Here is a 72,089-nt window from a genome sequence, read left to right as displayed (position 1 = left end):
AACCCTCTATAGTAAAGTTAGCAATGCAATCCTATTTGATACTTGTTGGACATGTCATCTAAGAAAAAAAAACAAAACCTAATGTTAATTTTCTCGAATCCTAACATGTTTGGAAGTCAGAATCAGTATATCCGATAAGAGTTGGATCTCTTCTAGAATACACAAGCATATAATCCCTCGTTATCTGTAAATACTTGAGTATATGCTTAACTGCTTGCCAATGTCTTGGACCTGGATTTGCCTGATATCGACTTATCAACCCCACTGCAAAACAAATATCTAGGTGTTTGCATAGCATAGCATACATGAGACTTCCTACTGCCGAAGTATAACGAACATTTCTAATGTTTTCTCTGTCTTAGGACAGTCCTCTAAAGAGATATGGAATCCCGATACAGAAGGTTGATTTCCTTCTTTACGGGCGGACCACATAGCCGTGTCAATTTGGCAAGCTCGAGCACGGCCTGAAGTAATCGCACACGGGCATGTCACACGGGCGTGTCCTTGCCGAGCCTAAGTTGAGTCCAATTCGGAAAAGGATAATTTTAAGGGCTCTTAGGCATTCCAAAGCCTATAAATACACCCTAGAGGAGGAAGAAAAGGGAACACACAGGGAGGGAGTAAGAAATTACCCCGAGGAAGCCAATTGATCCACCTTAGAAGCTGGATTCATCATCAAGACTGAAGATCTCTCCTCAATTTCCCCTTCAGGAGTTTTGGGTTTTCTTTATGTTTTGTATTCTTTATTATTCTGAGATGTTTTCCTATTTAGTTATGAACTAAAACCCCTAAATACCTAAGGGTATTGAAACCTAAGAAGAATCTTGTTATTATTTTCTGAATTGTATGCTAAATACTTAACTTGTTCTTAATTATGTGTTCTTAATTCTTGTTTTGATGGCCCAGGATACTAATTCAAGATAAGCTCTTATTTAGAGGAGGAATAGACCCTGTCTAAGATTACATTTGTCATAATTAAGCAGAGTTATTTGCACGCCTAGACATAGGGTGACAAGATTTTGTCGGATTAGGGTAAAACCTAATAAGGGGATCCATAGATCGAGTTAATGCTACCCTAGAGTGTTAATTAGAGAAAGGTTTCAATTATTCAATCTAGGGATTAGACGTTATTAGTCTTGAATAGGGATAATAACATAACTTAGGGATCTCTACGGAACAAGTTAAATGAATTAATCGTTCGATTCGGAGCCAGAATAACAAGTACAGTCTAGGTGGATTTTTCCTTAGGTATTGTCTTAATTCAATCGATTTTCCCAAAAGCAATTCCTCAATTCTATTTTCTGTGAGTTCTTAGTTTAGATAATTAGTTAGTTAAAACAAAACCTCTTTATTCTTAGGCTAGATAATAAAAAGACAGTTATTACTAGTACTTTTAGTTCCTTTGGGTTCGACAATCCGGTCTTGCTAAAACTATACTACTGTTCGATAGGTACACTTGCCTACATCGCGATAATAGTTAGTTTCAAGAATGATTAATTATAAATATTTAAAACCTATCACGAAATCACACGATCAGCAAGCTTTCCCAAAAACAAGCCGATATGGGGTCATGCCAATTGGTCCTTTATACGCTGTCCGATAGGCCTAAAGTGCGTCATTAAGCCAAAGACTCCAATCCTTTCAATTGGGCCGAACTGTTTTTTCCAAAATAGACTTGATCTCCTTGTTTGAAACCTCTGCTAGGCCATTCATTTGGGGATGGTAGGCTGAAAGGTGGCGTTTGGCTGCAGGGTTATGGGCTGCTTGGCTGCAGGTTTTAGGGAATCTAGGGAATGAATGCACTATTCTTGGTTGGAATAGGGATAGAACCAGAGCTATCTAACTGCAGGTTTTGTCTTTTCTTGTTTTTCTCTCTGTTTCATCTCGGTTCACCTAGTTAGAAGAAGAGAGATTTTATTAATATCCAAAATAAAATAAATAATTAAGTAATAAATAATAAAATAAAATAATAAAGAAAGAAAATAAAAAAAAAATTTGGGTTGCTTCTCAACAAGCGCTTGTTCAACGTCGTTAGCTCAATGTTGTAAATGGTTCTATAGTGGCTCTAACTGAATTTTCTTGACCTGGTGAGCCTGAAAATTCTCGTAAAATGGCTTCAATCATTAGCCATTGACTATGAACCGCTTTCCTATTTCTTTACTCTCTATTTCAACTGCACCATGTGTGAATACTTGGGTCACAATAATGAAAAATATCCTATTTCCTACAAAATAATGAAAAAGAACAGTAAAGGGGAAGTAGGCTGTCGCTATACGATGATGAACTCCATATTTTTTCATGAATGCCTCTATGACTTTATTACAAAAGTGGGTGTCATGATCACTGATCAAAGCTCGATGTGTGCCAAGCCTAGAAAAAATATTTCGCTTTAGAAACTCTACAGCAGTTTTAGCATTATCATTTTGAGTAGGCTTTGCTTCTATCCACTTAGAAACATAGTCTACTGCAAGAATTATATATACGTTTCTAAATGAGGAAATAAATGGGCCCATGAAATCAATGCCCTATACATAAAAAACCTCACATACATGAATCGTGGATAAGGGTATTTGATTTCGTTTAGTGATGTTATCTCTGTTTTGGCATTTATGGCAAGACTTACAGAAATTATATGCGTCCCAAAAAATTGTGGCCCAATATAGCCCACACTTCAATACCTTGTGAACAGTCCGTTTAGGGCTAAAGTGACCTCCGTAAGCTTCTATATGAAAAAAAGTAAGGATAAAGGTTACATCGGTTTCTGGAACACATCGTCTTATTATCTGATCTGAACAGTGTTTCCACAAGTATGGGTCATCCCAAATGTAATATCGAGCTTCCCTTCTAAGCTTGTCTTTCACAAAACGTACTAACTCAGTGGGCAGTGAACCTGTGGTTAAGAGATTTACTATATCCGCATACCATGGGTAATGAGCCTCGGTTGAAAATAAGCTCTCATCAGGGAAGTCATCCTTTATAGGGGTGTTATCATCAGGTATTTTTAACCTACTCAAGTGGTCGGCTACTAAGTTTTCGCATCCCTTTTTGACATGAATTTCTATGTTAAATTCTTGGAGCAGCAAAATCCATTTAATGAGCCTTGGTTTTGCTCCCTTCTTCGCGATCAAGTACTTGAGAGCTGCATGATCAGAAAAAATAATCACCTTAGATCCCAATAAATATGACCGAAATTTATCCAAAGAAAATACAACAGCTAGGAGTTCTTTTTCTGTGGTGGTGTAGTTGCTTTGTGCAGCACCTAAGGTTTTTGAGGCGTAGCAAATGACATGAGGCTCTTTGTCTATCTTTTGCCCTAACACAGCCCCCACACTGCATTTGCTTGCATCGCACATAATTTCAAAGGGGTAATTCCAATCTGGTGCTTGTAATATAGGAGCGGACACTGACTTTTTCTTGAGTGTATCAAAAGCCTCTTTGCATTTTGGCTGAACTCGAATTTCTTATCTTTTTGCAATAATTTGCACAGTGGTTCAGCTACTTCCAAGAAGTTCTTTATGAAACGCCTGTAAAATCCTGCATGGCCAAGGAAAGAACATATCTCCCTTACAGTAGAGGGATATGAAAAAGAATTTATAATGTCAGTTTTGGCCTTATCGACCTCAATTGCCTTAGCTGAAACTATATGACCTAGAATCAAACCTTTGTCTACCATAAAATGACACTTTTCATAATTCAAGACAACATTAAATTCTATGCACCTATTTAAAATTATCGTGAGATTTTTTAGGCATTCATCAAAACAATTCCCATGTGCAGTAAAATCGTCCATAAAAATTTCGATAATTTTTTCCACATATTTGGAAAATATACTAATTACGCATTTCTAAAAAGTGGCTGATGCATTACAAAGTCCAAACGACATCCTTCTGTACGCAAATGTGACGAATGGGCAAGTAAAAGTGGTCTTTTCCTAGTCCTCTGGTGCAACTGGGATTTGGAAGAAACCTGAATATCCATCAAGACTACAAAAGTGAGTTTTGCCAGCTAATTTGTCAAGCATTGGATCTATAAAAGGAAGAGGGAAATGATCTTTTCTAGTGTAAGAATTCAACTCCCTGTAATCAATGCAGACACGCCACCCATTTCGTACTCGAGTTGGTACCAAGTCACCTTCAGCATTTTTCTTTAATGTCACGCCCGTTTTCTTGGGCATGACTTGTACCAGACTTACCCATCTGCTATCTAAAATAGGGTAGATTATGTCAACATCCGACAGCTTGATTATCTCTTTTTTTACCACATCCATCATATTCGGGTTTAACCGTCTTTGCGCCTCTCGTCTTAGTTTAGTGTTTTCCTCCAAGTAGATTCTGTGTGCATGTCAAAGGGGTTATCCCTTTTAAATCAGCAATGGTCTAGCCAATCACCTCTTTATGATTTTGTAGTACCTGGATCAAACTTTCTTCTTCAAGCTTAGAGAGTTTATTGGAAACTATAATCGGTAGGGTATTACCTTTCCCCCAAAACACATACTTAAGATGTTTGGGAAGTGGTTTTAATTCCAAATCTGGAGCCTGCACAACAGAAGGTAAAAGTTTAGTATTTGAAGGAGACATAACTCATTAACAAATTTATAATCATCAAATATAAATTCAGATTTATCTTCATAAATGGACTCAAAAGTCTCCTCTACTAAAGAGTCAATTATGTCGACACGGTTTACGCTCAATATTTCGCTTGGATGACTAATAGCATCATAGACATTGAACTTCACGATCTCCCCATCAAATTGTATTGTAAGAGTTATGCTTCGAACGTCGATTTTGGTGCTAGCGGTACAAAGGAAAGGTCGACCCAATAAGAGGTCTGAAGATTAGGGAGTGGTATCCTCCTTTATTCTTATCACATAAAAATCTGAAGGAAAAATAAGGTCGTTAACTTTTACCAGTACATCCTCGAGGACTCCTTCAGGATACACAATAGACTTGTCTGCCAGTTGAATGATAACTCCTGTTTTTGTCAAAAAACCTGCGTTAAGTGATTCATATATAGAATAAGGCATGACATTTACTGAGGCCCCTCAATCACACATAGCCTTCTTAATTCCCAAATGGCCTATCTTGCATGGTATTACAATATGCCCCTATCTTTACATTTTGCTGGCAATTTCCACTGTAACACTGCAGATACATTCTCACCAACACTTACCCTTTCATTACCTGTTAATTTCTGTTTGTTGGTTCAGAGTTCTTTAATGAACTTGGCATACTGCAAAATTTGTTTGATGGCATCCAACAGTGGTAATTTGATCTCGACATTTCTGAATGTTTTGAGGATCTCCTTGTCTTCTTTGCCTTTTCGACACAGATTTAATCATCTTGGAAATGGAGGTTGGATTTTCGGCAATGGAGGTTTCACTCTGACCTGTTCTTCATTTTTGGGAATTTCCTAGGTGTTTTCTTTGCCAAGATTTCTGCCAGGAATTGGTTTCAGTACCTTTCCACTTTGCAGCGCCACTGCATTCGCGTTTTGTCTCGGGTTCAATTCTGTTTGTAATGGTAGCTTCCCTTGAAAACTTATTTTCTTAATTAATGTGGTCAATTCTCTTGTAGATGCCTTCGTTTCTTTTTGGAAATTAAGAGTTTGCTGTTGGAAATCAATGACATTAGCTGCTAATTTATTGACTAAAGTTTTTAGAGAATTACCTGAATCTTGTGGCTATTGTGGAACCCAATTTTGGTATGGCTGGTTATATCGTAGGTTGGCCTCATAACTCAAGTTAGGGTGGTCCCTCCATCTTGGGTTGTAGGTATTAACGTAAAGGTCATATCGCCTTTTTGGTGGCCTAGGGAAATTTCACACAGCATCTAAATGAGCCATAGTATCATCATATAGACTTCGACATGCATCAGTTGTATGTCCAGGTGTAGAACATATTCCGCATACTCGGGCTAGTTTTGCTTTTTCTGCAATAAGAGAATTCACAATATTAGTAAGTCTATCAAGTCTATCCTCAACAGTAGAATTATTTAGCTGGTGAACCCTTCTAGGGGGTTCAGGATTGGCTCGAAATTGCTGAGAATTTGCAGCCATCATGGAGATCAAGTCTCTTGCTTGTTGAGGAGTCATGTTGACCAACACTCCTCCACTAGTGGCATCCACCATATTCATCTCCATGGGTTTCAGGCCTTCGTAAATGTATTAGAGGAGAGATTGCTCCGTAATACCGTGTTGTGGGCAGCTCGCACACAACTTCTTAAATCGCTCCCAATAATCGTAAAGAGACTCTGTTTCCTTTTGTCTTATTCCAACGATCTCTCTTCTTAACTTAGCTGCTCGTGATGCCCAAAAAAACCTGTTGAGAAGTAAAAGAGAAAGATCAACCCAAGTTGTAATAGATCTAGGAGGTAAGTAAAATAGTCATTCCCTAGCTGAGTCTGCTAGGGAAAAAGGGAAAGCATGCAATTTAATTTGATCCTCAGTTACCCCCTCAGGTTTCATACTAAGACAAACCATATGAAACTCTTTCAAATGCTTGTGGGGATTTTCGTTCTGCAACCCATGAAAAGTTAGCAGTAGCTGGATTAAACCTAACTTTAATTCAAAATCAGTATCCATAGTAGGATACGCGATGCATAGTGGTGGTTGTTTTGTCAAGCTTCGGCCAATTACCGAATTGTTTGAGCCATAGGTTGAGGTGCTAAATTAGGGTTTTTGTTAACCATAGCGTTAAGCACTTCTTCTGGGGAATCGACTTCTACTTTTTCACTTTCAAATGTTTGAGTAGGGTTTTTGTTAACTCTAGACAATGCTTCATCGTCGATTCTAATTTCTGGCGATGGATTAGTTTGAGTCCCAACCACCGCTAACTGCTTTTTCCTTAGCTTTGTTTCCTTGCAATTAGCTCTTGCAATCTTTTCAATCTCCAATTCAAATGCAAGAGTACCTAGAATAGATCTGGTTATAAGAAACAAAAAAACAAGATTAGTACGTTACCGATCCCCAGCAACAGTGCCAAAATTTGATGCGGCCGTTGAGAGCACCAAAAATATCCTATTTCCTACAAAATAATGAAAAAAGAATAGTAAAGGGGAAGTAGGGTCGAATCCTCAGAAACCAGATTGCACGAATGCTTGTTTCTCAAAATCTTAGGCAGAATCGTGCCCAAGAAACCTGTGTTCCTAGAAAAAATAAAAAGAACAGAATTAAAAGTTTTGCTTTGAAATAAAATAAAAACAGAATTGAAAGTTGAATTGAAATTGCGAAAATAAATTGTGAAAATTAAAATGGAAAACATAAAAATAGACAGAGTTTGGGAAAAGAGAGAGTTTCTTATGTGGTAAGATTCTAGCCTTCGGTTGTCTCGATTCGCCTTGGGTCCAATCCTTGGCCTTTAAGTGATCCTTCTCAAGCAGAATAAGCCAGTTATAGTGGAAGAGGACGCCTACGACCACTAGCTCTAAAAATTTAGATTTAAGATTTGGCGAAACCTGACTCTAGCCAATAATCGCTTTTGTGGGACTATATTCTACTAGATCATCACTTCCTAACAGCGAATACCAAGACATTTTGTCTCTTGGACTCGTCAACCTCTAACGCAGAAAGCCAACGAACCGACTGTGCAACCTTCCCAAAACGTACAAAGCGGTCGTTCCTTGCACCAGTTGAAAAGATCACCTATTAAAGGACATGGACGAAAGCGTCAGCCCCGTATGCGGAGAAGCGATGAATACCCTGTTGAGAATGCTAAGCACAGATTCTAAGCCTCATGAACCTTTTTGGGGAATTTCGACGACCTTCCGCTGGATTAGATTTAGTGGCTCATGATTTTTAGGGAAAAAAATAATGGAAAGGGAAATTCTTTATTGAAATATAAAAAGAAAAAAAAGACTAAATTTATAGGGGAGAGAGTGTTACAGCCAAAAGATGGACAAAATTTGTGTCACTTCATCCTCTATTTATAGTACTAAGAGACCTAACCTATTCTTAATTAAATTCTAAAAACTAAATACAAATAAATAAAGATAAATAAAAAACAAATCCTAAATTTAAATCTAAATAATTATCCTTAATAATTAACCTAATATAATAAAACATTAAATAGAGTCTTGTGCTATAAAATCTCTTTTTTTGCACTTTTGCCCTTAAGTCTTCCATACTTGCATTTTTGGCACCACCTTTTTCCTATGTTGTATGTTGGCCCATTATATCTTCAAATTTGCACTTTTTTCCTTTAAATTTCCTTTTGCCTCCAATTTAGTCCATAAAAGATAAATGACCATAAAATAACATAAATTAGTAGGATCATACTCAAAATAAACATGCAATTAGCGCATAAAATATGTCGTTCGTATTATCAGATTGAGTGCTGGGTAAAATGTTGTGATTAATTGGTAAAAGTGGTTATCAATATGACAAGGCTATTGAATGTGAATTGGAATGTCTAACTTGGTGTAACATGAGAAATTGAAAAACACATGTATGACAACATGCAAATACTTTAATTGGGTTTTATTAAAGAATGATTGACCATTGAAATGATGTTATAACATTTGTTTATGATATGTTTAAGTATGAAAGAGATTAAGGACAATAAAAGGCTTGGAAAATAGTCTAAGTGTTGGCCACACGGGCAGAGACACGGTCGTGTATCTCAGCCGGGTGGATGACATGGCCGTGTGTCTCAGCCGTGTGGATGACATGGCCTAGCACACGGGTGTATGGCTTGACCATGTAGTTAAATTTTGTTTGCTGACGTCATAGACAGAGAGTTACACGGCCTGAGGACATGGGCATGTCCAGGGAATACGGGTGTGTCCCTATACCCACACGGGTGTGTGACTCTGTTTCTTGGAAAAATTTTCCTAAGTTAAAGTACCCAGTTTAGTCCCTAACCCCTTACAAAGCACGTTTAAGGCCTCGTAGGCCCATTTATGGGATATTATACACGTTTATGAATGATTTTGAATTGAAAGAAATTTTATGGCCCGATTTGCATGATTGTTTGTGTTTAAGTCCAGTAATGCCTCGTACCCTATCCCAGTGTAGGACATGGGTAAGGGCTGTTACATATATATCTAGCCATTTGGTATGGCTTGGTTATGGATGAGATCATGAATGAGTTTGGTATATGCTTGTGTTCATAAATGGTATGTGTTGATGTGCTTCAATGGCCTAGTGAAATGGTCAATTTAGTAAGGTTTTGGTATGTGAATGGATCAGGTAAATTAGAGTTATGAAACATATGGTTTAGTATTACTTTGGCTTATTATTTGATATGATTGAGTAAAGTTTATAAGCTTGAATTTGTTTGATAATAATATGGCATGAATTATGTATGTTTTGGTATTAAAATTGGCTGAAATAATAGTGCAAATATGCTTGGTTTGATGCTTGTATGTTTGACCCAAATTGGGTGGCAAATTGGCTTTTCAAATGGCCTATTTTTGTCCACACAAGCAGAGACACGGGCGTGTGTCTCAGCTGTGTGCACACATGGTTATGTTGCACGCCCGTATGTCCTCTGGGGTACCTTACGATTTTAAGTCAGTCTTGAGTGTGTGCACACACGGTCATGTTGCACGCCCGTGTGTCCCCTGGAATACCTTACAATTTTAAGTCAGTCTTGAGCATGACCAAGGTACACGAGCGTGTGGCTAGCCCTATGACCCAAGTCAATCTAGACCATGGCCAAGGCATACGGGCGTGTCTACTGTTCACACGGGCGTGTGATCGCGTGATTCATAACAAGTAATAAATATTTATAATGAAGATCAAACCTAGACTAACTATTATCATGACGAAAAGGCAAGCACACCTATCGAACAATAGTATAGTAATGGCAAGACCGAGATATCGTACCCAAGGGAACCAAAAGTATTAGTAATAACTATCTTTTTATTATTTAACCTAGAAATAAAGAGGGGTTATTTATTAAACTAATTAACTAAACTAATTAACTAATTAAACTAAAGCAAAGAGAAAATTTGGAAAAAGACTTGAAGAAAAGCAATTGATAAAGACAACACCCAAGGAGGAATCCACCTAGATTTCACTTGTTATCTAACTCTGAACCAGACGATTTATTCACTTGACTTGATTCGTGAGACTCCCTAACCTATATTATTATCTCTTTCGAGACTAATAACGTCTAACCCTCAGTTGAATTAATTGAAATCTCTTTCTTAATTAAAACCCTAGGGAAGTAGTAAATCGATCTATAGACTCTCATATTAGGTTTCACCCTAATCCCGCAAAATCTCGTAACCCTATTTCTAGGCGTTCAATCAACTTCGCTTAATTATGCCAAATCTTCTCTTAGACAGGGGCTTTTGCTCCTCTGCATAAGTACATCAAATCATGAATCAATACCCGGAATATTAACTCAACACATAATTAAGAACAAATCAAGTATTTATCATACAATTCAGATAATAATAACAAGATCCATCATAGGTTTCAACCCCCTTAGGTATCTAAGGGGCTTAGTTCATAATAAAATAAGAGTACATCTCAAAAGTATGAAAATAACAAAACATAAAGAAAACTCTAAAACCCTTGAAGGAATTCTGAGAGAGATCTTCAGTCTTGGAGTAGCTTCGGCTTTTGGGATGGATCGTCTGGCTTCCTTCAAGTAATTCCCGACATGTGGTTTTGTACTCCAGAAAAGTTCTAGAGGGAGGCCCCCTTTCTAATTCATACTTAGGGTGTTTACATTGGCTTTGGATTGGCTTTCTTCCTCCCTAAGTATCATTTTCCGTGTAAAATACAGCTTCTTGAAAAAGGGACACGCCTATGTGACGTGATTTCCAAGCCGTGCTCGATATGTTAAATTGCACACGGCCGTGTGGGTCAATAGCCAGGCCGTGTGAATCGTGAAAGCCTTGGTCGACACCCTCAAAAGAAACGGACATGTGAGCTGCCCGTATGGCAAGGCTTAGGTCGTGTCATCTTCTCGATTTGGTCCATTTTGTCCCTTCTTTGCTCGTTTTTGGCTCCTTTTGACTCTTGGTGCTCTCCTGAGTACAAAACATAAAATAACTGGATTAAGAGCACCAAAATCCATAAATCCAGTAATAAACATCCACAAATATGCTAAGTATTTGGGGTAACAATATGTATAATTTGGCATTTATCAAATACCCCCACACTTAAGCATTTGTTTGTCCTTAAGCAAAACTCTCATTTACTGCTAAAATTCATTCCTTTCAATCACATAATCATTACTGATAATGTTACAAATTATTCCACGGAAAATCATACAGTGAAAATTCAACTATAGGGGCATTAAAAGCCTCAAACAATCTAAATCGAATATTTTGATAATAAAATCATAGGTAATCTCCTTCTTCTAAGTAATTAACTTTAGTCCTAAATATACAAGAGATGACATACTCACTAAAGATTTACTCAAACCACTCAAAGTGTTTAAGGTTCAAGATTAAGCACTCGATTGTCTAACATGAGAAGTTATTACCATAGGCTTGCTTGAAAATCAAATCTCCACCACTTGTAAATGATATGATACACAAATCAAAAGGTCTTTGCATGGTTGTAACGGGGTTTAGGTTACGGGTATTGATACAAGCTGAAAAGAAAAAGGTTAGAATCGAGATAATTTCAATATGTTACCCCACTATCAAAAACTTAATTACTGAATCACAAACACATATCTAGAACTATATTACATGAGCTCTCTCTCTTTTTCTTTTTAAGAACAAATCAAGTTAATACAATAGAGAAATCATACTTCATGATTCAGTAACAAAAAAGGGTGAACATAGTGAGGTAACAATATTAAATTTAATCTTGATAAAAAAATAAATTAAGTAAGAGGATTTCAACAATAATGAGTTAATGGGTTAATGATGAGGGTTACTCAATAAAAAGGGTTAGTAGGCTCAAAGGGTTTCACTAAGGGTTTAATTATGTGGGACGGCTTTTTATAGAGTAAGTGGGTTAAATCTTTAGTGCCTTTATCATCTCAGTATATCAAATCATACGTGTGATCTTGACATGTATAATCGAAGCAAGTTCTAGAATAACAGTTCAATGTTGACATACTCAAACTACAAAAGAAGTGAGCAAGAAAGAAAGCTATATGCTCAAAAGGCTTAAAAATCTCACCAAAAATTTGGGTTTGTGATGTCATTCCTATATACTTAAGATTTCAAGATAATACCTCAATTTAGGAAAATAATCTAAAAATTTTAGTTCTCAAAATATCAACTTATCATGCTCAATTCTCTAATGTCCTATAATCAAATAATCATGCATAATTCCCATGGTCTAATTCATGACATATCAACAATAATTATAGATCAATTAGAATCCATTCTATCAATATTATGAGGAAATCACTTAAGCACAAGACCAAATTTAGGGATTTGAGAATAATGCAAAAAGTTAGGCATCATGTTCATGTTCACCCCTCCACACTTAAGATGTACATTGCCCTCAATGTACAAAGATGGAATATTCAATATAAAGAAAATCATAAGAGGGAAAGAGGTGAAACTCCCTGTTATATGGATGCGGAGCTTGATTCTGAGGCTGGAGTGTTTGGGGAAAGTGGTAGATGCCACTGTTCGTTGCTAGATGAAGAAATTGGGTCTTTGAACATGGCACTCGTGAGGTATTGTTCCCTATTTGTTTCCTCATTCCGTAAGATATTTCCTAGCAGCTTTGCTTGGAAGTCTGTAGAATCATGAAGAGTTTTATTAAGAGTGGGTGTGGAAGAGAGCGTAGTGGGATTACTTGTTAGAAATACCAGAAAAATGAAGAAAGTAAAATAGATATGTCTTTCAAAAGAAAATAATAAAATTGAAATGAAAATAAAAATAAAAATAAAAATAAAAAGATAGGAGGATTCAATGATCCTCGTCAGTGGGGCCCTCAGGTGATGGCGCTGAAGCGGTGATGTGAAAGTGTTGGCACAACTGCTGTATCATGGTCTGCATGTTGTCCATCTATCTATCACGTCGCTGATCTCTCTCGTGAATCATCTCGAACTGTGTAGTGCAATACTGCTCGAAGTGAGTGAGTCGGTCGAAAAGGTGTACCAATGAAGCAGCCGCATGAACTGGTCTCTCCCTAAGTGGCGTGGTAGAAGGCTCATCGTGCTGTGGTGCACGGGGGTGTTGGAGGCGAGCACGGACGTGTGGCATGGGGGTACAGCCATGTGGAGGAAAAATGGAGGGAAAAAAGATGGGAAAGTAAGGATTAATGCAGGGGGAGTGGATTTTAGGATGGATTGGGGGTTGGGGAAATGAGAATCTTGAGAATGGTGGCCGGAACAAGGATTAGAGAGTGGAGAAGGAGAGATTTTGGCTAGGGTTTTAAAAAGGGGAAGAAGATGAACAGTGGTTTGCTTATATAGGGGAGGGTCACATGGCCTAGGGCCACGCCTGTGTACTCTAAAGGTGAGCCCGTGTTTTTCAAATTTTGCAATTTAGGTCATGCCGGGGTACTATCCAACACCCGCGTGTTTTGGGCGTGTGTGGCACACGGCCATGTCGTATGGTCGTGCCTAGCTTTGTTCGCTTCTCCCACGCCCGTGTGTTAGGGTACCACGCCCGTGTATTATTGTCCATGGCTTAACGGCACGGGCGTGTCTAACACCCGTGTCAAAGAAATAGAATCGAGCCTTGCCTCTGGCACGCCGGTGTTTTTCTATTCCCATACCCGTGTTCACCTATCAAGTTCACCCACGGCCATGTCGCATGGCCATGGGGATTTATCGCACCCCATTTTTTGGGTAAATCATATCCTACTTCTACACGGCCGTGTCTCTTCCCCTATTTGGCCACGGCTTTACGCATGCCCGTGTGTCTGGCCGTGTGTGCTGAAAAACTTTGCAATTCAAAGATAAAGTTAATGATTTAAAGTGTTAGAAATTGAAAATAAAGTGTTAGTGCTCGGATTGCCTCCCAAGAAGCGCTTATTTATAGTCTAAGCTTGACTTACCTCTCTAGTGAATGGTTAGGGTGGTTCGAGGAGTTTATACTCCTCATTCCTGCTATCAATTTCATCAAAATAGGGTTTTAATCGGGTGTTGTTTACCTTGAAAGTGCCGAACTTGGGGTGACTTACCTCCACCGTACCAAATGGAAAAATACTAAGTACTGTAAAAGGGATTTCCTCATTCGGTGTGGTAGTGACAATGTGGGGATCTGCGGCATCTAGTAAGACTTTATCGCCAACCTTAAGTTGATTTGGAAAGGTATCGACCTTGTTTTGATGTATTTTCGGTTTATCATGTGTTCTTGGTTTGTGTGCTCGCCATTCGTCTAGCTCTCTATCCATAACCTTCGTTCTTCATGAATGTGTCCTCTATCATTTCTAGAACATGGCTCGTGAACTTCTTTGAAGCTCAATTTCTGCAAAGTCATATTGTTAGTTTTAGTAGATTGGTGTGGACTATTACCTTCAATGTTCGATGTGATGCCAGAATTACGAGCTTGAAGGGTGATCGTGTCGTCTCCTACGCGAAGCGTGAGCTCACCTATACCAACATCAATAATTGTTTTAGCAGTTGCTAAAAAGGGCCTCCCTAAAATCAAAGGGGTGTTATTATCCTCCTCTATGTCTAGAACAACGAAATCAACGGGAAATATGAACTTATCTACTTTCACTAGTACATCTTTAATAATACCCCTAGGAAATCTTATAGTTTTATCTACCAATTGAATGCTCATCCTAGTTTGTTTAGGTTTCCCAAGACCCAGTTGCTTAAACATTTTGTAAGGCATGACGTTAATACTAGCCCCTAAATCAGCTAATGCAAAATTTATATCTAAACTACCAATTAAGCAAGGAATTGTAAAACTCCCTAGATCTTTCAATTTGTGGGGTAGCTTATTCTGTAGAATAGCTGAGCAGACTGAGTTTAGCTCCACATGTGACGCTTCGTCCAACTTCCACTTATTTACTAAAAGCTCTTTTAAAAATTTCATTGCATTTGGCATCTGCGATAGGGCTTCAATAAATGGTAAGTTAATATGTAATTTTTTCAAAATTTTGATGAATTTACCGAATTGTTCGTCTGAGCAGTCTTTTCTTGTCGGGTTAGGGTATGGGACACGAGGCCTATATTCTTCATTCACCGTTTTGTTATGACTTACCTCACTTTTACCTTTTCTCACCACAATTTCTTGTATCAATTCTAGCTCAGGCACACTGAATCCTTCCTTATATTGAGTACTAATTGCGTTGAGGTGTTCCTTTGGGTTAGGTTCAGTATTACTTGGTAAGCTACCTTGTGGTCATTCGGAGATTAGTTTGGATAGCTGGCCTATCTGAATTTCGAGTCCTTGGATCAATGCTTGGAGATTTTTAAGTGCTGTCTCAGTATTTTGGAAACGGGTTTCTGACATTGATATGAATTTTGAGAGCATCTCCTCAAGGTTCGATTTCTTCTCTTGTTGATAAGGTGGCTGTTGAAAACCCTAAGGATTTTGTGGCTTTTGATTCCCTTGACCACCCCAGGAGAAATTTGGGTGGTTCCTCCAACCTGCATTATAAGTATTACTGTATGGGTTATTTTGAGATCTAAAGTTATTGTTACCCATATAGTTGACTTGTTCCTCTTCGATTGTAGGATTGAAGGATTGATATTCTATATGCACACCTCCTCCATTTGAGCCATACCTCATTACTTGATGTACCTGCATAGAATTAAGAAAACCATCAATCTTTTTATTGAGAAGTTCTAACTGATTTGACAGCATAGTAACTGAGTCGACGTTATAAACGCCGACTATTTTTGTTGGCTTAGTCTCATGACTTGCCACTGATAGTTATTCAGTGACATATCTTCAATGAATTCATAAGCCTCTTCAGGTGTTTTGTTGTTAATGGTTCCGCCAGTAGCTGCGTCAACCATTTGCCAAGTCGAGGGATTCCAACCACTGTGGAATGCTTGTACTTGAAGCCAAAACGGTAACCCATGGTGAGGGCACCTTCTCAGTAAGTCCTTGTATCTCTTCCATGCATCGTAAAGTGTTTTTAAATCCATCTACACAAAAGAAGAGATATCATTACGTAATTTGGCCATTTTAGCCAACAGAAAATATTTTAGTAAAAAGTTTTCGGTCGTTTGTTCCCAAGTAGTGATAGACCCTCGTGGTAACAAGTTCAACCACTGTTTAGCTTTGTTTCTCAATGAAAAAGGAAATAACCGAAGACGAATGGCATCATAAAAAACGCCATTAATTTTAAATGTATCGTAAAATTCCAGAAAGTTTCCTAAGTGAGCGTTGGGATCTTCATCCTACAAACCATCAAACTGAACAAACTGCTGTATCATTTGAATTGTGTTAGGTTTCAATTCAAAAGTACTTGCAGCTACAGCCGGTCTAACTATACTAGATTCAGTTCCTGTTAAAGAAAGTTTAGCATAATCATACATAGTACGTGGAGCAGGATTTTGATTAGCCGCAATTGCAGGAGGTAGCTGATTGCCTTGGGTTTAAGCCATCTCTTCGGTTGGAGGTTGAGTATCGTCTTCTTGCTCGTTCTCTGTGTATCTTAAGCTACGCCTTATTTCTCTTTGGTTTCTACGAACTGTGCGATCGATTTCTTCATCAAAAAGTAATGGACTCGACGGGTTTCTTCTAGTCATAAACTATAAAAACCAGCCAAGAGAAGGAAAAAGTAAATTAATAAATGATAATAATAATAATAAAATTAAATTAAATTACAAGAAAAATAAATGGCTAAAGTAATAAAAATTGAGCGTTCCTAATATCTTAGTTCCCCGGCAACAGCGCCAAAAACTTGATCGCGCGATTCGTAACAAGTAATAAATATTTATAATGAAGATCAAACCAAGACTAACTATTATCACGACGAAAAGGCAAGCGCACCTATCGAACAATAGTATAGTAATGGCAAAATCGGGATATCGTACCCAAGGGAACCAAAAGTACTAGTAATAACTATCTTGTTATTATTTAACCTAGAAATAAAGAAGGGTTGTTTATTAAACTAATTAACTAAACTAATTAACTAATTAAACTAAAGCAAAGAGAAAATTTGGAAAAAGACTTGAAGAAAAGTAATTGATAAAGACGACACCCAAGGAGGAATCCACCTAGATTTCACTTGTTATCTAACTCTAAACCAGACGATTTATTCACTTGACTTTATTCGTGAGACTCCCTAACCTATATTATTATCTCTTTCGAGACTAATAACGTCTAACCCTCAATTGAATTAATTGAAATCTCTTTCTTAATTAAAACCCCTAGAGAAGCAGTAAATCGATCTATGGACTCCCATATTAGGTTTCACCCTAATCCGGTAAAATCTCGTAACCCTATTTCTAGACGTTCGATCAATTCCGCTTAATTATGTCAAATCTACTCTTAGACAGGGACTTTTGCTCCTCTGCATAAGTACATCAAATCATGAATCAATACCCAGAATATTAACTCAAGCATTAAGAACACATAATTAAGAACAAATCAAGTATTTATCATACAGTTCAGATAATAATAACAAGATCCATCATAGGTTTCAACCCCCTTAGGTATCTAAGGGGTTTAGTTCATAATAAAATAGGAGTACATCTCAAAAGTATTAAAATAACAAAACATAAAGAAAACTCTAAAACCCCTGAAGGAATTCTGAGAAAGATCTTCAGTCTTGGAGTAGCTTCAGCTTTTGGGATGGATCGTCTGACTTCCTTAAAATAATTCCCGACGTGTGGTTTTGTACTCTAGAAAAGTTCTGGAGGGAGGCCCCCTTTCTAAGTCATACTTAGGGTATTTATATAGGCTTTGGATTGGCTTTCTTCCTCTCTAAGTATCCTTTTCTGTGTAAAATACAACTTCTTGAAAAAGGGACACGCCCGTGTGCCACGGTCGTGTGATGTGATTGCCAAGCCATGTTCGATCTGTTAAATTGCACACGGCCGTGTGGGTCAATAGCTAGGCCATGTGAATCGTGAAAGCCTTGGTCGACACCCTCGAAAGACACGGGCGTGTGAGCTGCCAGTGTGGCAAGGCTTAGGCCGTGTCATCTTCTTGATTTGGTCTGTTTTGTCCCTTTTTTGCTTGTTTTTGGCTCCTTTTGACTCTTGGTGCTCTCCTGAGTACAAAACATGAAATAACCGGATTAAGAGTACCAAAATCCACAAATCTAGTAATAAACATCCATAAATATGCTAAGTATTTGGGGTAAAAATATGTATAATTTGGCGTTTATCAGCGTGTGACCTGTACAACTTTGAAAGATGTTTAATTTTTAAAAAAATTATATGAGCTCAGTTTAGTCCCGACCCTTTCTAATGTATGTTTAAGGTCTCTATGACCTATATAATGGACATTATGATAATGTTTGACTATGATTGTGGATAATGTATATGAAATGCATGTTAAATGTTCCAATTTGTCCAGTAACACCTTTAACCCTAGTCTGACGATAGATACGGGTTAGGGATGTTTCAACAGATCTTCGTGATAAGCTGTCAAATTTGATGAACATAATGCAATATATGTAATGGCACTCAAAAATACGAGACGACACAATAAGGGGCGCTTTTACGAAAAATTTCATGACACGTTTATTTTTGTGCCTAAAATTTCGGACTTCATATTTGATCCATGGACTTCAATCTGGAGGAAGAACGAGGTGATTCAAGCAAAAATAAAGACGATGAAGCAAAAGATGGGTCAGATTCTTAGAAGCCTACAAATAAATAAAAATTGGGGATCTTGTCTTTATTTTATTTTATATTATTTCTTAGGATATTTTAAAGTTTTTAGGCTTAGGTTCTTTTAGGATATTTCTATTTCTCGCATAATAAAATAAGAGGAGAAATTATAAATAAAAGTGAACAATTTGCAAAATAAGGAGTGTGACAATAGATATGTACATGTCTAGGATTGGATTTAGGAAGAGGTTGATATTTAAGTAGTCAAATTTGACGCACCTCCTTTTCCTGGGATCCTATCAGGTGTACAATATCTATTCACTTCTATATTTTCGTTCCCTCTATTGTTTTTAATAATGAGGACATTGTTCATCTTAAATAAGGGGATCAAAATTGAAATTTTTTTTCAGAATACATTTTTCTTACTAATTATTAAGTTATATTTTGTTCAAAAATTTAAATTTTTTGGTAATTATGCTAAACTTTAGTATAAATAAAGTTCTATGTTAGCTGATTTATGAAATAAATGTTACTCTTAATAAATTATGTAAATAGAACAATAAAGTTTTTAATTCCTTAGGCAAGCTAAGCATGCTTGAATGTTTAAGTCTCTAGAATATACTTAGTAATTTCTTGAGGCAAAATCCTAGGAAGCATGAAATTTTGAAAAGGATTTAGGCGAACTTTTGTTTAGACCGATTGAGCCTTTCAAGCAAACCTTAACGAATATTTATCCCTTGAAACCCAACTTTGAGACTATAACACACAAAACCCAACCTAGATGTTACAACCAAATCTGGAGAAATTATATTAGTTTGTTTATAATCCTAGAAGTTTTAATCCCAACTTCAGAAACCATAAGTTCTGAAAATATTAACTTAAAGCAAAACACTTATACATTACTTTTATGGAAATTATGCATAACATATTTATTTTACAGAAAACTCCCAACCTAATCTCATTTGAAATTTTCTGATTTCAGTACGTGTTTCAAATATATAAATATGGCACAACTCTTACATATTCTAGAAAAACTTATACTTGAATACTTTTATATCACAGTAAAACCGTCAAGTCATGTAGCAGCAAATTTTTCCTGTTACAGATTTTAATTTTGAAAACCGATTTCGAATATGATAAATCGTACGTTATCATTGTTTTACGTTAAAAATACCAAAATTCGACGAATATGAATAGAAACCATAAAAAAATTTTACAAACCAAAATATCATAAATAAAATAATCATAAATCAATTTATTTACTTAACCAGAAAATCAATCCGAGCTCCCGCACGACGTCCAGTCCTAAGTATGAAGACCAACTGAGACGCATTAAACAAACAAGTGAGCTAGAAGCCCAGTGTATTCTCATAAAATGTACACAAACAGATATGTTTTCATATACATATTCAGTCATATCCTCATATACGAAATCAGATGTATTCTCATAATCAAATGCAAATGCATTTGCAGATTCAAATGTAGATACTAACACAGATCCTACCCCCATCTGCTACACATCAACTCCATCCAACCAATCACACCAATTAGGACTACAAGAGCCCATCCATCCCATCACAACAGGTCATGGTGGTATACCACTCATATAATTGCAGTTGAGCTACCAGACAAAAATGTTGCGGTAAACCTCCATAATCATATATATATATGGTCGAGCCACTATAATTGCAATCAAATTGCCAGAACAAATATTACAGATACACCATCAAAAGCTGCAGTAATACTTCCAAAATCGCACTTCTTCCATCACATATCATCTCCCACCCCAATACACATACAAATACTAACAGAAATCAGATGCACATATGCCATACATATTTTTCACATCAAAACATGCTAACAGAATTATCATATCACAAACCATATACGAATTTCACATTTTAAACATTCTTTTAATTGAAACACAAACAATACCCCTATCACATACAATAGCAAAATATCAAATATCACATATCCAAGTCATTTTTAAGCCAAGCGAACCCCACGAGAGGTCTAATTACAAATTTCAAAGTGCAACAAGCCTAGGTGAAAATTTACAAAAAATGGGCCCACATGGCCTAACTGGCCCAGCTCGTGTGGTCTACACAGTCTAACACACGACCCCAAATAGCCCATCCCATGTGACACACTCGGTTTGGCACACGACCGTGTGACACCGATTGTGTAGTTTTTGGCTTCTCGTAGTTCGCTATTTTTCAAGTTTTCCGTTACACACCTTAATTATTCTAAAAAATGAAAGTACCACACCTCTCTAGACCCCAAACAAACAAAAACCCTAAGAGAATCCCCTCATTCATTGCAGAACATTTCACGCCTCATGAACCACTCCGAAAAATAAAAAATAGAGGAAGAGATGGTGGCAACAGTAGTGATAGGCAACTGTAGCACCTTAGCAAATGGCGTCTTTGAAGAGAATGAAAAAATATATTGTTTAAGAGAAAATATATGAAATAAGACAAAAAAGGAAAATAAAAAAATAGAGGACAAAGTGGTAGAAAAATTACAGTAGCAAAAAGTAATAAAAATCAAAATGGGAAAAAAATGGAAAAATGAGAGTGTGGGACATGAGAGAAGGACGGTTGTGAGGGTGGAATTTTAAGGGAAAATCCCTCACCACTAATTTTCAAACTACGCCACTAACTCCTATCATTATCCACATTAGATTTTTTTTCTTCTGAATTTAAAACAAAAAAATAATTCCCATTTTGCAAACACACAAGATTCGAACACAAGACCTAGGAATAAGCTAATACCTTACCACTGAACCAACAGACTCATTCTTAACATCATTTGAGCAAAAATAACATATAGGCTACAAGTTCAAAGATAGGGGTTTAGGCAAAATAGAAGAATTCAAGGGAAAGGATTCGAACCTGAAACCTCGCACACACTACTTACATATCTTAACCACTGAACCAGATTAATTCACTTGAAAAAATTTTCACATTCTTAACTCAAAAACCGGGGTGTGACCACTCTTGATTTCACGAACACAATTTCTTCTAGCCTAGTTTTTGCGATTTGACAGAGACTATATGGCCTGATTTTATTTGAACCTTGCAATAATAAGTCAACACTTCTCTCATAATTATCTTTAAATTATCCCAAACACTAGACTCAGTCTATCTAAAATATTCTCTGAAAATAAGTTTGGGGAGTTGAGAAGAAGTATCAAATGCTCAAAATATTAGTACATGCAATAGTATGCTAGAAAAAAAAAAGAAAAAAAGAGTATATGTACTCGAAAAAAAATAGATGTACAAGGAGCATGTGTACTCAAAAGCAAAATTAGTTGGTGAATGTGGAGGTATTTATTCCAAAGGTTCGATGCAAGATGAGTCTAGGATTTTAGCACAAAATTATCTATCTTTTACCTATCGTTAGCCTAGCCACGTTACAACCTATTTAAAAGACCTATTGATTTAGATTTCTATGCTGACTACATTAATGGAGAGAAATTGTTAAGTTCAACATATGGATGTATAAATTAAACTTATTGATTGCAGTTTAGTCTTAAATGATGGAATAAAAATTAATTGGTAAGAATTTAGCATATTTTTATTAAGAAATCATTTAGTCTATTCTTGATATCATGATAATAATTGAGGATAATTCGAACAATGTGTATACTTGAGTTGCAAAATTCTTGTTCTTGAGCATAATTACACTAAACTCTTAATTATGGGGAGAAAAGATTTCTGAAGAAATTTTTTTTCAAGGGTGATTTCAAGCAACTTCTTTTGCAATTTGTGCATTACTCTGGCCGAGCAATGAATTAAGTTTGAAGGTGTGGAAACACAAAAATATAGACTTTTTCAGCTCTTTTTTAGCTTTACTTCATGCAGTTTCATAGTAATTTTTTGTCAAAATTCATACTTTAATTATAAAATAATTAAATTGAACTCAAATTATGAACATATTAAATTTTAGTTATTTTTTTAAAAAATTTACACAAATTTGATTTATTTTTGACAATTTTGCACAAAGGGTGAAAATTGGCTTGACAGTCATCTTGAGAAGCTTGAACCGTTAAGGCAATTCTTGTATCAAGTGACCCAAGAGTATGGTTGATTGTTTTTCCAACCATAGACGGTCCAATAATAATTAGTGAACACATTTTATAATTAATTTTAATCCAAGACAAATTGGGTTACATTTAATTACAAGCCTAATGAAGAGAAATGGGTCTAGTTGTGCAAAGTGAAAAGGACTGATCCACCAAGAAATTTAGCAACCCAAACTGTCTCATGTAGTTGCCCCAAACAGTTATTTTAGCTGATTTTTATAACTGCAAGTCAACCCTTGAACTTGTCTTTAATTCTGTTCAAACCCCTCCCTTTTTTAAGCTTGCTATTTTTAGCCACAAGCTATTTTTAGTAGCCATATCCACATATAAAAAGCCCCCTTCAATCCCTCATTTCTCATCCCTCACTCACACATCTCTCTCTCTGTCTCTCTCTCTCTCAAATTTTCTTTCTTTCTCTCTTCTAGTTACCTTTCAATTCCCTTCGTCCTTTGCTGATTTCCCCTCTTGAAAAAAAAGCTTGCACGCCTCTTGGAGTAGCAGTAATCGAGTGTTCATGAAGGCCTTGTATCAGCAGTAATTAAGCAGAAGAGAGGAGCACACTAGTCTAGCTTTGAAAAATCATCGAGATTTGTTCTTCTAGTTCCCTTCTCTTAAAATTGGTTTTAAGTTTTGTTTTGATCATGAACATGAATATTTGTATTACTGTTCTTCAATTAATTAAAATGACTTAAATTCCTTTCGTGTTAGATTAATTGCATTATTTTTGCTTAGATTATTAAAAGTGTGTTTGTATTGTTATTAGGTCTCAATAAATTGTTCAATTAAATAAAATCATGCTTATGTTATAGTTGCATTCTAGTTGTAAGGTAACAATTGAATTAATTATTTAAAAGGATTGAAATTGTAATTAATGGACACAATATTTAATTGGTACATGTTTATTCTTCTAAGGTAGCTGAGGGTTAAATTAGCGACGGTATTAAACAATACATTAACCTTGCATAACTTACAAAATTATTGTGATCAAATTGTTTCAATATAGAGATATATTGTTACCTCATGTAATCTTTTATTTTCTTATTAAAATTAAATTAATCGGTTGAATTGATATAGAGATATGGTCAAGAGATTAATAGGTTCTAATAGGTTAGTATGTGCATTAGTTAGCAATTTACCGAGTTGCCGTGAAATTATTCGTAACAACATGAACACATCTTTAATTATTCTAAGTTAGAGAATAAAATTGATCTAACACATTTATGCCATATTGATTAAACTCATCTTTTAGAAATCGTGCATTGAAATATTTTTACTTTTTATTTTTCTTAGTTAAATTACTTAGTTAATTTTTAGTTTTTACAACACCTCTTCAAATTTTCCATCACCAAATTGTTTAAATTTGCATTTCATAAATATCTTCTTGCACAGCCACTATGGGTACGATAACTAAACATTACTTGTCACTTTATTACTTTATACGATTGCGTACACTTGCACATTTTCATCATTCCAGTATACAATATTGGACATACTATGTGAATGTGTGTAAATCTTTCAGCAAGGTTCAGATGTATTATCAGTAATGTTATGTATAATTTCTCTTTAGAACTCACTAAGTTCATATGAACTTACTTTGTTACATTTTCCTTCTTAGGCTTGCTAATTGAAGGAAAGCTTTGTTAGAAGAACTACGCTAGAATGCTACTACTATTGTAAGCTGACTATTTTATTTTGTATCATGCATGACTCGTGGGGGTGGCATATAAGTGTATTTGTAAATGATTTGTACAAAGAACTTTTGTTCTGATAAGACTATTTTTATGAGATTTCTAGGAAGTATTAATGCTTGGTTTTAAATTAATATATTTTGTTTAATGAAGTTATTATATATGGTTTGTATATTATTTTTCACTGTGGATGTTTTCACTCAAACCTTGGTAAAGTAACAGCTAATATTTGTCTTATATTTATAACTTTGTAAGAATTATATAAAGCTTCTGCCAAAATGTTTTAAATTTAGTTTGATTTTTAGTAATGACACACCATATTTGGATATTATTATAGGATCGGGTTTGACATGTTACATCTAGACTAACCTAGATTGGATCCACACCTAAACATCATAAAACTTAGTTAAAACCAGTCTTAGGCATCCCTAAAAGGGTTCAAGCAACCAATGAATCACTAACGACAATTTGGATATGCTTTTAAAAAGCAAACTTACACTATTTTGCCACTAACCAAATATGTTTGCTTTTTTAAAATGGTGGAAAATGACATTAAATTGAAGGAGGAAAACAAATGCAAAAGTGAAGGCTTTATGGACGACAATACAAAAGGAAAAATCAGCAGCAAAAGGGTTGCAATGTGCGACAATAGAAAGCAATAAAATGGGTAGCAATGGTGCTAAAAATAATAATAGCAATCGTGCAGCTTGAAGGCTAAAAAATGACAGACAATAGGGAAGAAAATCGAAGAAAGACGAGCAGCAAAAAGAGAAGAAAAGGAGAAAAAAAACAAGATGGCACCACTACTGGTGAAGGAGAAAAGGTGGTGGGATCACCACACGTAGAGGATGAAAGGAGGAGATGGACAAAATGGGAGAGGAAAGAAAGGAGAGAAAAAGAAAAAAATGAAAAGAAAGAAAAAAAATATTAGCTTAATCCTTGGAAAACAAATTGATAATATCTTCTAGATATTTTTGATAAATCTTTTAATTATTCAAATTAATCAGTTTTACAGTGTTTGAGTTAAACTGAAATCTGACAGTTGACTAGGGGGCAGTTATGGACGGCACAATGGAGTAAAAATACTAAAATTTAATATTTTTCAAGGGAAGGAAATCAAACTTAGATCTCTAAGGAAGCTACATTCACTCCTTACTTTCTCTTAACTATTTAGCCAGTAACTCTTTCTTAAAATAAATTTACAAACTTTTAACTAAGAGTCACAATGTGACAACTCTGTCTCTACTAACCTAATTATTCTATACCCATTTATGAGATGTGACAACTACATCTTGTACACAACTACAATTAGTTCAAGGTAGATAAAGCAAAAAGCCCAAGAAAAAGAACAATTGGGTAGAAATCTAAATTCAAGAAAAATGAGAAATTAAGTTTGAATCAAATCATCATTGTTGATAAAAAGAAAGTGACGATAAAAAATTTCATTGGTCTATTTTTGTTCAACCATTATAGCAGGGAAGGTACCATGATGAGGAGAACTGTATCAATGTCTTTACCTTTGCTGCAATGAACACGCCTCTGCTAACCTAATACAATAACTACGAAAAGTTCATATCAAACTAGGCTATTTTAGAAGGCTTAAAAAATCTATACAACTGTCAAATTTGTCAAATGACCGTCAAAATACGTAAACAATTGCGACAACACTCACATAGAAGGAAGACAAACTCACCTCAGCATTGAAGGTTGTTAGAGTATAGAGACTGTTAGTATAAAGTTGTTAATTTGTTATTAGTCAGTTGCTTAAGTCTAGTATGCAATTGGTTAGGAGCAATTACTCTTATTCATTTATATAAGCATCGACAGAGTATTCATTCAAATTAAGGAAAGATTAATACGTATTTTCTCAGTAAAGTTCATGTGTTAATAAACTGTTCTTGTGAAATACGATAGTACCTAATATGGTTTCAGTCGCCTAGTCCTGGTACGTGCTTCTACTTCCGCATCATAGCACCATCAGCCGATTTTACCTCTGTTGATCATTAGAGTCCGTCATTTTCCAGAACATGTCTAATCCAATCCTTTCCTTGCAATGACACAATGAAACTTGAGGAAGGAAATTTTGTCTAGTGGCAGTATCATATTAGGTTGATAACAGAGGGTGTGAGCTACAAGGATTCTTAGAAGGCACGTTGTCTGCTTCGCCTAGGTTCGTTGCGTCTCCAGAAGGTGCTCTTACTCCAAATCCAGATGCATCTGTTTTTAATCAACAAGATAAGTTGTTAGCCTCTTGGCTCATCTCTACAATCAGTTCATCTCTTTTATCATGCTTTACATCTGCTAAATCTGCATGTGAAATATGGAGCACAGCGAATCGTCTTTTCGCTACTTCTACTGGTGCGAAAATCTCTCGAATGAAACATGATTTGCACTCTACAAAGAAGGGTGATTTAATTGTAAAGGAATATGTAGCAAAAATACAAAACATTTGTGCGTTACTTGCAGCATCTGGGTCAGCGGTGTCAGAGGCCGAAAAAGTAGAAGTTGTTTCGGTTGGTCTTTCATCGGATTTTGATGCAGTATTGACCTTGGCCTCATTCTCGACGGAACCCCTTCCATTTCAGTGATTAGTTGATGTCCTTTTGGAGTTTGAAATTCGACAGATACGAGCGGCGTATAAGGTTCCAATGCATGCCCATCTAGTTAAAACCCCTTTGGTTACTGTGGTGGTCGACTCCGATTCACGCGATGTACATGGCGGGTGGTCTACGATAGGTTTGCGTGGACGTGGATTTCAACCACAAACACAGTGCCAAATATGTAGCCAGTTCGATCATTTGGCGCAGCACTGCTTCTATCATTTCAACCGTGACTATGGCGGCCCGAACGCCTCCACCACGGTGCGATTCTCCTTTGCGGCTGATGGACAAGGTGATGACCTCTCTGGACGGATTGGTTTTTTTGATGGCTCTAGATCTGGTGGTAATTCGTGGAGAGGCTGGCCACATTCTCAAAAGGGCAGTATGTTGGGCCGAATGCTGGCCAATCTCTTGGGCCAAATGCAGGCTAATTTTTTAGCTAGAATAGTGGACAGACTAGTGGGTCGAATAGTGGGCAGGCTAATGCTAGTAAAAAATTTAGACTCAGTTCACTTGGGCCTAATGCTAATTATGTTGAAAGCTTTATGCAAAATAATGCTCTTGAAGTTCCATGGGGAACTAAACTACGAACACGTGTATTTAATTTTGACTCCTCACAGTGTGTTGGGCTACCCTGAATTCTTGATTTTCATACGTTTGATTTTTCAATTGCTACGCAATATGATTCGAAGTTTGATAATACTACCTCATATGTTCCTGTATCGGTAGGAACCTCATTATGGTATCCAGATTCAGAGGCCACTCATCATGTCTGTCAAATGTGTCTGGGTTAAATGTCTCCATTCTATATATAGGTACTTCTTCTCTTTTAACGGGTAATGGAGCTCCCACTAAAATTTCCTCTATTGGGAATATTATTCTACCAATAAAGAAATTGTTACATCTCTCTAATGTTTTGTGCGTACCAAACATCGGGAAAAATCTTATATCTGTCTCTCAATTTGCTATTGACAACAATGTATTTTTTGAATTTTACCCCTCTTATTGTATTATTAAGGACATCCAGACACAGAAAATTTTACTACGGGGCGAAGTTTGTGATGGTCTCTATCAATTTTCAGTCAGTTCGTCTATCTTCTCTGATACAATTCCCTCTATTAACAACACCGAGAACCAAGATTGTCGTTCGGATGATGATGCCTTTACCTTGTGGCATAAAAGACTTGGTCACCCTTCTCCTGTGATTGTTAACCTTGTGCTTGACAAGTGTCAAATTATTTCCAATAAAAAATATCTTGATAATGTTTGTATTGCTTGTCAAAAATGGAAATCACATAAATTGCCCTTCTCACACTCTATTATTGAATATATGGAATTATTTGAATTGGTTGTCTCTAATTTATGGGGATTAGCTTCTGTTGGCTATGGAGGTAATTTGTATTATGTTTTGTTTATTGACATGTATAATCGATTTACCTGGGTATATCTGATTAAACGTAAATCTCAAGCACTTGACTGTTTTTCTCAGGTTCAGAAGATGGTCAACACTTAGTTTGGGAAGTCTATTAAAAAATTACAAAATGATTGGGGCAGTGAGTTTCATGTTTTTGCATCAGTTCTGAGGAGTCATAGAATAATTCATCGTCTTTCCTGCGCTCATACTTCAAAACAAAATGGTGTTATTGAGTGCAAACATAGATAAATTATGGAAACCAGTCTTACACTTTTGGCTTAGGCTAGTCTACCTATGGATTATTGGGGTTATGCATTCTGATGTGTTGTGCATCTTATTAATCGCCTACCTACTCTTGTTCTGAAAGGTCAGTCTCTATATCAAATTTTTTATAGGCATGAACTTACGTATGACCACCTCAGGGTATTTGGCTATTTTTATTTTTCATATTTACATCATTTTGTACAACATAAGCTAGATTTTCGCTCACAAACATGTACATTTTGGGGTATAGCTCTCAACATAAGGGCTATCACTGTCTAACACCAGATGTTAAGGTGATTATGTCTCATCATGTTATTTTTTATGAACGTCGATTCTTTTTCCCTTTGTTAGTTGTGAAAATGTTCAAACTCCTACGTCTGTTACAACGTATATCCCTATCGTTCAGACCTCCTCTTCTTAATCCTCTGCAGAAACTCGCAGAACCATTATGCCTTTGCCTATGGTACCTTTGTCTGCTCAAAGTTGCGATCCTGTGCAGTCTGGGATAGTTGCTTCACCAGCTACATCTAGTCCACTACAGACTATCTCAATTGATTCAGCGGCTAATCCTAGGTCTAATCCAAGGGAGTATCATCCATCTACTGAAGCTATTCTGTTACCCACTAAATCCTCAACTATTCCTTATGTCTCTCTAGGAAACACTCATGCCATGGTTACTCGATCTAAGGCTAGAATTTTTAAACCCAATGTTTTGACAGTTGAAGCTGAATATTTTGAGCCACACTCTGTTGAGGAAGCTACTACTCATAAGGAATGGAAGTTATTGGTTCAAGCTGAATTTGATGCCTTAATAGCTAATTCTACTTGGGAACTTGTTCCTCTACCTCCCGGTCGAAAAGCGATTGGATGCAAATGGCTTTTCAAAGTCAAGAAGAATCCTGATGGGCCGGTTGATCGACGAAAAGCATGATTGGTAGCAAAGGGATGTTCACAAGTACCTGGGTATGACTTCAAAAAAACACTTAGCCCAGTGGTCAAGCCTACTACTATTCGTACCATTTTATATGTTGCTGTATCCAATGGTTGGCAACTTCGTCAAGTTGATGTAAGTAATGCTTTTTTAAATAGAGACCTAACTGACGAAGTATTTATAGAGCAACCTCCAGGCTATGTTCAATATGGACCAAATGGTGAGCCATTGGTGTGTTGTTTGATAAAGGTATTGTACGAATTACGGCAAGCTCCCTGTGCCTAGTTTGAAAAATTGAAGCAGTTTCTTGTCTTTACTGATTTTGTTATATCTAAATCTGATGTTTCCTTGTTTGTTAAAGTTTCAACCAGGTCTATTATCTATATCTTGGTCTAAGTGGATGATATTATTATTACTGAAAGCTCAACTGACCAAATAAACTATTTTGTTTAGCAGCTACATAACGAATTTTCTCTGAAGGATATGGGCGATCTTTATTTTTTTTAGGGATTGAAGTCAGTCGGTCATCCAATGGCAGCCTACACTTATGCTAGCGCAAATACATTCAAGACCTCTTGACAAGAGTTCTCTGGCTAGTAAAAAAAGTGTCTATACGCCAATGGTTAGTTCATCAATTTTGTCTAAAGATGAGGGTGATCGGCTTACTGATCCTACTGAATATAGAAGTCTTACTAGTGCTCTTCAATATGTGGTTTTAACTCGGTCGGATATTGCTTATGTTGTAAATCGTGTCTGTCAATTCATACATGCACCTACTACGGTTCATCTGATAGCATTACAACGTATCCTGAGGTATTTACGTGGTACTATTACGTATGGGCTAGTTTTTAGATGCTCCGATAGGCTATCTTCGGTTGGTTATGCTGATGCCAACTGGGGTCTTGATTTTGATGATCGTCGTTACTATGGGCTACTGTGTCTACTTTGGTCATACACCTGTCTCGTGGTGTTCTAAGAAACAACAAGTTGTTTCTCGATCCACGGTAGAAGCTGACTATCTAAGTTTAGCTACGGCTTCAAGTGATATTGCTTGGTTAGTTTCTCTGTTAATGGAATTACGAATCAGTTCTGCTGATCCACCTGCAGTTTGATTGATAACTCCAGTGCAATAGCTATTGCAGCTAATCCTGTTTTACACTCCAAATTCAAATATGTCAAACTTGACTTGTTTTTTGCCTGTGAAAAGGTGGCTAATGGATCCCTCATTGTCGGTGAAGTGCCAGCCTGCGACCAGGTTGCAGATATACTCACTAAACCTCTGTCTATCTCCACTTTTGCTCGCTTTCGAAAGTTACTTCGGGTCCTACCCATTGAGGAAGCTGGGTGAATGTTAGAGTATAGAGACTGCTAGTATAAAGTTGTTAATTTGTTATTAGTCAGTTGCTTAAGTCTGGTATGCAGTTGGTTAGGAGCAGTTACTCTTATTCATGTATATAAGCATCAACAGAGTATTCATTCAAAGTAAGGAAAGATTAATAAGTATTTTCTTAGTAAAGTTCATGTGTTAGTAAACTATTCTTGTGAAATATCATAGTACCTAAAAGAGGTGGCCAAGGATGTTCCCAACGTCAAGCACACTAAGACTAGCATATTATTATGTCATAAAATGGAACACAAAGTAAAAGAAAATGACAAGATGGGGGAGAGGCTAAAGTGCTCCAAGCCTCTTACTTTCATCCTGTTGTTGTCTAAAACTGACAAAGCTGGTGGAAGAAAAAAGCTCAGAAAGCAAGGTGAAACTAGAAATTTTATTTGGGGGATTAGATAAAATTATAAAATTATGGAGAGGTCAAGGTTAAAAATTTGATATTAAAATGCTTAAATTATATTTTTATTTTTATAAAATAATAGTTTTCCAAAATGCAATTTGTCATATTTTATTGGTATATGAGTGAGAATGAAACTTGAGAGTTGGACTTAAATCATGTCTTATACAAATTAATTTATAATATATTATTCAGCACTATATAGATGTGAAAAGTTTTCAAATTACGTAACTAAATTTTTATGTCTATCTCAAATTTTATAATTGACAATAAATTAATCCAATTACAACTCAACAAACACATTAACTCATGTATAAACACATATTTCACATTGCACACATAAAACATTTTAAGTAATAAACACTAAAACTTTATGAAGTTGGTAGTCAACATATTTAAAAATTCTATTACTAATATATCTAATACAAATTATTTTTATTGTCACTTACTACTTATCACATCAAAAACAATGAACAACTATATATATACACACATACATACATAATATTTATGGCTATGGGTTAAACACATTCCACAGTTCCTCATCAAGAAAAAGCTCATCCATAGTATTGCCATAATTGTCTTCATTCATAATTTGGTCCAACACACTTTGATCAATATCATTGGCTGAACATTGTAGCTGATGGCCATCAACCTCCTTTTCATTCATCATCATATTTTCCCACCACATCATCTCATCATGGTCAAGGAAACAGTATCCATCGTGGTTGTCACTGCAATCAGCCAATACCACGTTGTTGCTTGTTTTTGCACGGTCGTTGTTATTGTTATTGTTGTTATTGTTGTATTCATCTAAATTTACAAGAAAACTACGCTTTGATAAGATCTGAGGCCGAGGCTTGATAACCTTAGTATCGGGTTTTAGTTTATGAGATTTCGGGTTCGAAGTTTTATTAAAAGTATCTATATTTTTTTTAAGCAAGTGGGTGTTCCAATAGTTTTTCACATCGTTTGCTGTTCTTCCTGGTAGTCTACCAGCAATCAGTGACCATCTGCAATTGTTAAAAGTAATATTCAATTCAATCAAGTACTAACATTTCAAAAAATAAATTAAAATTTACATAAATTAAAATAAAAAATATTAACTTCTTGTATTAAAAAAAAGGTAAATTATAGTAGAGGTCGCACAACTATGATTTTTTCGTCACCTAACTATTAGTAAATTTCTTTTTTAGTTACTCAACTATGAAAAGTTACAAAATGATCACTCAACTAATCAACTTTGTCTTTTTTGGTCACTAGCTGGCGAACATAAAAGTGAAAACACTAAAAATTCAAGATAATTGGGTAACCAAAAAAGAAAAAAAGAAACATAGTTGAGTGGCTTAATGTAATTTACCCTTACAAAACATATGCTCAAAAAAAATTTTAAAATCTTTACTAAAAATTGCTTGTAGTGGTTAAAGTTCTTATTTAACATATAATTTATATAAGTTCAAATTTTGTCATCCTCTTTCTACTATTGTAATGATTAAAAAAAACACTCTTTACACACTACTTATGTTACCTTTTTGTATCTAAAATTCAAATTAATTGTTGGCTCAAAACTTACTTTTATATTTTTAAATTTATTTTTAAGAGAAGTAAAAATAATATTTTATTTAGATAATTGCTCCCCTACTTTTATAATGTGTTAGTATGGTTCACTCACTTTTTGTCCTAGGTTAGTTATTTGCTTGTATCGAATTATAGAATAAAAATTTAAAAATTAAATATACTCTAAGCAAAGTTTTTAAAACCAAAACGGTGGTCGGATTGATCAGACTACTGTTTTGTATGATTCGATTAAATGAATCATTTAAAATATAAAAATAGAAATATTTTCTTTAAAAAAAGGGATCAATCAATTTTTTAGCTTAGTTCTCCTAGCCTATAACAATTTGTTTGTCAACCGGTTTGATGCCTCTCTCTAGACTAGTACCCCAATTGATTCAAATAACCATGACTCTAAGTCTCTACATTTCGTACATTTGGAATATAATCTTCCAACTTTTACTTTTAAGAATTTGATCTCTCAACTTTATGGATTTAAAAATCCACTTTCAAATTATATATAACCAAGTAATATTTTAATTCAAAAGCTAATGTTATTAACTATTTGAACTAATTAGTAAAATTATAAAAATATAGAGACCAAATTATGTTAAAAATTAAAATGTAAGGATTAAATCTCAAATTTAAGCATATTACAAAGACCAAAATTAAAAAATAACCATTTTTTATAAAATGAAAAAGAAAAAGAAAAGGAGTTGGTGGGTGTGTGCCACGTGTTTTAAGGAGGAAGGTCCAAATTAATACAATTATAAAAATATAGAGACCAAGCTAGAAATTAAAGGACGGATTTAAGCATTATAAGGATCAAATTTAAAAATTAATCATTTTCCATAAAATGAAAAGTAAAAAGCTAGTGGGTGTGTGCCACGCGTCTGAAGGACCTTCTTTTAATATATAAGTATATAGATTTTATCGAAACTATATATTTCAATTATCTTATTAATAATTATTATTTTTCAAAAATCATTAGTTAATTTATCATTTTATTATCCACATAAACATAATGAGTTTTGATAGAGTTAATTCACGAGTTAAATTTAACCTTCAATATTTATATTGTTTATCAATTTGATCATTATTATCTTTTTAGCTAAAATTTGTCTTTATTATTATTTTTAGTTAAATTTGACTCTTAATCTTTAATAAAAGTTAAATTTAACCATTAATATTTCAAAAGAGTCAAAATGTTATTTTTTAATGAAAATATTAATTAAAAATTAATTTTTAGACAAGGCACCAACATGGCAATCCAAAATACTTCATTTTAAAAAAATTATGAACTTTTTTAATTTTTAAAATTTAATTTTTTTTATTTTTGAGTATTTTTATAATTTTTAAATTATTTATTGATGTGACATATAAAATATATAGAATCATATCAGCATGAAATACACATAAACCGCCATATAGGTTGTCATATCAACATCGTTAAAAAATAATTTTTTAGTCAGCATTTTCATTAAAAGAGTGTTTTGACTCTTTTGAAAGGTTAATGATCAAATTTAACTAAAAAATAAATTAACAAAAGATGTAAATATTGAGTGCTAAATTTATTATTATATCTAATATTAAAGCTAAAACTGAATTAGTATCACAATTAAATTGATATCAACTGAACTTATTGGAGAAAATGATAAAAGACAATTATCTGATAAAATATAATATATTAATAAAGTTATATGATTAATTTAGGTCAAATTATGATTTCATCCTTTATACTATATTTAAAGATTTAATCCTATAGCTTAAATTCTCATAATTTGAACTTTCTACTATTATCAATGTTAAGCCTTAGTTTAAATAGCTTAAATGTAAACGTGGAATGTTTTTTTTTTAGTATTTGAAACTTAGGAATTTTGTATGTCATTCGGAAGGTGAAATTATGGTTATTAGAATAGGAACTTCATTTATAGAGAAATAAAATAAAATTTTAGCTCAATCTCATGAATTGAGTTTTTTTAATATATATATTCTACATTTCTAACTAAAAAAAATTTAATTGTGCTATCAACTAAGACACATGACTATTAATTTTAGCTTAACTATATAGTGATTTATAGCTTTATTATTACACAAGGAACTTTGTTACAAGTGAAGTGTTTTATTTTTCCTATTTCTTTGCATGCACTTTCTGTAAAGGTGCAATTCAACCATATCATTATATTTAGAATTAGTACTGGACACTTGTTGAATTTGATTAGATTTAAAATAAATGTTGTTCTGAATTGGATTAAGTATTAATTTAATTGATATTAATATTATTATCGAGAGGAATATTTTGATAGTTAAATTATTTTAAAATTGTATAATCATAAATGAATATAATTATATTATATTTTGATTTAAAATTCATAATTTAATTCAATTCTAAAATGTTTTTTTTTTTTCAGCTACATCATTGAAATAATTTACTTTAAAAGTCGCGGGTTGGAATGGATTTAAGAGACTTGAGAAGTTAAGTAGGGCTTGTGATACGAGGTAACAATATTATTACTTTACCATCTTTGGATTATTTATAAAATATTAAATTTAATTCATGAAATTATACGTAATATGGTAACTTTCTCATTTATAAATAAAAATTTAAACTTTTTAAAAATAATTTATATAATTAACTACATTAAATGTTGTTAAATTATCGTTTAGATTTTTAATGTTAGTTTGGATTTGACTAAGAGCAATTTACAAACAATTAAAATATGCTTTAAGTATTCTAGTCTTTGTAAATTTAGAATTTAATCTCTTTAGGTTTATTTTAGAATTTTAGTCTCTATATTTTTCAAATTTTAAAATTCAAATCTAATTATTAACTCCACTTTAAAAATTTTCTATCAAATTTGCTATTATAATATTTTGAAATTAAAAAATGCTCAGTTGATAATTATGTAATAAAAATATAGCACTGTTTACTATTAGACTTGCATTTTAACAAAAAAACTTCAAAGTTGTTTACATTGGACTTGTATTTTTTTTATAAACAGGGACACTAAAGTCCTTAAAATGAAAGTAAGGGACTATATTTTAAATGTACGAAAAATTTATAAACTTAGAATACATTTTAACCTTTCAAAAACATTGGGATTAATTTATAAATTTTATATAGATAATTGGAATTGATATGTTAGAAGATAAAAGTAACATATCATTAAAATTCAAAAGATTAATTTTTTTAACACATTAAATCTAAACAATAAATACGGTAGATATATATTTATTGTTTAATATATTATTTCAAATACCTTCCGCGTTATATTTGAGCTGATATTTTAACGTAATGACATGAATAACTGTAAGAATGGTTGAATAATTGGAATTAGAATATTGACTTACCTATTACCTAGGAGGTTATGGAGGCGAATAATGAGGTCAACTTCATCAGCAGCAAAATGTCCTCTCTTGATATTAGGCTTCAAATAATTTAGCCACCGTAGTCTACAGCTTTTCCGGCAACGATTCAAGCCTGCACTTTAAGTCTTTTAACCCCTTTTTTTTTTTGGCTCATCATCACGAGAATTACAATATGTAAAAAAAAAAAAAAAATACCCATTGTGTGTATGTGTGTGTTTACCAGCTCTAGCAGGCACTTGATGCCATTTCCCTTCACCATATTTCTCAATACATTTCTTAAGAAGGAGGTCTTCTTCTTCAGTCCATGCACCTTTTCTAACTCTTAAAGATGAGCCCTCCATATAGAAGCTGTTATAACTAGCTTGCTAGCTAGGTGTGTTTATAAAATGTCACTTTTTCTATAATATCATGTGTTGGCCAAACTCCGTTTATTTATAGCTTAGAATCTCATTGGGAGATAGAAAAGCCTTAATAACAATGGCGACGTGCATGGTTTCTTATCCGCAGAAAAGTTCCTCGTAAAAGAAAGTAAGTAGTGACGGCTCTGTTTTAAAAAGTATTGATTGCAGCTACCATTCCAACTATATAATTCCAAAACATTTCAACGTTGCCTATGTACAAATATGTGTATTATTCAATCTGACGTAGTAGCTTACATGTAAGGCAGAGGTTATAAGTTTTCTAGTTCCAGTTTTCACTTTGTGTGAATTATATGTAAGTTTACAATTTAGGTAAGTCCGAAATTTTTCTCCGGAGGAGGGTGAGATTGAGCTATATGTTTTATGAAAGTTAAATTGTAATTTCACCACTAAATTGATATAAATTTTTGTAGTTTTTAAGAGGATAAAATCAAAATTTTATCATTTTTAAAAGGTTGACTAGAATTTTATCATTTATTCATTTAAAATTTTATAAAACTTCAAAGATTAAAAGCAAAAAATTTCTATTTAAGGGGAGGCGAGTGCCTTGCTTACCCCTTTCCTTTGCCCCAGAATTTAGATTTTGATATCTTTCAATTTTTAGCACAATATACTTTGTAATAGTTAATTCGATTATAGTTGTTTGAGTATATATTGTTTATATTATTTAATAATTAAAAATGCATTTGGTAAAATAGAAACAAAATTTGTTTCCAATAATGATAATATGAGGAAATTTTAATTTTTTTGTATTTATATAAAATCGAATCAAGATAATAGATTTAATAACGCGTTTTAAACTCTCTCTTTCTTTCTTTTCTTTTTTTTTTAGTTTTATAATGTGTTTTCAGTAAGATAATGAAAACAAAATTTTTATTAGTTTATAATTTATATATTTTTTCATTTTTAAAAATCATTTTTTAATTTTTAACCATGTTTTCTATAATATTTTCCATTTTTCAAGAAAATGAAAAAAAATACATATATTTCCTAAAGCCAAATAAAGTCTTGAGGCTCCATTTAGTTTCTAAAAATATTTTTATTTTCATTTTTAAAACTAATTTTTATTTTTATTTTTAAAATTGAAAAGCAAGTTTGCTAAATAAAAATAAAAATTTAATTTCAATGATAAAAACATGAAAATATGTCTAGTACGTAATTTTCCTATAATAAAAGGATCATAATCAAAATAAAAAAATTCATATATTTAAATGGATTTGAACTAGGGTGAAAAGTTTGATGTTTGAAAATTATTGAAATAAAAGAACATTTTTGCATTTAGATGGGTTTCAATTCAAGTATATTTATATAAGATTAAAAAATAATTATTTTAAACTTTTTCAGTTTTACAAAATACTTTTAATGAAAACAACATTTTTTAGACTTCAGAATTAAAATGTCATATATGTATTTTCGGTTTATTTATATATATGTGTGTGTCTTGAGAAAGAACATTTGCACGTTCATGTTTGGTGGAAGTTTAATGCTGAAAAGGTCTTTTTCTTTCTAATAAACATTTGTTGTTGTTTTCTTCACTTGGAATTTAATTTTAGATTTAATAATTTTTGATGGAAAACAGTTTTAATTAATTTAATCTAATAATAATTTTGAGTTTTTTTTTTAGACCTCAGAATTTTTTTTTAATGTTTCGGGTTCCACGTATACCATTTGAAAATTTAGGTTGGTAATCAGTCAAACAATGTTATGCTTTACAACTTCATTTATTTACTTTTTTTCCTTCTAGAGATTTCGTTTTCCCTTTTTACCCTTATTCCATTGAGTAAATTATAGTCAAGTTCATTGAACTATTAATAAGTTTATGTTTTGGCCATTCAACTTCAAAAAGTTATAAAATAATTATTAAACTATTCAAAAATTTTCATTTAAGTCACTAGGCTATTAAAATCGTCGTTGTTTGGCCTTCTCCATTCTCACCTTTGGCACCAATCAAAAGCATAAGCTTCCCCTCTTCCTCTACAATTTTGTTTTGCATGCCACAATCTGCAAACTAGAATACAAATAGCTTTCTTTTTCGTTCTTCGGCATCGACTGTCAAATTAGCTTGTTTATGTTCTTCTACTCATCGATGGGTACCGTTCCACCTTATCAATCGTCAAATCATCGCTTGAAGTTCACTGATTAAACTTTAAAAGAAAAAGACTTAAGAATCTAATGACTTAAATGAAAAAATTTGAATAGTTCAGTAACTATTTTGTAATTTTTTGAAGTTGAGTGACTAGAATGTAACCTTACTAATAATTTATTAACCTTGGGTGTAGTTTACCCTATTTTATTTTATTTTATTTATTTATTTTAGTAAGAATAGAAATTAGTCCTATTTTAATTTTCCAAAATTTGATCAACATACTTTACAAAAATTGAAAAGTTAACCCATTTGTTAATAAGAAACATGAATTTGGATGGTTGATTTTTGTTAATTTATAGCAATTAAACGAAAATGTTTACATATAGGTTTTTGAATTATTGATTTTCAAGTGAGCAATTAAACGAAAATGTTTCGCAATATTACTTAGATTAACTTCTCGGATTTTATAAAATACGAGGATCAAATTTTGACAAATTAAAGTTATTATACATACACCTCGTGAGACCACTAATGGCACTTGTTGAGCTCGTTGGTTGTCTTAAGACCTCGTCGAACCCTTATAACCTAAGACTGAAAGCATAGACATTACCTCACCAACCAAGATCTTGGGACAACTGTCTCACGAGTGCATGATAAAGTGAGAACATGTTAAGGGATTGCACCCTTGGCAAAGGCGACATGCTTGACATCCATATGTTGCACTTACTTATTACCTTGAAAGGTCAACCTACACCTAGAGAAGAGGAACATAAATAGGATGACTAAACTCAAATAGTACGCAACCTGTAGTAAAAGGGCACATGGAGCCTCAGGAAGGGGCTAATCATCACGTCCCGAAATGTAGGTTAAATTTTTGGGTTAAATATGAAATTATTGGATTTATTTTAATTTCTATTTGAGTGTCCAAGTAGGCTTTTGTTTGGACTTGATCTGTCATACTGGAAAAATTTGTATCAATATTTACGCAAGTATTGACACCTTTCTAACGAGTATCGATACCTTCGTAATTTTTAAAGTAGAAAACCCTAGGTATTTAAGGGTATTTTTTCTTGGTTGGCCCCCCCTTTTATTTTTCATTTTCCCTCTCCATTGCGTCGTCTTCCCTTTATCTTTTCTTCATAGCCATCATATCTTCCACCGTCATTGAACCATCATATTTTTCCTCTTCTTCATTGTATCTTCAATGTTAAGATTATTTCCTTTGTCACAGCCACTTCTTACATAATTCATTTCACTTCTTGTCGAATTACCTTTGTTCATTTGAATCACCATTAACGTTGGGAATTTTATCGTTTAACCCGTTTTCATTTGCTACAAGTCGGTAAACAAACCCGTTATAGTGGTTACACTCTGATTTCAGATTCGTAATGGGGTTATAGTTTACAGTCTTCCATTTTGTTTAACCAATTTCTGTTGGATTTTTTCGAAATCTTTGTTTTCGAATATGATATTATGAGATTATGTGTATTTACTATTTGAAACAACAGATCTATGAGAATCGAATCAGAAATTGAACTGAAAGAGTATGCAGGAATAGTGAAATGTCGCATAGGTAAAGGCGTGTCTTAACTGCATTTTGTCATGTGCGTATGGGCTTGGCCGAGTGTATAAGTGCTTATTTTTGTGTGATGTTTGTTGATTTTTATTTATTAGTGTTGGTATAATATCCTAACGGTTTCAATTGCGACAAGTAACAACAGATCTGAAAAGGTTACATCCTTTGTTAAGTTGCTGAAAATTTGTGAGTACTATTTGGTTGAAAACTCAATCGTGTGTTGTAAGTATGATATTACTATACTATTAATTTATGAATTTTTTTTGTTGGGTAGATGTGATGTTGATTTCATATTGTTATTGCACATATTGTAGGTGTGTGCCCTACTATTGCTACATATAAGTTAAATTGTCACTGTTTTCATGTTTATAAGATGTTGATATTGTCACCGTATATTATATTGTCACTAGTTATTAATGGCATGATATTGTTGCATGGGGTTTGGTTTTAAAGGAGGAAGTGCAGGGACTTAATGTCGGATCGGTTTCTCGATCAAATTATTGTTTTATTACCGATTTATCAACAATCTATTGATATACTGGCAGTTCATTCGCAAGATCTTATAATCCTACTGATATGGTGGGTAAAGCTGGATGAGTTTTGAGGAACTCCTATTGTGGTGTGTAGCAAATGGATAGGTAGGAAATCTGCATTGCCATTCATGTATACTATATGCTTTCTAAATCACAGTGAGATTGATCATCTGATATGCATTATTTTCTGCAAGCTTGTCTGTTATAATTGTTGTTTATATATTTATTTGTATTTGTGTTAAGACCATATTGAGCTTTATAGCTCACCCCTTAGTTTCCCTCTTTTCTAGATAACTCATGAGGTTAGGGCTCAGACTCGTCATTCAGAGCACTACCAACAGTTTTGAAAAAAAAGTACTTTAAACTTTATTTTATACACTCTATCAATTTTTGCATTGTTTTAAACAAATTGTGGCATGGACTTAATTTTTCATATGGATGGTTTGTTTGGGATTTAGTATTACTGTCATGCCCCAAAATTAATGAATTAGGCTTGGTGGTTAAGTAATTAGTGTTTTCTTAGATATCCAAAGTTCGAGCTCTACTCTTCCCATTTTCTTTTCCTTTTATTATTAGCAAACTAAGATAAAAATCACACTAAAATATATGATGTATGGTGTAAGAAGTAAGCAAAAAATAGGTCTTAGGCCCAATGGTTAGCACACTAGTCTCCCCTTTGTGCATCCAAGTTCAAGCCACCCCTTTTTTTAAATTGCAATTTCATTTTCGGCAGCAAGGGTAAATTACCATGCCGCCCCTAAGCTTTCCAAACCCTAAGTATTTAGTCTCTTTTTTCCTAATTAAACTAGGATTTTTCTTTTTTTATTTTTTTCCATTCAAAACAGATTTTGCCTTATTTTCTTTATTTCTTCTCCTTTTTCTTTTCCATCCTCTTCTTTGCATCATATTTTATTTCCTTTTCTAAAATTATTTTTGCTTTCCAAATGAACGTTTTGCCTATCAATTGTCGATTTCACCATTGATAGCATTTGTTTCTTTTCATCAAGGTTTGGTAAGTACATTTGTTTCAATTAGTAGAACTCATAAATTTTGCAATAGCATTGAATCACGTTAATCTTTCAATTCAATTACTTAATCTTTTTTGGTTCTTTTCGAATCTTTCGATAATCTTGAAATAAATCATTGACTCGTATATAAATTCTATTTGAATGACCTGATTTAGGTGAATCGGATCAGAATCGGGTGTGAGGAATATCAATTGGTCTCCCGACAAAAGGTGTATGTTCTTTTACAAGCGAATCAGGGCAAATCGTGTCCAGGAATAGGGCACATGATCTCTCACACGAGCAAATGGACCACATGACCCCCCACACGGCCGTGTACCTCTAAAACACTAGGCTAGTTCGTGAATGACACAACCATAGCCTTTCTACACGGTTATGTCTCACATGTAGGATAATTTTAACGTTTTACACATAGCCACAATCTATTACATGGCCTGGCCACATGGCTGTGTAACACTTTCACCAGGCCTATAACTTTTCACACGGCCCAGCCACATGGCTATGTATCCCATGTTTTACAATTTTGTCTAAAAATTTATGTTAAGTGTAGTTTAGTCCTTGGATATTCCCTGAACTATTTTTAGAAATTTTTTTCACTCCATTGAGTCTCTAATAGTATTAATATTTTGGAATCCATGGTTTGGTTGATTGAATTACTATTGTTATGTGCATGATATGTGAATGATACATACCATTGTCTCTCAATTTCTAATAAATTGCAACTATTAAAATTTTCCATTGTATTACTGATTGCATGCGCATGCCTTCCACTATTATTAAACTGAATACATGATTAATTGTAAAAGTAACATATTTTAATCTCATTCTTAATGCGTTTTTGGATGATGAATTATGAAAATTAGAAAATTTGATGCTTCTAATCCTTTAAATTCATGTTTCTATACTTAGGAAAGCATTTAGGAGCGAAAGGAGTGAAAAACCAGCCAAAATCAAAAAAATAGAGTTGTTTTCATGATCTACACCGCCTGAGCATTCCCACACGGGCTGGCCACACGCCCGTGTGAGCCACACGAGCTTGCTACACGCCCATGTGACAACCCATGTTGTTTTCGTACTTTACTTCCCAAATATGCGAAAAACTCAATTTTTAGGCTTTTTGAGCATTCTAAAGACTATAAATACCAATTAGAAGAATAGAGAATGGGGCAATGAGAGAATATCGAAGAAAACACTTAAAGAAAGCCATCAAAATCAACTCAGAAGTGGATTTCCCTCAAGATCGAAGATCTTTATTTAATTTCCTTCGAAGTTTTATTGAGTTTCTTTATGTCTTGTGGTTATTCTAACTTTAAGATGTTTTTATTCAAGATTATGAACTAAATTCCCTAGATACCTAGGGAGGATGAAACCTATGATGAATCTTATTATTTGATTTCTAATCTACATGATAAATACTTGATTCTTGTTTTCAATTATCTATGTTTATTTCTTGTTTTAATATTTCTAGGATATTAATTCAGGTTTAATGTGCTTATTTTAGTGGAGCAAAAGTTCCTATTAAGAGTAGATCTAGCATAATAGAGTGGAGTTGCATGCAATCCTAGAAATAGGATGACATAAATCTACTAGATTAGAGTCAAATCTAATAGAGGAATCCATAGATCGAGTTAATGGGACAATAAGAGTTTTAAGTAGAAAGAGATTTCAATTAATCAACCTAGAGTCAACTGTTTTTACTTTCAAAAGAGATATTAATATAATTTAGGGATTTCTACGGATTGAGACACAATTGAATAAATCGCTTAATTCAGATTCATAATAATAGGTGAAGTTAGGTGGATTTCTTCCTGGGTATTGCCCATTTTATTGGTTATATTTGATTATTTTCCTATTTTATTCTCTGTTGCGTTCTTAGTTAGATTAGTTTAGTAATTTTAGATTAAAAACATTTATTCTCTGTTGCGTTCTTAGTTAGATTAGTTTAGTAATTTTAGATTAAAAACAATCACTCCAATTTGTCAGCTAAATAATAGAAAAATAGTATTTACTAGTACTTTTAGTCCCCGTGGATATGATATTCCCTACTCACCATAACTATACTTTTGTTCGATAGGTGCACTTGTCTTTGTCTTATTTATAGTTAGTTTAGTGACCATCAAGTTTTTGGTGCCATTGCCAAGGACTAAAATATTAGGAACATTTGATTTTTATTAATTTAGCCATTTATTTTTATTGCATTTTATTTTTATTTTTAGTTTGATTTTTACATTCTAATTTTTTCTTTTATTTGCTTCTGAAAGGTTCCTTTAGTTTATGACTAGAAGAAACACGTCGAGACCATTATTGATAGTGAAATTGAAAGTATAACTCGCAGAAACCGTAGAGAAGCAAGGCAAAGTCAATAGAATATAGTAAACGACCAAGAGGGCATTATTATTACTAAGGAGATAGGTGATAATCAGAATAATCGACTACCTCCTACAGTTGCTGCAAATCCTATAAATCCAGATCATCTTCCTGTACTATGTATGATTATGCCAAGCCTACTCTAACTGGGGCTGAATCAAGTATTGTGAGACCCACCATTGCTGCAAATAATTTCAAACTGAAGTCGAACACTATTCAGATGATTCAACAATTTGTTCAATTTGATGGTTTGTAAGACGAAGATCCAAATACTCATTTGGCTAATTTTCTGGAAATCTGTGATTCCTTTAAGATAAATGACATTTCTGACGACGTCATTCGCCTACGGTTATTCCCTTTCTCGTTGAGGAGAAAAGCTAAACAATGGTTGAATTTTTTACCAAGAGGTTCTATCACTACATGTGATCAAATGACTGAGAAATTCCTACTGAAGTACTTCCCACCGGCTAAAACAGCCAAGTTGAGGAATGATATCACTTCCTTTGTCCGGATCAACTTAGAGACCTTATATGATGCATGAGAGAGATGCAAGGATTTATTGAGAATGTGCCCTCACCATGGGTTACCTCTATGGCTACATGTTCAAACCTTCTACAACAGTTTGAATCCCTCAACTAGGTTGTTGATCGATGCAGCAGCCAATAGAACTCTGAACAATAAAACACTTGTTGCAGCTTATGAGTTTATACAGGAGATGGCACTGAATAATTATTAATGGCAAGTGATGAGGACAAAGCTAATGAAAGCAAACGGTGTCTTTAATTTAGATGTAGTCAGCATGTTATCAAATCAGGTAGAATAGTTAAATAAGAAAATTGATGGTTTATATGTTTCCATGCAGGTACATCCGGTGATGTAATGCGATATGAATGGAGGAGGAATGAATAATCCAGAGTGTCTACCCTATGGTCCTAGCATAGAGAACAAACAAATAAATTATGCGGGTAATAATTCTATGCCTCAAAATTACCCTTATAGTAAAACCTATAATGCAAATTGGAGGAACCATCCCAATTTCTCTTAGGGTGGTCAAGGAAATTAGAGAGCACAACCCCCTCCAGGCTTCCAACAATAATCTTACCAACAATAGAAGAAACTGAAGCTTGAAGAGATGTTAACGAAGTTTATCTCGGTGTCAGAAACCCGCTTTTAAAATACTTAAACAGTACTTAAAAATCAATAAGTATTGATTCAAGGGCTCTAGAACCAAATCAACCAACTTGCTAAGTTAATTTCAGAATGACCACAAGGTAGTTTACCTATCAATACCGAAACTAACCGAAGGGAGAAACTTCATGCAATTACTGTGCGAGATGAAAAAGGGTTAGTTAAATCTAAACCAGAACCGAGGTAGGAAATTGTGGTGAGTAACGGTAAGGTCGACGTAAGCCAAAATGAACAAAAACCATTTGGTAAAGAATATAAACCTCGAGTGTCATATCCTGATGCAACGAAGAGAGACCACACGAACGAATAATTTGGTAAATTTTTTAAAATTTTGAAAAAATTACATGTTAACTTACCGTTTATTAAAGCTCTCTCGCAAATGCCTAATTTCGTTAAAATTTTAAAGAAGCTTTTGCCGAACAAAAAGAAGTCAGATGATTTGTTGACTGTGGAGCTAAATGCAATTTGCTCAGCCATACTATAAAATAAACTACCCAACCAATTGAAAGATCTAGGGAGTTTTACTATTCCTTATTGAATTGGTAGTTTGAATATTAATAATGCTTTGGCTGATTTAGGGGCTAGTATTAATGTCATGCCTTATAAAATGTTTAAGTAATTAGGTATTGGGAAACCCAAACAAACTAGGATAAGTATTCAATTAGCAGATAGAACATTAGATTTCTTAGGGGTATTATTGAAGATGTTCTTGTAAAAATTGATAAATTCATATTCCCAGTTGATTTTTTTGTTTTAGACATGGATGAGGATAGTAATGTACATTTAATTCTAGGTCGGCCCTTTTAGCAATTGCTAAAACTATGATTGATGCTGGTACGGGTGAGTTAGTACTTCGTGTAGGTGATGAAATTATTACTCTCCAAGCTCGTGATTCTGTTAAGACATCTAATGATCGAGATGGTTTTATAAGTTCTGTTAATATGAGTAACCATATGGCTTAACCTTCTTTGCAAGAAACCCCTCGAAAAAATGCAATGGAGCCATGTTCTAGTCAATACGACAGAATGACTCATGAAGAACAAATGTTACAAATTGATGAACTAGATGAATGGTGAACGCATGTCAAGGAGAAACCAAAAAAGCACGATGAAGAGCCAAAGAGACGACATGATGAGTATGTGGATGGAACGAACCAATTTAAGGTTGGGGAAAAGGTAATGCTAGATAAAATGAATCCTTGAATTGCCACTTCAAAGTTTGATGCAAACGGATCAAATCCCTTTACGGTACTGCATGTCTTGCCATATGATATAGTCGAGGTAACTCATTCTGAATTTGGCACATTTAAGGTAAATAGTACTCGACTTAAACCTTATTTTGATAATAAAATTGATAACGAGAAAGAGGATTTTAGACTCCGCGAACCACAATGACCGTACGAATACGAGGTAAGTTGAGCTTAAACTTTAAAGAAGTTCTTATCGGGAGGCAACCCGAGTGTTAACACTGCTAAATTTCTTAATTTTATTTCATGTTATTTTTAAAATTAATTTCTTTTCCAAAAAAAAATGTTTTTGACCCACACAGCCTGGACACACAAGGGTGTCCCAGGCCGTGTGTACTATAAAGGGTTTAATAGTGAGTTACACGGCCTGACGACATAGCCGTGTGCATCCTAGGGCTTTATTTTTCAAAATTTCGATGGAGACACGGTCTAAAATAGTCCACACAGCCGAGTGGCACACACAGCCTGGACACACGAGGGTATTCTAGGCAATGTGAAACCTAAAGCTATTTTTTTAACTTTAAGTCAAGTCAAAGAGTTACACGGGCAAGACACATAGCCCTATGCAAGACACGGCTAAGCCACATGGGCGTATGGGCCCTCACACGGGCATGAGAGAAGTAGAGGAGAGTGCACACGACCTGGACACACGGGCGGGTCCACGGTCGTGTGAAGACTGGGTTAAAAATTTAATCACACACAGGCAGAGACAAACTACACGGGCGTGGGATACGACCGTGTGGTCCAGCATGAGCCTCACACAACTGTGTCCCCTTTTTAACCCCAAACCTTAAAATATTTTCTTTTACTTTGTCTTCTTCTTCACCATCCAACCTTAGTACTGTTGCTCACAGCCGCAACCCCCTTTCATCCACTGTCACTCCCATTTCGTCCCCGTTTGTCCCACCTTCTTCCTCATCACCTCCACGACCACCCTCCCCTTCCTTCCCCCTTTGAACCACTACACACCTATCGCCCTCTCCCTTTCTCGCTTATTCTTTCTTCCTTCTTTTCTCCTCATCACTGACCTATTTTCAACCAAAGTTTCCACCCATTCCACGTCGCACACACACGTCCCCACCACTGTCCGTACCACCACACATGCTCTCTCCCCCTTCTCTCTTTCTTCCCCACATACACCCCAGCCCCCATAGCCGTCCCATTCGCATCCCTCTCTAACTCGCATCCAGCCCCCTTTGACCACCCATCCACACCCGTCGACCACCGTGCCTACCACCACCGTCAACGTCAGTTTCTCCTTTTTCCCTATTTTTTTGTTTTTATTTTATTTATTTATTTTAGTTACTTATTTTCTTGTTATTCTCATTGCTTATTATTTTATTTTAGCTTCTTTTATTTTAGTATCTTTATTATTTTTATTGTCATTATTTTTTTCATTTTCCGCTTCTAATTTTGTTTTATTCTATTAGTTTAGTCTTATTCTTCTTATTAGTTTTCTTTCTATTTGTCTTCTTATTAGTAGTAGCTTTAATTTATATTGTCCCTTTTATTTTTGTTTTGCTTATTCTCATTTTTTACCTCTATTTTTGTTCTTATTCATATTCTTATTCCTTTTATTATTATTTTAGTAGTGTTTTTATTATAAGTCTTATTTTGTTCTTGGTTGCTTTGATTTTCTTAGCTTTATTATCATTATCTTATTATTCTTATTTGTTACTATTGTTCTTATGATTATTATTTGTCTTTTAGGTTTTCATTCTTTAACTACTTGGATTTTGATTTGTCGACCCTCTATTTGCATATTTGGTGATGCTTTATTTCTCAATTTTTAGGTACATCATGACGAACACACGTGGAAAATCTAAGGTTTCCTTCCCCACTTTGAAAACACAAAAGACACCGGCGTGACTTCTTCTTCCTCGAGGGCTTCTACCGAGGCCCGCTACCCTTATATTTGATTTTTAGTGGGTCCCTAGGAGAACTTATATCAGTTACTTCGACTGTGACCACTCGGTTTAGGCCGAGAACTTCCTCTGCCTACATTGGCACATCAACTACTCGCCATCTAGTTGTTGGGTAGATCTTACGGCGAGTACGACACCTTATGACGCGAGTTGCTCGAAGACGACTTCTCTTCCTCCAGCCTTACGGCATATTCATGCTCTCTTGGCTAATACATTGTCTGGTAGGAGGGAGAGCACTGAAGTCGTCAGTACTACCGATGCATATTTTTTATGGAGCATGACCACAAGGCATATTTTTTATTTAGCATACTTCATCGCCCTCGCCTTTCGCCATCAGATAGACCGCAAAAGAAAGGTCCTATCTATTTAGGCCCTTATGTGGCTCAACACTTCGGTCTCCTCGACACACTGGAGTAGTCTTACATGCTTACACTCGCCGACCAGATGTCTCCACAAGGGATATCGAGCATGACCCGTGAGGATGATTGAGCAACTTCGTGGAATGGATCCTCCTCAGTACCAATTATTTCATTCCGACTCTCAGAATGAACCCGATGACTTCACTGATGATGTCCTTTTCCATCACGAGGGCCCATCTCATCCTCCACCTTTGAGTCACCGTCTTGTTTATTCTGTTGCTACATTAGAGGACCTCTCCAAGCGGTTCACTCACTTTGAGCAGCACTGCTTTAAGAGGTTCGATAGTATGAACGCGGCACTGCAGAGATCTGTTAGCACCTTCACATCTCTTCTTCAGCACCAGCTACTCACCCTACTGATGCCTACGACTATGAGGATCATTGATTTTATTTGATTTTTTTTAATTTAATTTTTTCTATGTTTATGTTTATTTCTATTTTTAATTATTTTGTTTTATTTTTATTTTCTTGTATTTTTTAATTTTTATCTTTTGAACTATATTTTTATGGTTGTTTCTACTCGAGTTATAACCCCTTAATCTTCTTCACTATTTGTATTTATTTTCTTACTAGTTTGCTCGAAATCATGCACTACATCTAGATTTGTCTACAAATCTGCTTTTCACCATTCTGGCAATTTCATCCAATATTCAGGGCAGTTTCAGTTTTCTCCTTCTCTTTTGATATTTTGTTTATACTGTGATTATATCTATTTGTACATTGAGGGCAATGTACATCTTAAGTGTGGGGAGGTTAATTATAGAAAATCCCTAAATTATGTAGGGAGGTTAATTATAGAAAATCCCTAAATTATGTTTTGTATTTAAGTAATTTTCTCATACTGCCATTAGAATGTATTTTTGTCGATTTGGAATTTTTGTTGATGTGTTTTAGATTAATTTATCGATAATTGTATATTGGTTGATTTAAAATTGAAGACATGAGAGAATCAAGCATGATAAGATATTTTTCAGAAATTAAAATTTTTAGGTTGATTCTCTAAATTGAAGTATTACCTTGAAGTTTGACATCAAAAACCATTATTTTTTGTGAGATTTTGAGCCTTTAGTGCATACATTTTTCTTGCTCATTTTATTACTGGTTATGAGTGTGTAAATTTGATTTGTTATTTTAGAACTTGGTTCGATTATACATGTCGAGACCATACATTTAATTTCATACATTGAGATGATAAATGCACTTAGGTTTTAACCCATTTAACCCATAAAAAGCCTACCTTCGTAATTAACCCTTACTGAACCCTGTTGAGCTTAACACACCATTTCTTGATTTACCCATTAATGTTAACCCCTAACTCATTTTTTTTGTTGAGAATTTTTCCCGTTTTATTGACTCCCTTTTTGTCGAGATTTGATTTGGTTAGTTTCCTAACTGTGCTCTTTTGTTTAAGTTGCTGAATTATTTCTTATTGTTAAAAAATCAAAAAATATATATATATACATATATATATATTGATTATTATTTTAGTTCTATGATTGAGCTTGAACAGTTGAGTTCATATTTTGAGAAGAAGCTTGTTTCTTATTCTTGAATAGTTCTTGATTTATGCACTTGTTTTTAATTCAGCATTTTTGATTTTTCTAGTTTGGTAATTTATCAATTTGATCTTAATTTTAACCATATTTTTCGGCTTTTCTCCACACCTATCACCTAAGCCCCATTACAATCTCTTAAATACCTTTTAATTTGTGTATCATCTTATTTTATAATGGTGGAGATTTGATTTTCATACAAGCCTATGGTAATGACTTTTCTTGTTTGACTATTGAGTGCTTATTCGTGAATCGTGAACCGTGAACCGTGAACCTTAAACACTTTGAGTGATTTGTGTGAATCTTTAGTAAGGATGTCAATTCTTGTGAATATTGAATTAAAGGTAACTACTTAAATAATGGGAGACACCTACGTTTTCTTATTTAAAAATGTTAGCTTGGATTGTTTGAGATTTTAGTGCTCTTTTGGTTGAATTGTCAATGCATGACTATTTGTGAATTATTTTGAGACGTTATTAATGGGAATTACAAGTTGAGAAATATTAATTTTAAGGGGAGTTGAGGATTTTTCTTGATGACAAGCAAACGCTTAAATGTAGGGATATTTGATCAACTGTAAAAGTAACATATTTTAATCTCTTTCTTAATGCGTTTTTGGATTATGAATTATGAAAATTAGTGAATTTGATGCTCTTAATCCTTTAAATTCATGTTTCTATACTCAGGAGAGCATTAGGGAATGAAAGGAGTGAAAACCGAGCCAGAATTGGACAAAGAGAGCTATTTTCAATATCCACACGGCCTTGGCATTTCCACACAGGCTGGTCACACACCTATGTGAGCCACACGAGCTGGCCATACGCCCATGTGCTAGCCTATGTCGATTTCGCACTCTACTTCCCAAATAAGTGGAAAAACCCAATTTTTAGGCTTTTTGAGCATTCTAAAGACTATAAATACCGATTTGAAGAATAGAGAAGGGGCAATGAGAAAAGATCGAAGAAAACACTTAAAGAACACCATCAGAATCAACTCAGAAGCAGATCTCCCTTACGATCGAAGATCTCTATCTAATTTCCTATGAAGTTTTATTGAGTTTCTTTATGTCTTGTGGTCATCCTAACTTTGAGATGTTTCTATTCAGGATTATGAACTAAATTCCCTAGATACATAGGGAGGATGAAACCTATGATGAATCTTATTATTTGATTTCTGATTTACATGATAAATACTTGATTCTTCTTCTCAATTATGTATGCTTATTTCTTGTTTTAATATTTTTAGGATATTAATTCATATTTAATGTGCTAATTTCAATGGAGCAAAAGTCCCTATTTAGGAGTTGATCTAGCATAATTGAATGGAGTTGCATGTAATCCTAGAAATAAGATGACATAAATCAACCAGATTAGAGTCAAATCTAATAGGAGAATCCGTAGATCAAGTTAATGCGATAATAGGGGTTTAAATTAGAAAGATATTTCAATTAATCAACCTAGAGTCAGTTGTTTTTACTCTCGAAAGAGATATTAACATAATTTAGGGATTTCTACAGGTTAAGACACAAGTGAATAAATCGTTTAATTCAGATTCATAATAATAGGTGAAGTCTAAATAGATTCTTTCCTGGGTATTATTTATCTTATTGGTTATATTCGATTATTTTCCTATTTCATTCTTTGTTGCGTTCTTAATTAGATTAGTTTAGTAATTTTAGATTAAAATTAATCACTCTAATTTGTCAGCTAAATTATAGAAAAACAATAATTACTAATACTTTTAGTCCTCGTGGATACTATATTCCCTACTTACCATAACTATACTATTGTTCAATAGGTGCGCTTGTCTTAGTCGTATTTATTGTTAGTTTAGTGACCATCAATACATGTAAGCATGTATATTATTTTTGTATTGAGCTGTTACTAGCATGTCATACTGCATAGCATGGGGTGGGACATTTTGAAAGGAGGAACGTCAACAATCTGCAACTCTGATGGTGTAACTCTCCAAACCTGACCTAGGCGTTATGGTCGAATCTGGAGAAGTTACATCAACTCGTTTGAAAGACTTTTAAAATCTAGCTTAGAAATCGTGTGATCTGAAATCTTAATTTAGCTAAGCTCATGCGAGTTTCAGAAAATTCTCAAGTTTGAAAACATGTATTTCATAGCACAATCTCTTAAACATTTGCTTATAAAAAAAAAAGTAGAAACTTTCAAAAATTACACTCTAACTTTTGTAATCACGTGATTCAAAAATATTAATTTTTGGCAAAACTCTTACATTGTTATTTAGAAAAAATCATGCATAGTACTTACTCATTTTACAGAAAAGTGTTTAGTTTGATACTTAATTTTGCGGTGGATATTTTCAAATTTTTTAAGTTTTGAAAACTAAATTCCAATTTGACAAATTCATATGATTTTGCAGTTTTACGTTTAATATCACCCAAAAACCGACGAATAGATCAAAAACCCAAAAACAAAACCAAATCCAAAAACTTAGTACAAAAATTCAAAAGTCATAAAATCTTAATTAAAATAATTCGAACCATCTTATGTGAAAAACCAATCCGAGCTCCCGCACTCTGTCCTGTCCTAAGTCTGAAGATCATCTGAAATGTATTAGACAAACAAGTGAGCTAGAAGCCCAATGTATTACTCGGCCCACAAACAAAACTTTTACTTATAACATTCACATATACAAAGACCATATCAGAATGTCATATTACCATAAACATATATTAGATAAGAATGTCATATTTCTAGAAACATATATCAGATCAAAATGTCATTTCAAATCAGAAGAAATCCTACCCCCATCCACTACACACCAACTCCGTCAAACCAATCCACCAAATAGGACTACAAGAGTCCATCCATCCAATCAAACCAGGTCGTAGTGGCATGCCACTCATAATGGTGTAGCTAAGTTGCCAAACATATATTGCGGTTTAACCACCAAAATTGTAGTAATACTGCCTGAAAACACTTCCTCCGTCATTAAAACCCATTCCAATGCTCATGCAAAATCATAATGGCAAGCGTACATATCATATAGTCGAATCAGATATCAATCAAAAAGATGATAGACTATGGATGTCACACGTGTTTTACAAAAATAATCATGCTTTCAAAAATTATCGACACATATTATATATTTAACTCACATACTGAACATAACAACACATATACCTCATTTCAGGTCTTGTTAAGCAAAATGGGCCCCATAGAGGGTTTGATTACGAATTACAAATTAACTAGGCCCTAAATGAAAATTCTAGAAAAATGTATCACCTACCTGTGCGGTTTTACACGGACTAGATAACCAGCCCGTATGACTCACACGACCTATTTGATTTACCCGTGTAATCACACATGCCCATGTGCCCCACACGGCCTACCTGATTTGCCCATGTAATCTCATATGTCCATGTGCCCCATACAGCCTAATTGATTTATCCACATAATCACACACGGCCGTGTGCCCTCACACAGCCGTGTGAAAAAAAATAGTTTCGAATTTCTTGGGTTTTGTCCTGATTTTCCAGATTTATTCGCGGGGGTTTCAAGCTAGAAACACACACCTGATTGTTTTTTGGTGCCAGCTCAAAAGCAACATTGCCAACTCCTATTACAACACCAAAAGAACGAATTAACGCCAAAATATCAAGTAATGTAATACAATTTCAACGAACTCAAAACATTCATTCGACTAAAAATACTAGAAATATCAGCGTTTACCTAGAAAGCAATTACTAAGGTACTCAATTTTTCAGAAGAGATTTATGTCGATCACAATCCTCCCCTAACAGAAACCCCCAAAAGAAGTTATCAAAGCGAATCTAACCAACAAGAATTCATCAAATAAAACCTTACCAAAAGAGCATCTTTTTTTTTTCACTAATAACAACAATGGCAAAGAACACTATACTTACACGTCACTTACCATAATTTCAGAACCCCAGATCGCTCACCAAAGAACAAAATCCAAAAACTAGGCATGAAAAACAATAGAATAATGGCGAAAAACATGTATAAACGATCAAAAAGAAAGATTAAAGGCTGCAAAGGAATAATAGAAAAAATTGAAGAAAACAAAAGAAAAGAAAAGAAAACGGTGAACAGTTCTCTAACGTGAAAATGCAAAATGGAAGAGTGGAGAGTGAGAGATGGTCCGTTGATAGAGAAAAATTAGAAAAATCCCTCATCACCTTTTTTTTTAAAAATACCCCCACTAACTCTTATTAACTCTCCACATCAGATTTTTTTCCCCAGAGTTTAAAATAAAAAAATAATAATTTTCACTTTGTATATGTAGGGATTCGAACACAAGACTAAAATGTAAGCTGAAGTTTTACCACTGAACCAACAAGCTATTCTTAACATCAATTGAGCGAAAATAGTTTATAAATCAAATGTTCAAATATAAGGATTTAGCAAAAATAAAAAAAATTTAGTGGAAGGATTCAAACCCAGAACCTCACACACACTACTCACATCTCTTAACCACTGAACCAGAACAAATTACTTGACATAATTTTCATAACCTTAATTCAAAACAGGGCATGACCACTCTTGATTCCACTAACCTAATTTCTTTTAACTTGGTTTTCGGGATGTGACAGGTGGTTCATTCCCAAATTTTCTGGTAGCTCTTATCTGCAAATACGTTGTGCATTCACAACCTTCTGGCAGCGTAATAACCTACAACTTTGGTGGTTCATCCAAAAATATTCTGGCAACTTTTATCTACAAAAACGTTGTGCATTCACAACCTTCTGGCAGTGTAATAACCTGCAACTCTGGTGGTTCATCCACAACACAGTGTGTAGGAATAGAAAAGTTTTGGGAAACTCTTATTATGGTCTGTAGTAGTGGGGTGGGATATTTTCTGTTAAAATGAAACTACATTGCATTCAGAAGCATGCATATACAAAACTATGAATTTTGAAATTTTTGTTAAGAGTTACTTTATGAATCGTGATTCTATATGTTTTGTCTATCGTTTGCACTGATTTTCTTGTGATTGAACTCCCCCTTATTTTATATCTTTACATAACCCACCAGGTTAGGATGCGGACACGGCATACGGAGGGCTCAGAATCATTTTATTGATATAAAAGTATTATTAGGCTTATTTTTATAATTACTATTACTTTATAACTGTATTGCTTTATTTAAACTGTGGCATGAGACTTATGTTTAGGGTTTATTTAGCATGCATGATTTTTAATTTGAATTTAGGATATTGATCATGGAATAAGATTTGGTTATGCATAAAATAATTCTGATTTAACTTAACTAAAACTAAATTGAATATCACTTCTCCGCTGCTTGGTTATAATTAAAATTTGAGTAATAAATAAATTAGAAATTAACAAAGTTTTCAAGGGTAATCACCGTTACAAGAAAATTGTTAAATTTAATCGATTTTTATTAGCTCATGAATTTTTCTAAAAATAGACTAAGTTTTCTTCTAAGATAAACAAATGTTTTTGTTTTCTAAACTCTGATAGCTTACTGGGTTATTTCGGTGGCAAATGTAATATTCTAAATTTGAGCCTAATGTTTAGACCGGGTTGGAGAGGTTACAATTACACGTTTTAATATCAACCTCGAACATTGTTAAATCAATTTAAAATGGTTTAAATATATTTTTCCTAACAAATTTGGAACTAAAATTAAAAGAACAAGATAACTTAATTAAACTGATTTTTTTTCCTAAAACGAGTTAAATTAATAAGTGTTTTTGAAATTGAATCGAAATTGTTTTCTAAAAAGTGATTTTCATCAATTCTAGTGAAAAGTGTCGATACTTTGGCATTTGGTATTGATACTTGACCAAATAAATGGGTTTAATAACAAACATAATGCCAAATTAGTATTGATACTTATATCGGTTTATCACGTTTTACAAATTTCAAAATTGGCAGAATGCCAAAACTGTATTGATATTTTAATAAGTATCGATACTTTTCTAGTTGGTATCGATACCTCTTTGTAAATTTTGAATTTTTTGCAAATTAATCCTATTTTATGCTCAAGTTACTAAAGTTGTTTGAATTAAAATTAAGAATTATATAATCTGAATTTTTTATGAAATGAACTTTCTAACTTTTTTCGGAAACTGAATGTTTTACTGGGTCATCTCGGTAGCTCAGAGCCCAAGACATCACTCATACCCTCTTCCAATCCCTTCTCCCTCTCCTATTCATTTTCCCCATTCCGTATACAACCCTTTTCTCTCTCAAGACATCCATCATACTCCACCACCAACGACTATTCCCCGATTAGGTGAACCATCTTTAGTCTCCATCATCTTAACCTTGCATCAACGAAAATAAACTAACCTCTCAATATACAGATGAAATTGACAATTAAACCTAAAAAAAAAATCCCTTGAATTTTATTAGTTTTTATATGAATTTCTTCAGTTTTAAATATTAATCATTTAGTTATTAATACAATTCCAACACGTCAAGATTACTGTATTTTCAACTATATTTCAACATTTAATATGGAGTCCAAAATGTTTAACTTATCTAGTTTTTCATTCGATATTATGTCAACCTCACACTTACGTGAAATAGTGACACTTTAAATTTTTAGTGAAAGGATTTAGATTTTAATTTTAAAAATTATATTGTTAAAAATTAGTTAGGAACTTAAAAAATCAATTTAAATAAAAATACATGATATATTCAAAAAATAATGTCAATCACCTTTTATCATGCAACCAACCAATCAACCCTAACCATAGATATTCTAAGTATTAAGGCTATTTTATTAAATTGACCCAAAAAATTTTAATATATATAAAAATGACCTAAGTTCAAAAATAATCACCAAAATGACCTGAAATGAACAGTAGAATAGGGTTTTGGCCTGTCAATGGCCACCACCAACTCGTATTTTGGACCCATGATTGTCTGATAATTGTGTCAGGCTTTAAAAAATTATTTTTTTTTGGTTTTGGCCTGTTAATGGCCATCACTAGGGTATTTTTTTAAAAATCATATCATACTGGTGTACAAAAATACCAGTATTTTAAAAAAAATTGGTGCTGGCCTGTCAATGGCCGGCACCTTAGTACGAGTTTTTTAAAAAAAAAAATTGTGCTGGCCTGTCAATAGCCGGTACCAAGTACAAAAAAAAATTAAAATTTTTTGATGTTGCCCTGTCAGTGGCCGGCACCAGAGTACGAATTTCAAAAAAAATTATATACACCATAGTCGGGAGTAAATGGGTATTGCGTGACAAGAAGTGTCGATGGAAAAATATCTTCAGTGGTGGGTGTACGTGTTTCGGGATGCATCTCCGGGTGGTATGAGGACGATCCGGATCGTGTCGAATGTTGAGGCTCGATGTCGTCACCAAAAATATCCTCGAACGATGGAGGAATTTCTCACAACGGATCCGGATCCAGGTTGTGTGATGATGAGCCGGTTGTGTGATGGCCATTGACAGGCCAGCACCAAAAAAATTTAATTTTTTTTTTGTACTTGGTGCTGGCCATTGATAAGCCAGCACCAAAAACTTTTTTTTTTTGAAACTCGTACTCTGGTGCCGATCATTGACAAGGCAGCATCAAAAAAATTTTATTTTTTTTTTGTATTTGGTGCCGCCATTGTGCCAAAGACCAAAAATTATTTTTTTGTACTTGGTGTCGGCCATTGATGAGCCAAACACCAAAAATAATTTTTTAGAAACTCAGATCTGGTGCGGCCATTGACAAAGCCAAAGACCAAAATTTTTTAAATACTGATATTTTGTATACCAATATGATACGATTTTAAAAAAAATACCCTGATGATGGCCATTGATAGGCCAAAATCAAAAAAAATAATTTTTTAAAGCCTGACACAATTATCAGGCAATCATGGGTCTAAAATATAAGTTGGTGGTGGCCATTGACAGGCCAAAACTTCATTCTACTGTTTATTTCAGGTCATTTTAGTAATTGTTTTTGAACCTGAGTCATTTTTGTATATATTAAAATTTTTTGGGTCAATTTAATAAAATAGCCAAGTATTGATAATGAATTAGAAAAAAACAAACTAATAATTTTCTCTAATGTGATGTTACAATTTCTAAACTAAGCATTTTGAAGTAGCGAAAATCTCTGTAACTATCTTTTCAAAGAATCGCCACAAGATCTTCAATTGCTAAAGGACAAACAATCAGTATAAAACTGTTATCATATAATCGAGTGGTGCTTTACTTGAAATATCATGTATTCTATTTATTCAAAATTCAAATAATATATTATTAAAAGTATAAAATATATTTATATTAGTATTTATTAATTTATAAAATAAACGGCTTTTGATAATTTAGAAATTGATTTCTGACATGGTTGATGGGTAACATAAACGGATTCAAAAGCTTAATATATAGTATAGATTAACTCAAATTCTATTTTATAATAATTAATTAGAATTTTAGTGTAATATATATATATATATATATATATATATATATATATATAATCTATTTTTACTTTAGATCCTTCCTCAGCTTTAAATCGGAGGAAAATACACGTTTAAATGTCTTTAAACTCACATCTTTCTAATTGTTACAAAAGTAATAATACTAATTGAGTTTAAACTTAATTAATGAATTTTCGTGTAATTCTATTAGTTGGAAATTACTAATAGCTTAAAGAAATATTTATCTATACCTAAAATTAAGCTTTTGATTAAGTTGGTGACATAAATCAACTGAACATTAATTCAATTAAAATATTCTTTTATTACGAGAGAGTTTTTATGTTCTCATTTTTTTCTAAATGTTTTTTACTGTATGTTATCTGCGTATTTTGTTGTTGATTGTATGGCTTTTTGAATCTTAGTCTCGTATTACTCTTAATAAAATTTTATGATTGAGAAAAAAAAAACCATAAATTTAATATAAGAGTTTTAATCGTATTAATAATTAAACTTTTATTTTTATATCTAAAAGTTGGAGAAGAAATTTTTGAAAGTAAAGAAACCTAGAATATATTAACCACACTTAAAAAAAAAATCCAAAGAAACATTACTTTCACTAGAAATTGTTTACTGAAAAGTTGGCTACACCTGACTTGGCAAATTTCAGTACTTAACCAGATATGTGGTCGAAATAATGCCGACAGACATAGTTGTGAACTTGTGATGACTTTGAAGCACTCATAGGCAACATAATCTGTGTTTTCAACCACCAAATGTGACGGAATTATTTGAGAACGTCATTTGACTCGATTCGTTACTGCTTTCATCGGCAATCAATGTGTTTTGGCTATTTTGACGGAACTACTTGAGAGCGCCATTTGACTCGATTCATTACTGCTTTCGATTGGCAATCAATGTGTTTTGGCTATTCTTGATATTAAGGTTGGTGTAATTCATCAACCTAATCTGAATTAAATTATTATAGAGATTTTATTTATTAGTAGTTTTATATAAAATTTAGAAAAATACACACATAGAAGTGTAAACAATATAATATTAGTGTTCGCAAGTTACTCGACTTTGACTCAAAAATAGTTTGAATCCAATTAGGTAATTTTCGAGCCAAGTTTAAACTCAAGCAACTTAAGTTGAATTTGAGCTTAGTAATACTCAGCTCAAATGGCTTGCGAGCCTTATTGAGCTTGTCATTTTAATATTGTTATATCCCTCTGCCATTTGAACACGTGTCAACATCAAAAGTAGTGTTGACCTCCCTATTGACTCTGCCGAAAGCAATGCCTTGCCCAACCACCCAATTTGATTAAAGGAACATCAACCTCCCGCGCTCTTGACCGCCCGCTCTCAGCACCCTTTTATAAGACTATCCACTCTTCTCAAAAAGGGCCAGACATTCACTTCTTAAGTGTGAACACTCTTCAAGTAAGAACATGCTCTCAAGGTCATGAAGGGCACACCTGAGCGTAATAGCCTTGTATTGATTGAATGAATAACAAAATGGGCCCTACAACACATGTCTTTCACGCGTTGGATGAGGGTAACTTTCTTCATAATTACTTGTCACGTCAAACCAATGGACAAAGGAACCTCTCCTATAAATACCCTAATCAGCGATGAAGAAGAGATTGATCTTTCAGCACCCTAAAGCTATTTTGAGCAATTATCTTCACAATTAGTTTGTCCTCTTGTCCTTATTCCAACACTCGGCCCCTTTAGGTGAACCAACTTCAACATCACCAACTTGATCTCCTCCTTCTTCCTCCTTGTCCTCCTCCCTTATTGTATATTGTATTAACAAATATATATATATATATATATATATATATATATATATTTGAATATTTTATATTATTAAATTATGTTATTATCCTTAATATGTATTATTAAACTTAAGCTTAATTATCGATCTAAGCTCAACCTTAATCGAGTTCAAGCTTGAGTACGAAATTGATAAATGAGCTTAATTAAGCTCAAGCTTGAGCTGTATTTGAGCTTAAAAATATATGTTCAATCGAGCTCGAGCTAAGTATCAAGCTCCAAATTTTGAGTCAAGCTCGAGCTTGTCAATATTCGGGTTCAACTTGTCTTGGCTCGATCACACACCTATAAATGCGTGATAATATTTGAATCTAAAACAAAATTATTTTTAATGTCACAACTTTACCATTTCAACCAAAATTTCTTTGAATTATTACATCATTTTTTATAAATATATTTGCTATATAATTTTTTCACCATTATCGTAGGTGTGACATAATGAAATGTATATATATAATTATTTGATGCAGAAATGATAAATTTATTGTACTTCATAAGTGAGATTAAGAAATGATCATGTACCTTTAAATGATATTTACAAAATTAAAAACAAAATAAATGAAAAACGTGACAATTTCTCAGCCATCTATACTTGTGGAATTAAAAAAATTCCAAGTCCAATATATCAAATAATATTCATGTGTATATTTGGTTGATTACAAATTGAGAGAGAAGATGTCATTGCAAATACTTGAACCCTGTAACTTAATATGCCACTTGCTTGTATAAAAAATAAAAAATTCAAATTTGTGTACTGTTTGAAAACAAAAATACAATATTAACTAAAATTAAAGTCCAATTAATAATAGATATTCAAAATTTAACAAAATGAAATTAATAATATCATCAATTTGATTAAATTGACTAAAATTAAAATCGCTTTGGTTTCCTCTAATCAATAAATTTAAAATAAAAATAACATATATACTTAAATATCAAAAGTTTTCCGCATATACGAGTAAGGGTTAACTTTACAACAATTTACTGCTGCTTTTAATCTTTTCCTTTTTGACATTAAAAAATTATGGTAAATTTTCAGTTTTGGTCCTTCAATCATGATCACATTTTAAATTTAATTTTTATATTTTAACTTGACATAATTTGATCTTCTACTTTTACAATAACATTAGTTAATCTAAATAGTTATTACCGTCAATTATTTCGATAAAAAATAATATATTTTTTCTTTAAAACACCTTTCTACCACAAAAATTTTTTTATATTGATCTGCCTCAATAATTTAACTACAATAACTTTGATTTAACATTTATAGTATTTTATTAACTTATTTTATTTTAAAAATACATATTTAATGGCGACTGTATATTCCAACTTACAAATTGATAAATTTATTATTTATTTTCCAACAACTTAGGAAAAAATTAAAAACATAAAGTTAATTTTTATTTCTAAATAATATTTTTATATACTTGCATGAAAAATATATTTTATTAATTTATTATTTCAAATTTAATTTTTAAATGATGCATTTAAATGGTATGTTTACTCGCAAATTCATACTTGATTCAATTATGTTTTTAACTTTTTTAATTTATATTTTTAAAGGTATAGATCCATATGTTCGTTCATGAGTCAAGCTAAAATTACTATCAAATTCACTCTTTAAAAGGGACATGAATGCTGCAAGGCATTTCTTATCTAACACCTGTCAAATAAACACCCGTTTATCATTTCCTTTCAAAGATTATATAACAACTATCAATTTTAGTTTGGTTCGTTATACTATGCTTAATTTTAATCTTTACATTTTAATTTTTAACATAATTTAGTATCTCAATTTTTATAATATTATTAGTTAGTTTAAATATTTTATTCTTATTAAAATATTGAGTGAATTTTTAAAATGGTTAATACAATTAAAATTCTCTAGTAAATTCAAGTCTATTACAATGTCATTTTTATTGAATGGCTACAAGTGAAGTTTTTTTTAAATATTAGAGATTTTGATAAAAATTTAGTGGTGTTAATAAATGGATCTAAAAATAAAACAACTAAATTCTTTAAAATAAAAGCATGGCCATTAAATTTCAAATGTACGAAAATTCTAGAAATCTAAAGTATATTTTAATTTTCAAATTTTTACTTTATAATTTGGTAAAAGAACAATTAACTCAACAATACCAATTGAGTCTTAGCTAGATTAACATTGACATTATTATCAGTATATAAGAAGACATAGGTTCGAGTGCGTTGTATTGTATCATACGTCTATTTAAAGGTTGGGGAAATGCTACGAATAGTTTTAAACATTATATAAAAAAATATAATAAGAATTTATAATAAAATTAATATTAAAAAAATTAACCCAGCAACAAAGCTTTGATCCAAAACTAATTAACCCATAACAAAGTGTGGGTCAAAATCTATACTAAAAGACAACTATAATTGGCTGAGATTCAAGTGTGGACTTTTGACCTGACTTATTTATTTTTGGACTCATTTATTATGTTTTCTACAACATAATTAAAATTCTAGAAGCTAGGGTTTTTGTCTTTTTCTTCTTTCTATTCTGCCCTCTGTTCATTTGTGACTTTTTCTTCCCGTCGTTGTTTGTTCCAATAGATAAAAGTAAAATCCAAAAGGTTTTTACACTCTTACACATGTTGTGCTTGTATTTTTCTTTGCATTTTCTTTGTTTTTTTGTTTTTTTGCATAATTAAATTTCAATTTTAACATTTATATTGAAATTTAAGATATACTTTAATTCTTTATTTTATAATATTATTAATTAATTTAAATAGTTAATATTATTAATTATTTTAACTAATAATTTGATGTAAATTTTTTAAAAACATTATTCTAACAAAAAATTTCATTTTATAATAATTAATTCCAATGAGTTTTTAAGGAAAACCAATATTACTATTTTCATAAAAATAATGAAAGATATTAACTATTCTGACTTATTACCAAATCCCTTTAAATGATATTTACAAAATTAAAAATTAAATAAATGAAAAACGTGGCGATTTTTTAACCCTTAATAGTTGTGGAATTAAAAATTTTCAAGTCCAGTATGTCAAGTAATAATAATGTATATGTTTGGTTCGAGGAGATGTCGTTGCAAATATTTGAACCCTATACCTTAATATGTGACTTGCTCAATAAACCAAAAAACATTTAAATATGTGTTTTGTTTTGAAAATAAAAATACAGTATTGACTAAAATTATGCTTGTATAAACGAAAAAGCATTCAAATTTGTGTACTGTTTTGGAAACAAAAATACAATAGAAACTCCAATTAATAACAGATATTTAAATCTAATAAAAATCAATTGATAATATTATCAATTTGATTGCAATTTGTAAATATAAGTGGTTTAATGCTCTTTCCTACTAAAATAATTTTTAATAAGAAACAAAACTTAAGGGATTATACTATGTTAATACAATCAAAAGCACCATCAACTTTATTACTTTTAAGAAATATTAAGAGATCTATAGGAGTAAATGCCAAAACATTACCTCTTTCTATCTCCATAGTCACCATCTTGACAATCTAATTTGAGACTAAATTAGCTTCTCTCAGAATATGTCTAATTTTCCGATACTCAAAATTTTATAGTTTTTATTGGATCCACCTAGTCAATGCTCGAAATTTTTTACTTTTTCTTTTTGGTTTTCTTTTACCCAAGTTTTGAAACTATTCAATGAAATTTTATTTCATAAATATATTGGAATACATTTTAAGCTACCTAAAGTACTATTCATAAATTAAATAAATACTTTATTTCAATTTAAAAATAAATAAAAGTTACAAAATACAAAAAAAAATTACAAAAGAGAAATATAGAAAGAGAGCACCACTTTTATTTTTTTTCTTTTTCGTTGGCTTAAAACCTAAAAGAAAATATTGCAAACATTATAATATGTTCATAAGGTAAAAAGAAATAATATCTTTTAAGGAATTTTGCAATATGATTATCGAAATTTAATATTACTTTGTTTCATTTGATCGAAATGAAATAATTTATTGTTTGATAAATAGAATATAATATTATCTAAAAGTAGATTTTAATAAATTGTCTTTGTATAATTTACTTTTTCTTTTTATTGTTTACTACACAACTGTTGAAGCTTATAACATTATATTTTACTAATAAATGCATACATTTATCTACTAAATTAATTGAGTATCTCCTTTTCAAATAAATAAATTGAAATTAAGAAACAATGAGGTTATTTTTAAATCAAAGTGACAGAAAAAAAAATGAAGAAGAAGAAGAAAATACAATTTATTATTAAAACATGTTATTTACTATGTTTTAAGGGAAAAGTTAACCAAAATGATAAAGACAAAAGAATGGTAAACTATTATCAAAATTGTAAAAGTCGAACAGAAGTTTAGCTGATCTAATTCCTATTCTTGATTCAAATAGTCGATAAGGGTTAACTTTTCACCACTTTACTGCTGCTTCCTTTCTTTTCTTTTCTTTTCTTTTCTTTTTCCCATTAAAAAAATGATGGTAAATTTCCAATTTTGGTCCTTCAACTATGATCATATTTGAAATTTAATTTTTATATTTTAATTTGATCATCTACTTTTACAATGACATTAATTAGCCCAAATAATTATTATTGTCAACTATTTTAATTAAAATAATAATATTTTTTCTTTAAAACACCTTTCTAACACACAAAAATCTATATTGATCTGCTTCAAATATTTTAACAATGATTTAACATTTATATTTAATCCAATAAAAATATTTTATTAACTCTTTTTTTAATTACACATTTAATGGCATTTCTTATCTAACACCTATCCAAATAGACACCCTTTTTCTGTTTATCATTTCTTTTCAAAGTTTATATAACAACTATCAATTTTTAGTTCGGGTCCTGTATTATGCTCAATTTTAAAATTTAATCTCTATACTTTAATTTTTAATATAATTAGGTATTTCAACTTTTATAATATTATTAGTTAGTTTAAATATTTTATCCTTATTAAAACATTGAGTGAATTTTTAAAAATGGTTAATCTTGTTAAAATTTTCTAGTGAATTCAAGTCCATTACAATGTCATTTTTTCGTTAAATGGCTACAAGCGAAATTTTTTATTTCAATATGTCATACAAGATTTTTTCAAAAATTTAACGGTGTTAATAAATGAACCCAAAAATAAAATAACTAAATTCTTTAAAATAAAAGTATGGTCATTAAATTACAAATGTACAAAAATTATAGAGATTTAAAGTATATTTTGATCTTCAAATTTTTACTTTATAATTTGGTAAAAAAAATTAACCCAATAGGGCCGATTGAGTTTTAGCTCAATTGGCATCGCCATTATTGCTAGTGCAAGAGGACGTAGGTTCGAGTGTGCTGAAGCGCATTATTCTCCTATTTATGGGTTGGGAATGGGCTATGAGTAGTTCTAGACATTATATCAAAAAGAGCAAATATGATAATAACTTATAATGAAATTAATATTCAAAAAAAAATTTAATCCAACCACAAAGGTTTGATCCAAAAATAATTAACCCATACCAAAGTGTGGGTCAAATCTATACTAGAAGACAGATTATAACTGGATGAGACTTATGTGTGGACTTTTGACCTGACTTATTTATTTTTGAACTCATTTATTATGTTTTTTTCAACCCAATTGAGTAATTAAAATTCTAGAAACTAGGGTTTTTATCTTTTTCTTCTCTTTCTATTTTTCCTAATATTGATTTAAAATCGAGTATATTACAATGTTATTATTTATAATTTTTGTTAAAATTATATAGATTTAAAGTATATTTTGATCTTCAATTTTTTACTTTATAATTAAGTAAAAATAAGTTAACTCAACGGGGTCGATTGAGTCTTAGTTTGATTGGCATCAACATTGTTGTCAGTGCAGGAGAATGTGAGTTCGAGTGTGTTAAAGCGCATTATCCTCCTATTTAAGGGTTAAGGAGGGGCTATGAGTAGTTCTAGGCGTTGTATGAAAAATAATAGATATGATAAGAACTTGTAATGATATTAATGTTAAAAAAAATTCATCCAATAACAAAGATTTGATCCAAAAATAATTAACTCGTACCAAAATGTGGGTCAAAATGTAACGCCCCAAAATTTGTGTTTTTGAATTGTTAAAACTTGTCAAGCAATTTATTCTAGTTTAGTGGTTAAGTGTTGTGAGTGTTGTAAGTAGTGTGTGAAAGGTTTTGGGTTCGAATCAATTTCCTTTAAATTATGTTAATTTTTGCTCAACCCCTGACTTTGGATATTCGGGTTATATATTATTTTCGCTCAACTTATGATAGAATGAGCCTTGGTTCAATGGTAAAGCTTGAGCTTACCCTTTGGTCCTATTTTTAAATCTATGTGCGTGAAAATGAAAAGAATTTTTGCTAATTCCCTGCCTGTGCGGCCCATGTGGTGGACGTTGGGTAGAATTTGAACTGTAACAGCCTGTTTTTAGTCAAATTAGAATAGTGGTTTCGGGACCACAAATTTGAAGTCGGAATAATTATTTTATAATTATTTGAATGTTTTCAGTATGATAGAATAATTGTGTGAAGGTTGTTAAGAAATTTTATCGTTTGAGTGCTTAATTTGATAAAAATCACTAAATTGCGTAAAGTGCAAAAGTGATGTTCTATTAGTTAAAGGTATTAAATGGCTATGAAATTAAATAGTGGAGGTCCTTATGTGGTAAATATACCATTGTTAATTTCAGTGGACAAAGATGGACATTATTTTGATGATTTTAATGTTTTATCATTAAGGTTAAAATTGTAAATTGGTTATTTAAAGATTAATTTAATAAAACAAAACATGTATTTTGTGTTCATCTTCTTCAAAAACCATAGCAAAACTGATTCTCTTGTGAAAAATAGGGCTAAGGTTCAACACTCTTATCTCCTTCAATTAGGTATGTATTTTTAATCCGTTTTTGATGATTTCTATGTTTTTTGATATCGTTGCAGCTTACTCTAGCTAGCCCAGGGACTATTTTGCAAAACTGTTAAAGGTTTAGGGTTTTTCCATTGATAAATATATGTGTGCTTTAATGTTTGATGATAGAAAATGCATGCTTGTTGTTAGCTAAACAACTTTTGTTAAGTGATTTTTAGTAAAATGTCCAATTAGGGATTAATTTGTGAAATGTCGAAAGTTGGTGATTAAATTGTGAAATAAATAAAAAAATATGGACTGCTAAGGACCTAGTTTAAATTCTAATAACATGGGTTTTGGTTGACTTGTATGAATTTGTGATTTTATGAAATAAGGACTAAATTGTAAAAATGTGAAATATTAGGGGCAAAAGTGTAAAGTGACTTTAAAGTGTATTTTGGACTAAATTGAATAGAGAGATTATTAAATAAGTTATTTTTTATTATATTTAGATCAAGAAAGGCAAAATACAGATTTAGATCAGGGAAAGAACAAGGTTTTAAATTAATCGACTTAATTCGTCGTTTTTACATTTGAGGTAAGTTCGTATGTAATAAGTATTGTTATATTTGTGTTTTAAATGCTTTAATATTGCATAAATTGTGAACACAACATTGTGGACTTATTCGATGAAGATTCGGCATTGGAAATCCCGGTTAAACCTTAGGAATAGATTAGGATACGAATGACATGTAATTAGGGGTTATTATTGTTTTGGGTGCTGGTCCGTACGTCCTACCGGTAGCTGAGTTATGCAACATGTGTTGCGGATTCTCATCAGCTTGTGTGAGCAGCACCGTGTAGTTACTTTATGACCGTCAGCTTGTGTGAGCAGACCCGTTGATAGCTCGAGAGTGAGCATTATTGAGATATGATATTGAGATAGCTTCGGCTATGTATTGGCACTTCAGTGCAAGATTTATTGAGATAGCTTCGACTACATATAGTGGCACTTAGGGTGCGAGATTCCAGATTATCCTGTATTATTTCGAATGGTTCAACGGGTATATCGAAGATATAAAATGGTGAGAAATAGACATGTATCAGTACAGGTATGTACGAAAATTGTATATGAATCAAACATATGAAAGAATTGAGTATATGGTTAAATAGGTGACTGAATATATGTTAACATTTTGGTTAAATATTTTATAGTATGTTATATGCATATATTTGAATGGTAATTAAATGGTGAGTTTTACTTATTATTTTCATACGAGCTTACTAAGCTTTATAGCTTACATCGTTTGTTTTTCTGTGTTTTATAGTGATTTCAAATCTAGCTCGGATTCGGAAATCATCGGAGACTTCATCACACGATCCTACTATCTCTTAGGTACTTTTCAACTTAAGTGTTTTAAGTATATGGCATGTACAAGATTATGGTCATTTTGGTTATGGATTGATAATGAATTTGGCCATTTGAATTGGCTTGTAAATGTTTAAAGTTTGGTTTTGTATATAACCATGGAGTTGAATTATTTTGGTATAGTTGATCATATATACACATATGTGCATATGACTTGTGTAATGTGTTGGATGTGGGTTATACGATGCTTATTGATACTAGATGATATGGATAGCAAATGGTTGAGTTATAAATATTGATATGCTATTGAATCTAGGCAAATAATGCATATTTGGAATTGGTTATTTTGTTATAATGTAAAAGTGAGTTTTGGGTATGAAATTGAATGGTATATTGTGGTATTGTTGTGATATGTATTGGTTGGCTTTGAAATGGTATAATTTATGCTTGGTTGAGAGTAGATGAATGCCAATATACGTTATGTTTTGATGCCAAATGGATTGTTTTAGGTATGTGCAAAGTTGGGTGGCAAATAGGCTTGGTAAATAGCTTATTTTTGTCCACACGGGTAGAGACACGAGTGTGTGTCTCAGCTGTGTGTGACACATGGTCAGATTGCACGGTCGTGTGTCTTTTGGTGTTGAAATTTAAATCAACTCAGTATGCTCCACACATCCTAGCACACGGGCATGTGACTTGGCTGTGTGGCATAAGTCAGTATACCCTACATGTTTGGCATGACCTAGCACGGTGGCCATTTTTAGGACACACAGGCTAGCCAGACGGGTGTGTGTGTTGGCCGTGAGACCCAAGTTAGAGAGTTACACAGGGTCAGACACAGGCTGAGACACAACTATGTCTTTGGGCCGTGTGAGACACATGGCCGAGCCACACGGGCATGTGTCCCCTGTAGTTTCAAAAATTTTCTAAGTTTTGTAAAAATTTCTTGAGTTATCGGTTTAGTCCCGAACTACTTCAAATACATGTTTTGGGCCTCATGGGCTCGTTTTAGGAACAATGTGAATGATGTTTAATGATGATTATATGAAAATTGAATATGTATGTGAAATGTGTGTTTAATTGTATAATAAGTCTGGTAATACTCTGAAACCCTATTCCGGCTTTGAATACAGGTGAGCGGTGCTACATGAACTCTAGGAAAAAATCTGATAGGATATCTAATCAGAATTAATAGGGATGTAGGTATTTTTTTAAATTATTTTTTGAAAAATTTCTCAAAAATTCTCCTAAAATCCCTCACACTTTCTACCGTCCATTTTTTCCACTTTTTCCATTTTTTGACTTGGTTGTTCTCCCTTTTCTCTTTTTTTGGCTTCCAAAATTGCAATTTCAATCTTTGCTACTCTATTGTCGTTTCTCTATTATTGATTTTTTGACAAGAGAAGAAGGTGGTGCGTATGATGTCCCTCCAACGACCTAGGCACTATTTTAGGCTACTATATTCTCAAGGGTACTGGAATCACGGTTGTTGGTTTTGCATCGAAAAATGACCAGGTGTGTAACACAAACCTTAAAAAATAAAAAAAAAACAGCACAATGCCGCAAAAACCCACCATCGATGTCACACGGGCATGTGGGCCCAATTTTTGTAAAAATTTAGTTAGGGTCGTATTTGAAGTGCGATTCAAGATTAACCACTTCATAAGCTTTGAAATGTGTTATGTATGATTTAGAGTTATGAAATTTGATATTCTTCCTCTGCTTATATGATTTCTGAAAGCATGATTTTATAATCTGATGTGTTAGCATATATGGCATGTACGTATATGATATCTGATTACTATTACATGAGCATTAGGGTGGGATATTGATAAGACAGAGGAAGCGTTAGTAGTTTAATAATTTGCCTTATCTAATGGCTAAGACCACATATATGGTCTGGTGGCATTGCCACACTTAACTATTTCTAGTAGCTTGACTGCACTGTTCTGAAAAGGGACATAGGCTCACTTATAGGTGTATTGGGTTGGATGAGTATTTATTACCCTAATTGGTGTATAGTGGATGCAGTAGGATTTAATTATATACCTGATTATGCATCTGATTCAGTATCTGAATATGCATCAGATTCTATAATTGAAATACAACTGCATATGTATCTGTTAATTTATATGTTACTAATTTGCTTGTTGAGTTGAGTTTTACATTGGGCTCATAAGCTCACCCTTTGTTTTTATCCTCTTAGGTAATCAGCAAACTAAGGACTGGTCGACACGCGGGAACTTGGATTTGGATTCATATGATAAATGGTTTAAACAAACTTTATGTTTTAATTTGGACTTTTCGGACTTATGGACTACAAATTTGTTTTGGACTTTTCATTTCATTTATTGTTGACATTTTTTTCGGACTAAGAAGTATTATATTTTCATCTGCAAAATGATTTGTTACAAACTAAACCACGATTTTCAAAACCTTATAACTTAGTAAATGTAACACCCCAAACCTCGGCCTAGAAGTTTCAACCATATTTTGAAGGTCACATTGACCACCAAGATAGCTCAAAACAAAATGTAATTCAGATGCCTTAAAACCAGATAAAGAATTCTTATGTTCTAGCTTTTAAACCAAAATGGACTTAGTAATCTTAATTTTTGAAGTAATACGACGTAAAAGTATGACCATTTTATAGTCAATTTGAAAATTTTGAACAAACACTTAAAAATGTCTAATTTTCCAAGTAACCAACATACTTTAATCAAACGTCAAGCATGGAGACAATTAAGTTAACTTTAACCAAAAATCCCATGCCGCGGTTTACTTGAATTTATTTACAAAACCAAATGAACCAAATCAAAATACTATAGTAAACTTTTTGGATCAACCAAAACGAAATACTCTGAGATCCTCCGATCTGTTGAGTCCGAGACTTATCCACTCGGTTTACCTGAAAGAGGGAAAACTAAGGGAGTGAGCTACGAAACCTCAGTGTGATTCCAAACATACGTAAATAAGTAGTGCCAACAAC

The 72,089-nt window shown here is 33.0% G+C and overlaps 1 protein-coding gene, 1 long non-coding RNA gene and 2 other non-coding genes across 6 annotated transcripts; 1 reads left to right on the top strand and 3 right to left on the bottom strand.

Annotated features, from left to right (window-relative positions):
• The first annotated feature begins 15,902 nt into the window (after window positions 1–15,902).
• LOC128295669 (small nucleolar RNA R71) lies at window positions 15,903–16,009 on the top strand. Its single transcript, XR_008286229.1, has one exon. It is a non-coding gene; the product is annotated as a small nucleolar RNA R71 (small nucleolar RNA).
• Window positions 16,010–19,722: 3,713 nt separating this feature from the next.
• Window positions 19,723–27,390, bottom strand: LOC108466507 (uncharacterized). 2 transcript variants are annotated; one of them, XR_008285688.1, is made up of 3 exons: window positions 26,852–27,382; window positions 26,309–26,608; window positions 19,723–19,938 (listed from the first exon to the last, which is right to left on the bottom strand). It is a non-coding gene; the product is annotated as an uncharacterized LOC108466507 (long non-coding RNA). The 2 variants fall into 2 exon arrangements; XR_001868644.2 differs by having other exon boundaries at window positions 26,309–27,390.
• A 4,328-nt stretch (window positions 27,391–31,718) lies between these two features.
• On the bottom strand, window positions 31,719–36,822 carry LOC108486662 (transcription factor MYB1-like). 2 transcript variants are annotated; one of them, XM_053030593.1, is made up of 3 exons: window positions 36,506–36,822; window positions 36,293–36,422; window positions 31,719–32,400 (listed from the first exon to the last, which is right to left on the bottom strand). In XM_053030593.1, exons 1-3 carry the CDS (start codon window positions 36,567–36,569, stop codon window positions 31,902–31,904), a joined length of 693 nt encoding a protein of 230 aa, XP_052886553.1. In that variant the 5' UTR covers window positions 36,570–36,822; the 3' UTR covers window positions 31,719–31,901. The 2 variants fall into 2 exon arrangements, with proteins under 2 accessions (XP_052886553.1, XP_017646322.1); XM_017790833.2 differs by having other exon boundaries at window positions 36,531–36,816.
• A 7,972-nt stretch (window positions 36,823–44,794) lies between these two features.
• On the bottom strand, window positions 44,795–44,901 carry LOC128295958 (small nucleolar RNA R71). Its single transcript, XR_008286506.1, has one exon. It is a non-coding gene; the product is annotated as a small nucleolar RNA R71 (small nucleolar RNA).
• Window positions 44,902–72,089: the final 27,188 nt, after the last annotated feature.

Source organism: Gossypium arboreum, chromosome 7, assembly GCF_025698485.1.
Source record: "Gossypium arboreum isolate Shixiya-1 chromosome 7, ASM2569848v2, whole genome shotgun sequence".
In the NCBI taxonomy this organism is placed as follows: domain Eukaryota; kingdom Viridiplantae; phylum Streptophyta; class Magnoliopsida; order Malvales; family Malvaceae; genus Gossypium; species Gossypium arboreum.
This window is presented reverse-complemented; position numbering and strand designations above follow the sequence as displayed.

Excerpts from the sequence above, each read along its gene's own strand:
- LOC108486662 (XM_017790833.2), bottom strand. The coding sequence starts at position 36,651 with ATGGAGGGCTCATCTTTAAGAGTTAGAAAAGGTGCATGGACTGAAGAA. Across the intron at positions 36,423-36,530 it reads TCAAGTGCCTGCTAGAGCTG|GCTTGAATCGTTGCCGGAAA; the intron begins GTAAACACACAC and ends CTTAAAGTGCAG. Across the intron at positions 32,401-36,292 it reads CATAACCTCCTAGGTAATAG|ATGGTCACTGATTGCTGGTA; the intron begins GTAAGTCAATAT and ends TAACAATTGCAG.